General features: G+C 35.2%; 2 protein-coding genes across 5 annotated transcripts; both read right to left on the bottom strand.

Moving 5' to 3' along the window:
• Positions 1 to 3,029: 3,029 nt before the first annotated feature.
• Positions 3,030 to 4,630, bottom strand: LOC131075260 (flowering locus K homology domain-like). The gene is given in 4 exon segments (XM_059210860.1): positions 3,030 to 3,112; positions 3,115 to 3,585; positions 4,398 to 4,490; positions 4,603 to 4,630. Coding segments are annotated over 4 exon segments (675 nt in total).
• Positions 4,631 to 18,068: 13,438 nt separating this feature from the next.
• LOC131075254 (uncharacterized) lies at positions 18,069 to 59,685 on the bottom strand. 4 transcript variants are annotated; one of them, XR_009113176.2, is made up of 5 exons: positions 59,094 to 59,685; positions 57,655 to 57,749; positions 44,875 to 45,057; positions 44,034 to 44,127; positions 18,069 to 18,502 (listed from the first exon to the last, which is right to left on the bottom strand). XR_009113176.2 is itself a non-coding variant. In XM_058012085.2 (4 exons), exons 2-4 carry the CDS (start codon positions 57,741 to 57,743, stop codon positions 18,466 to 18,468), a joined length of 309 nt encoding a protein of 102 aa, XP_057868068.2. In that variant the 5' UTR covers positions 57,744 to 57,749; positions 59,094 to 59,685; the 3' UTR covers positions 18,069 to 18,465. The 4 variants fall into 4 exon arrangements, 2 of the variants coding, with proteins under 2 accessions (XP_057868068.2, XP_057868069.1); XR_009113178.2 differs by having other exon boundaries at positions 44,034 to 44,098; XM_058012085.2 differs by lacking the exon at positions 44,034 to 44,127.
• Positions 59,686 to 72,089: the final 12,404 nt, after the last annotated feature.

Below are 72,089 nucleotides of genomic sequence, written 5' to 3'. Positions count from 1 at the left end.
ATTTGCTCTTTTTTAAAGTATTTTATGGTCAAGTTTTGGAATGTTATGACTGACAATCAGCTATTAGGTTTGTCTGTTGGTTGTCGTAACACAGAGAAGCTGCAATCATTGAAGTTGACATGTTTGGTGAGGTTGACATGAATGATTACAAACAGGACCTGGTATGTACATGTGTCTAATGTTTTAGATTGTTTTCATGATTAATTTGTGTGACTACCATGTTTTGTTCTATGCATTTCTTGTGTATACCCACCCTTTTCCTATGATAAAATTTTGAGTGTAATTTTTTTGATTTGGGGTCTTTAATGTTGGTATACATATCAGTATATCTTTCTTTGAATATGAATGCCATGCTTTGTTCTATGTGTATACCCACCCTTTTTCAATGGTATGCATTTCATTGAAGGTTGTCCTTTTGTAGGCTAATTATGGAAAAATCATAAACAAATAAGCAGAGGAATTTTTGTAGTGTTGGACATTGGACTTGTGGCTGGGTTTTTCAAATTACTTTACTTTCTTGTGCACATGTTTTCCAGTTGGTTGCCTCATTTTTAAATGGTTTTCTATGTGATGTATAGATGACTTTTTGCAGCAGTTTGTTTGTTAGAGTCTATTATGTGAATCATTAAGTATTATTCCTTTATTGTGGTATTATCTTCTTCACCCCAATTTTACCTTAATAATATAATACATTTGGAGGTGACTTATGGATGACTTATTTCATGATGACAACTACAAATACTACTAGTTGCCTCGGTTAATTTACATTCTCAATCCTGGATAACCTAATAAGCAAAATAAAACTAGGAATTACAAAAAAAAACATCATTCCTACTCATTTTTCCTCCCACCCTCCTCTTCAAAACCATAAGCTGAGTGGGTAATACCTTTCCTTGCACTATTTACCCCTCACACAATAATATGAACATGATCGAAAATGAATGTAAATAATATCTATATATCTGTAGTAAAACTTCATTCAGGCTGTGAGGATGTTACCTTTATTTTTGGTTTATTTGATACTCCCCTACTAGATCAAAATGTTAACTTGAATCTCCACTTAAACACCTGGATGTGTTTTTTTATGTTCTATACGACTGCACCCATCATAGAGAGAAAGAATGAGCCAATGCTGAAACTAATTCAGTTTTATACCTGGTATAGGGACCTCAAAAGCATAATAGAATTAAAATATACATTATATTATACTCAACAAAGCATGTTATAATATAATCAAAGATTTTTTTCGAGTTCAGATTTTTCCCAAGGGGAATTTTGTTAAGAAGCAGGGTAGAATCATAATGTAAGTTGTGTTATTATTCAGTGTTGTGTATTTTGTCACAGGGATCTTGATTGGAAGATAGACTACATTCAAAATTCATTACTACATTTAAAAAATTGTCAAATGGGCCATGATTCAGCAACAAAGGTCAAATTGAAATATTAAAAGGAGGAAGAGTGATTTTTGAGCAATAATTTAGGTATAGTCACTGCTTCAACCTGAAGTGCAACCTAATTGGGCCTAATGGTGAAGGTTGTGTACTCCATACAAGGAAACGCAGGTTCAATTTGGAGGTGTGTGAAGGATGTATGCCTCATTGGAATAGTATATAAGATGTGTAATGTTGCAGGAAACTCATACCAAATTGAATATCTTTGTTAGTAGGGACTTAACAAACTATATTAACCTTTACTTTTATATCACAACTTGATTGCAATGAAACAGGCAGCTATTTAGCTATTTAAATATGTTAGAAAACTGAAAGAATCCTAGTATTATGTTCTAAAATAGGGTATGTAGTTGTCATAGTGTTATCAAGTTCATCTCTAAGATTGTTGAACGTGAAATGGCTGTTACCATGTACCAGATTAGGGCCCTTTCAACGATCAATTTATTGGGTGCCACCATGTTGGTGTATTTTTGAAGGGTCATGTCCAAAATCTCCTTGTGGAATAAGCCACTATAGAGTTGGTCCTCATCCGCTAGTGGTGAGACTTGTTCCATGAGCAAAGTGTCTTCTGGTGTGTTCAGCTCCTCATCGACATCTTGTGAAGAGACATCCCTCTATGCTTTTTCTTTACTTCTCTTTTCTTCTCACTCATCTAGAGTAGTGCTTCAAATGGTCACTCCTTCGATTTCTCTTTTCTTGGAGGTGTATTCATTAATCTACTCTTCCTTGATTTGTTGGTCTTTGTTTATGTGGATTCTAGTGGAAGGGGTTCATTGTTGATGTCTTCTGGATCTCCGTAGAGTTGGTGTTCTTTAATCTTTAGGTTTTGCCTTAGGTAGGCCCCATAGAATCGAACATGTTTGTTTTCACTAGTCCTCCACATATATCCACATACACCACTTGCTGGCAATAGAGAAAGAGGAAGTAAAAAACCAACCGAATTCTTCTATCTATAATGTTGAAAAGAGTGTGGGAGAAGCTAGGTGAAAATATAATGTCTCAAATTCTTTTATTCTATAATGTAGGTCTACTGTCAAAGCGTTCAGTGTTTCGATATTATGATTCAAGAGTTTGTACTACAGTGGAACATTAAGCCTTCCTAATCGACCTTATTGGTTGTGCTAAGCACGTGAATTAAGTGAATAGATGCCTCTACAACCTACTTGTTTGGGATGCATTTCTTAGCGCATTTAGAGTTTTTTTACATTAGCACTTAAACACTTGGGTATTATGTGTTGCTCTCAAATATTTATACAGAAGCTAACAGTTGGGATGATGCCTCAGTAATATGAAAGTTGAAGAATGAGAAGGGACTAAACAAACATTAACCTTTACTTTTATATCACAACTTTATTGTAGTGAAACAAGCAACTATTTAAATGTGTTAGAAAACTGAAAAAATCCTAGTATTATGGTCTAAAATAGGTTATGTAGCTACATTTTGGTCTATTGTGAGGTGATTGCCATAGTGTCATTAAGTTCATCGGCAAGATTGTTGAACATGAAATGCAAAACATTTTCCTCCCACTCTCCTCTTCAAAACCATATGCAATTTCAAAAAATTATATTGAAAAGATTTTAAACTTGTATCAATTGTTGGGCAGTTTGGACTTGTGTAGCAGTTCCATTTATTTCAACTGTCATTTCACTAGGAACTCCCTACTTTATTGGATAACTATTGTTGCTCCACTAGTCCTGCGCATGTAGCTAATATTGGAACCAGCGATGCCAATGATTGCATCTGCATATGAAAGTGGAATTTGCACGTGCCGAGTCACCCGCAAAACAATCCCACAAACTTCCAATAGTTGTACACTTAACTTTTCATATAGTTTTACCTTACTAAAGAAAAAGTGGTTGTAATTTTCTTGATGAAATACTTCAGTAACTTGAAACTGTTCTACAAACACAGCCACCTGTGTGATAACAACTGTTAGTGGCGGGTTTCCACCAACGCTTCCCCCGAGGGATGGATCTCTACCATACACAGATAATCCATGATGAGAATGTGAATCCAAAGGAGGAAGATCAGAGGGAGGATAATAAATTTCATGATGGAGAGGAGCCAAATATTGAGAAGACTTTCTAAATCCAGTGCCATCGCTATTGGGCAAAGAGCTACTCTGATCAAGTCCTCATGACTGATGTGGTACGTAATCTTCAATCTGAGGCTGATTTACCATCATCCTCTGATAATAAGCATCATTTACAATTAAAATCATCAAAACTCAGTGTAACATGAGCTAAAATAATTTAAACGGCCTTCCATAGCTTCACTGTAATTAAAAAACAAGTTGACTGCAAAGAAAAGTTAGTTCAAGTCATAATAAATGTTTAGCATTCCGTCATAATGACAAGCTACCCTATAGAATTTTAAATCATCTCATCAATACAACCTCTAGAAAAGAAAACATAAACTAAACTGTGTGATATCAAAGTTCATTTTGGACATAAGGAGATTAAATTTTATTTCTCTATAACACATCTTCACTAAAACCCCATGAACTCACAATTTCTTTTAATCAAGAGACTAGATTTCCACAATTTATTATGGTTCTTATTTTTTGTGTTTGGATTCAACTATGTAGGTTTTTTTGCTACAACGTTTCGGATCACACTCTGTAATCCATCATTAGGATGAGAGAGATGTAGGAGAAATTCCCATCATCAAGATGAGAGACATGTAGGTAGGATTTCTCCTACAGCTCTCTCATCTTGATGATGGAAGATGGAGTGTGATCTGAAATGTCAATGCAAAGAAATTGTACATAATTGAATCCAAAAACAAAAAATAAGTTCTTTTAACTCCATAAAATAGAGTAATATATTAAATTTTTGTAGATTTATTGTTTCTCTAAATTTTTAGGTAATTGAAAGATACAGACCAGCTTAAAGGGTTTAAACTCATCAGCAATACCTTGGGTGTTATGAGATTGCAAGCCAAACCATCAATTGCCATGACAACAAGAACAGTCTGCCATATTGAATCTATGCATAAAATCCTATAAATGCTGGAGACTATGATTATCATGTTCAAACCTGAAATAATGCAGAAATGTAAATTTATAACATTACCTACATGTAAGCTTCAATAAGGTCATCAAGCCCTATGCCTATCTGCTTAAAGTCTCTGTCGGCCATTAGCAATGACCTCTCTGTCTCTGTTCCCCAAGTTCCATGATTCCATCAAGATTTTGTGGAGTTTAATAAGTGAATGCACCTCTGTGGATTGAAATCATGTTTTAAAGTTATTGCATCATTATCATAATCCAAAACATTATTAGTAAACTAAATAGCTTTTAGAAAGGATATTGCTTGGATCTTTCATCGCATTGTACTTGATTCCAAAAAACAAAACAAAGAGAAATAAGAAAATATGTTACAGAGATTTTTTGAATTGTTCATTGTTCTTAATCGAATCATATAAAAAGAGTAGATGGATATATATTTTAAACATAAGAGCTCACATTAACAGATAAATTAGTTCCTAACATATCCCACGAAGGGGTTTCTCCTCCATCTAGTTTCGCAGCTAAGGGGAGGTGAGCTCTACGTGCACATATAGCCACAGTGAAGAAGCCTTGGCATGGAGATCCTATCGTCAACCTCAGATATGCAGCATATATATTGCCCTTGAGGCTGGGTATTGTTCCCACATGATACAATCTCCCATGCTGGGATACAAAGCTCCATCCATTATTTCCAATCAGAGCCTTCAAAATCAAAGAATTTGTTCACAAAATTTAAACTGTCAACAATATTGAGCTGAACCTTAATGTGATTCTATTAGATCAAATTTTAATTCTATCTCTGTAGAAGAAAGCTATAAATTGTAATTCAAAAACTTTTGCATCACCCCAAATTACATTTGTATAAGAACACCTACTCTACCATGCATGTGCTTGCTATTAAATGAGAACAATGGAACGCAGACTGTATCAACATGTCTTTGGTATTAAGCAAAGAGAAGTCAATATTTAAGACAATCCTTTATTAGGCTCTGTGTGAACAGATAACATGGAAACAATCAATAGATTACTATAATCAGATTCACAACACATGTTTTAATTGTGTGATCCAAAACGTAGATGGTTAAAAATTGCTCACACAATCAACTCTAGAAAACTAAAATTTTGAATGATCGGATTTGATCAATGGATCGTCAGACTAAATGAACAATACAAAGAAAGTGTTAAGGTCCTCAAATTTTGTTGAAAGTGGGATGAGATGAAAGAAATTTCCTTGTGAGCAGGGGACATTTGCATAAGGGGTCAAGTGATCAAGAATATGTAATAAAATCTAAGGTGGGTATACTTTGAAGGAAAAAAAGTGGCAAGAGAAGTGGATGGTAATGCCTTAATGCATATTTTCTTTGCATTACGGGCCCCTTTCAACTTTGTGACATAATTGGTAAAGCAAAGGCATTTCGCTTTGTGATCCCAACTGAGCAAATTAATTCTCTTGGCAAGGAGAACTTACACTTCAGAGCACAATGAGGGATAGTGAGATTGTCAGATCGAGCATTATATGGAAATTTCTTTCAACATGATTCATGAGGACAGCTTGGGTTAACTTGATTTTCAGAAAAAGAAAAATGTTGTCATGTTGGGGGAAAATTTTGGAATCATAGTACTAGGCAAATTTTAATTCAGGCATAAAAGTTGGATAATCAAGAGCTTTGCAAAGTGAATTCCGAAAGTTGTCTTTTCAAACCTCATCTTCAAGGATTAGGCACACTTATTGGAGAGGTTGGAAGAAGAGCAATGGAAGCTACTTTTATGACCATGTGACAAAAGACTTATATGGTCAAGAGAGACATACATCTGCTATTGATCCATGGGGTTTAAATGATCTCCAAGGCACCGAATGAATATTTGGATTTTCAAGGTTCATTTATAGACTAAGACTTGAGGTAGCTAACGCTTCACTAAGGCCTAGTAGTCAAGTCAAGACCACACAGGATTGATAGAGTAGATTTTTATGCAGTTTATGTGGCAGGCAGAGTAAATTAGTCATGTCTTCTAAAGATGTAATTCTGCTAGGGACATTTTGAAAAGGATTACAAGCTTAATATTATTGATATAATTGGATGTCCCCCTTTTTGTTAAGGTCCTCTTTTTGGGGGCACCCAAATGATTAGGCATAGTGTCAAAAATCTTTGGCATACAACTTGGTTGTTTGCCATGTGTCTCCTATGGAAGACAATATGTAAGGCTACATTTCATGAGATTTACCCCCTCATCTGAACAACGTTATTTCAAAGCAGGATTTGACTGCTTAGCTAAGATGTTGAGTTTCTAGCAATTGGGACTAAGGGACAAAGGTTACAACTTGTTTTTTTTATTGAACAAAGCTGATTTCAAAGTAAAGAAATGTAAGAAAAGAAGTAACTGAGAAATTATAAGGTATCCTTGACTGAGAAATTTCAAATTACAATATGGGTTTAGTTTTGCTAATTCTATTTGGTTGAACAACTAGTTCAACAACATGGGCGGCCTCTTGTGGTCATCTTTCTGAAACAATCTCATTATCTATTCAAGAAAGGTGCACAACAGTTTAATGACATGGGATTTTAAGTTGATTGGGTTAATTTGCAAATCTCATTTAGTTTAAATAACTGGTCTAAAGGGTTTGTCACATTTATGAACCATTGATTTCTTTGGATCTTCTTATCAAATTGGCTTTGGTTTGGAAAAATCCCCTTTTTGTTTTTTTTAAAGAAGATCTATTCAAAACTCCTTCAAAATATAAAATTAAATCCAAGGTTAACTTTTGGGTTTACTTCCTTTACGGTGTGATTTTCTATGTAATTCTCTTGTTAACCTTACAAAATTATCATGTAATTTAATGTCATATAACATACATTTCTCTGTGATGTCATGCTTAGGAAAGTTGAATTTTAAGGGCAATTCAGCTATGCTCATGAAAGCTTAGCTTGATTGTATCTAACAATATTTGAATCTTTGTAACTTAAGGTAAAGAAAAAAATGTTAGATTTTGTTTTGCCTTATAGGATTGGGCTTTCAGAGTAGTCTTATTTTCATATGAATGAAATCATCATGTTCTTTGATCTAATATAAGATGCATTTCTTTTAGAGAAAATATTTGGATGACAATTCTAGCTGTAGTTCAGAAATTGAACATCTCACCATAAGATAACGTTGGTGTTTACAGTGATTGATTTCTTCATTAAGCATATCATAAAAAGGCAGCTATCCAGACTAACATAAGCAGTTAACAGGGGGGAAAACATCAAAACTGGAAAGAAGAAATTCGGGCTAGAAAAGAGAAAAATCGTTGTGGATATCAAATATCCACCATTTCCTGATCCAAAAAGAAGGAATACAACATATAGATTAATGAATATGGTGCAACAAGGCTAGATCTTGGTTAGAGCCAAAACCTAGTTATTAAAGGATAACTTTTTGAAATCATCAAAATCTAGTTGGCCTCCACTGCATCCCACAAATTACAATAATCTTATAGGATGCCAATTATCTTTGTTCAATGGACAAACACCATTATTCCTCATAACTGACAAGTAGGCCTGCTTTGCCCCATGCATACAAACCACCCTCCAAATGTAAGATAGGATTGTAGCCATCAAGTGCCAACAAATAGGCAGCGATGAGAGACCTGCATAAACTTTGATATTGCTAAGTTCTCAACTTTTGTTCTGATTTTTTTGAATTAAACTTAAAATCCACCATTGGCATTATATTAAGCAGGATTGAATAGACCAAGAATTACAATGGCAATGAAAATCCAACACAATCTATAATCAAAATCTTATTATGTTCAACGCTGAAGAAGTTAGCAACAAGATTTAATCTTGCTTTTATTTACATTTTGAAGCACAATTACAACAAAAACAATATTCTACATTGATTTGAGAAAACAGAACCAACAATAACATTTATTTTTCAGAATATGCATAGTTCTAAGTTATATGGCCTCAGATTGTACACAATGCTTTTCTTTACTCATTACAAAGAATTTACTTGAACTATGAAATGACTAGTCTAGGATTGGCATAAGGAACTTTTACCACTGCAAGACCTACCATTCTCCTCACCCAAAGTGGGATCTCAGGTTTGGCCACATCCCAAATTATTTCAGGAGTATAAATAGATAGACCAAATGAGCATCTTATTTCTTCCCCCATCTACACAGGCCAAAACATGATAGAAAACCAAGGTCCTAGTAATAGGAGGAATTATAGTCAATGGCCTTTGAGTTACATATCTAACTGCAGCTCTCACAGGCTCAAAAACCTCCTGAGGCTCAAATTCATTAGAGGCAATCCCTATGTTGTTGATGATGTTGTTCATGTTGTCTTTATTGCTATTCTTCTTGTTGCAGTTATTAGTGCTATTGTCTTCATAGTTGTAATTGTTATTGTTGCTGTCGTTTTCATGACCATTTTTGCTTCCCAATTCATTGTTTTTGTTCTGCATAACAGCCTGGGTGGTGCAAATTTCTATGATGCCATCTTCTCTAACTCACATCTTTGGATTGAGAGGGATCTTGATTGGAAGATAGAGACTGCGTTCAAATTATTCATTACTTTTAATAACATTTGAAAATTTGTCAAAGGGGTCATCATTCAGCAACAAAGGTCAAATTAAAATATTAAAAGGGGGAAGAATGAGTTTTAAGAAATTTATATCACAACTTGATTGCAGTGAAACAAGCAACTATTTAAACGTGTTAAAAAACTGAAAGAATCCTAGTATTATGGTCTAAAATTGGGTATGTAGCTACTGTTGTCACCAAGATTGCACCCGTGATGCTTAAGTTGAAAGCTCAACAATCTTGTGAAACATGGAAACAACTTTGAGCCTGCAGGTTGCTCAAATTGAAGGTGAATCTTCAAAGTGAGCTGGTTCTCCTTGATGAAACTTCTAAAGTAGCTTGATGGGAAAAGAGATAGGAAGAATTACTTGAATTTAAACCTATCCTAAGAGGTGATGCACCAAATATTTGAGAAACCTAATTAACTACATTTCCAATAAATAATCTTGTTCATCACAACTCAACTAAGCATGCAATACATCAATATTTCATAAGAAAAGGACTAATTTCAGAGTTTGCTTGAAAGAGAACAAGGTATTCTCACAACTTCAAACTTGAAACAATCTATGACATGTATTAACTATGCATCTTCTTGCATTAATACTGCTTGAAAGAGACAACATCAAAGGATTCTAAGAATGAATCATAGAAAAATCATCAAATCTTTCAGTCACCACAACACACAAAGTTTTGAGAAGAAAGACTATTGTTTTTATTAAAATATAAAGGAATTTCATACAACTAAGAATGCTTCTAATGAGCTACAATGCTTCATGCCCTGCTGAAAGCAAAGGGCAGAGAGAAAAGAACTAGAAAAGAATAGAAAAGGATGAAGACTTATTGGCTTCAACTGATGGAAGTAACTGAGTTTGAACCTCAACTCCAATCTACATGATGATCTTGAATTGTGCTTGAACTGCTAGTCCTCTTCTTGGTTTTATCCCAAATTGCACAAAGAGATTGCTTGGGTCGAAGTTGAGAAAGAGACATACAAAAAAGGTGGTGGAAGTGTCCCAAACTGAAGTTGAACTGCATTAAAGGTTGACTCAACTGGTAACCAACCCATGTGGGGTCTTTAACTGCTCTAGAACTGATGCTTGCACCTCCAAAACTCTTATTTTGAGTCTTCAAACTGCTGGATGAACTTCCAAACACCACCTCTTCTCTCTTAAACTGCCTTTTGAACCGGTGCATGATGCTAAGAACTTGTATTCTAGTGTACAAAGAGATCAAACTGTTGCATTTGTCTGGAATTGTTTTTATAATTTGGTAATGATCTCAACTTAATATTTTAACTATTTCAAAGAATCATGACTGTCATGAACTTCAAAATCTGTTTGTGTTTCTCTGTGTTGGCTCTTATTGTGACCTTCATAGTGATATGAACAGAAATTTGTGACTTCTCTAAAGGTTATCCTTGAGTATCTTCCCTTCATGATAGAGACCTTTGTTCACTGATTAATCTTTTCATTCACTCTCTGTACCTTATCAACATCTTTTTCAATGTTTTGTAACTGTATTTTGGCTCTTTAGTACTATAGAGAAGTCTTATCTTTGTAATGGTTGCTATTTGTGTGGTGTACTGACTGCAACAAGGTACTGGTACATTGAGAACTGCAACAATGGTGACTGTAATTATACTCTGTCAAAGCCTTTTTGAACACAAAACTCACTGCTATAACTATCACAACTTTTTCATCTAAGGGCAAGGGATTGCTCATATTGTTGCAATCATGTGTTTTGAACTACACCTTGCATTGATTTTGATACCCTCAATGATCATTAGGTCTGTCCTTGGCACTCAGCACCTGTCAAAAGACTACCTTATTGTGAACTGTGAATTCCATTGTATTTCTGACTGTTATGACTGCTCATTGTAATAGATTTTCCTCTTTGCTAACCTTTGCATGAACTGTACCTTTAGGCTTTCATTATTCACCATCGCATTGATGCCTTTGTCTTTAAGCTCTATTTTCCTTAGCTTCCTTTTTGATAGGCTTTGTAAGCTACAACAATGCCCCTCTTTACTGTCTTTTGTTTTTTACAGTGACGGTATGTTAGATCATTAAGTCTGAGGACTGTTATGAATGTTGCCCTTGTGCCTTGTATATACTACTCTAGACTGATCTTTTATTGTTATTGCAGATCTTTCTAACTGTATTTGTTGGTAGTCATGTTTAGGGCAGTCGTTGTCTCTGTCCAAGGGCTGCTTTAAAGGCCTCTTTGAACTCCAAGTCTTGTCTCAGTGTATTTGCCTTGTGTGATCTCCTTATGACTGCAACTTTGTTCTCTTTTAGAAGCTTTATTTACTATTTTTTTGAGTTCTCAGACTCTATTCAATTTGACAGTGATTTTGTTCATGGATGTGTGACTGTTTACCATTATTCTCATTGTTCACATACATCTCTTGGGGTCTCTTTCATGACTGCTCCAATTTGTTCTTTGCACTACATGACTTTTATGTGACTATCACACTCCATTGTAGCTCCTCTAAAGTCTTTGACAACATTCTCTCACTGTATTCTTGTTACACTGATCTATTCCTTATTCTTGACCTGTGAAATTTGGCTTTTCATGGATATTTTGTTGCCTTCTTTCATGTCTATGACTATGACTGATCTTAAGAATCTTTAATGCGTCTTCTACTCATACATTCAAGAATGCTCTGTGTTGTGGCTGATCACTATAACCCTTGACTAGGACTGATCCTTAATGGCTCTTGGTATGCTGCTCTAAGTCTACAAATGGTGTCTATTCTCTTCTCTTTTATGAAGAAGTTCCTTACTCTTTTATAGTTGTCCCTAGCTTCATGATCCAGAGATCATAATGCGTTGCAGCCACTGCTACTCTGTCTTATATTGCTAAGGTTTCTTTGAATGTTGCAATCTGTGCATGACCTCTATTGGCCTTTGACTGCTAATATGCCATAATATCTCTGCTCCGTGACATGGATGATGACTTCAACAATTTTGTTTCATTCTCTTTTACTGTCATGCATATTGACTGCCATGGTGCTCTCTATTTGACTTTATTTTTCATTGTAACTGCTTCCTTGGGGCACTAGATGGCTTCCAAATGTGTCTTTCATGGCTATTGTTTAGCCCTTCAGTGCTATCTCTTTTCATATTTGAAAGCCTTCTCGTTCACTATCTTGCATCAGTCTTTAACATGCAACCTTTGTTCTTTTGTTTGATGTTGCCTTATGATCTACATTTATGACGGTTTACTGTCTCTAACTCTTGCCTCAATCACTACTATTGGGGAGTGCATTGAAGACTTGATTGCCTTGGAGATCAATTATATGTGTCCTTTATTTACTGTTCTTATGACTGTACCTGGCTTTGGATTGAGAACCTTGTTCCTTGTTTAGCTATTGGTCACTGTCACATGTTCATCAAATGGACTGCTCAATTGTCTTATCTCTTGCACATTATGGGTAATGTGTTTGTCCTCTAGGATAGGGACTGTATACTTTACACTGTTCACTGCTTGAAACCTTACTCACTGCTATCTTGTTAATATCTCTGCTTCTTAAGCTTGTGCACTGTTCACTCTTAATCTTCTCTGCTGCTCTCCATGTTGTCACAGGCTTTACACTGTAACCTTATTAGGGTCTGCTGCTATCTTGACAGTGATAGGACTGTCTTTCCTGCCAAAGCTGCACCTACATAGCTACCATATTGACAATATTCTCTTTGTCTCTAATCAGTATTTTCATTGCTTTTGAACAGCTTAAACACTCATGGGTTTTTCTTGAAGAGCTAAGATGAACATCAGTGATGCATGCAATATGGGTGGTGAAAAAGATCATTAACAAATTAATGAATCTAACACTAAGAATGAATGTTTCCAAGTATATATCTGTGCATGCTTTTGGGAACTAACCTTGACTCTTCCAATAATCTTTGAAGCCCCAAAACTTTATAGCTGCCATAATTCATTCCTTTCATTGATTCATATAAATCAAAGATATTATCTATTTCTTTGCAAAGTGAGAAAACAAAACACTACCTCCTTCCGAGTCTCTAACCGGAATTCCTTGTATCTGATCTTTGTATGCTTGTTGTCTCTACATGGGCTACTTGTAGTAATGCTCATGATTATCCTCAGCCTTCCTCATGCTCTCAACCGTCATCTTATGTCCTTGTACTTTAATGGCTTTTTTGATGCTCTTAAAATGCTAAAACTACTTCTATTACATTAGGAACTCATACATGACTTAAACTTCTATCCCCTGAAGAGCTTCTACCGCTGAGACAGGTGCGTAGGCATGTGTACATGGAAAAAAAGCTTATTTGAGGCTTTAATGAGTAGATAAGACACTTTTTATTCATCCCCTTGGAAATACACACTAAGAACCCTTGAAAGCCTTGCAAATTCTCCTTAAAACTATAGGCTGGCTTCAACAAATTAGAGCCATTTTTGGCTTGAAGTAAAAATAGGCAACAGCTACATTTTGGTCTGTTGTGAGGTGACTCCCATAGTGTCATCAAGTTCATCTCCATGAAATGGGTGGTAGGGATGGAAAACATTTTCATAATTCAAGAATGGATATTGTGAAGAATGCTGGTCATAGCATCCTGACTAAGGTTGTCCCTTGTTCCTCTAAAAATATTGAAGAAACAAAACATGACAAAGAAAGTGTAAATGTTCCACACATTTGGAAATGCACTTGTGAATTTTTTATTTTTTTTATAACCATCTTCAAACTCAAACAATTTTCTACCTTTGTGATTTCTATTTTTGTTTATTTGTGGTAGTTGTAAAATGCCTGAATCTTTTTGGATTGGAGATTATTTCCATTATCATTTTCACTTGGTGCATTGCATTGACTAATTTATAGCTGAATTGGTATGACAGGGTGGCAGCATGTTGCAGTGAGAAAACTACAACTTGATAAGAAGGATCCTAAAGTGAGCTGAGCAGCTATATGAATTCATCTTTTTCATCATCATGTATAAAAACAGCAAGAGATGGAATTATGTTTCAATCATTTATGTAGTTAAATTTTGGTCAAGCATATTGACTTGATAGCATTGTAATATGTACAAATATAGTGCTTAATAAAAAATATTGGAAGGGATTAAAAACCCCTTCTAAAGACTGAAGGGAATAGCCATTGGCCATGGTTATTCCTTGAGGTCGTGTTTTTTGGCACCTTAAAGAATGGTCGATAGGCCAAGACCATTCTTTTAAGGTTTGTGTCTTTTTTTTTTTTGCATTCTTTTTATTAGTTTAATTTTTATTTAAGAATTTATTAATTTTGATTTCAAAACTAAGTTAATCACAATTTTGAAAACAAATTTATTGTTTACTCGCAAAAATTTTTCCTCTTTAAATGTTTTTATGAATAATTTATGTGCACAATGGATAGTCATAAATAACCTTTACAAAAGCAAAATTTATCCATTTTATGAATGCAATTCACATCACAAAAAATTCTCCTCTTTAAATGTTTTTATGAATAATTTATAAAATAGTGCACAAAGGATAGTAATAAATAACCCTTACAAAAGTAAAATTTACCCATTTTATGAATGCAATTCACATTACAAAAATTTAAAAACTATTGTCATATTTAACATTTTTGTAAATGACTTGAAACCAATCATAAATTGCCCTTACAAATATATCATTCGAATAGCATCATTAATTCACATCACTAATGCAATTTACATAACATAAGAATTTCACCATAATTATAATAAAATATGTATTTTGACTCATACTATTTTAACATATCATATTCCATAACTAACAACAAATAAAATTGACAAATCATCACATTCAAGTTGCATATTTAAAATTATGTAAATAATTTTTGGCATAAATAAAATTAAATATATGATGTGTTGTGTTTTGTTGTGTGTTTGTGTGGTGTTGTTTTGTGGTTGTCTTAGGTCAATTAGGGGTCTTAGGTCCATTAGGGGAGGCCAAATAAGCTTCCACCTTCATGTGGTTGGCCTTGTTAATCGAGAATATTTGAATAAATATTCTTGAAGCTAAGAGAAGCTTATGTGGAAATATTTTCATTTAAAATAAATAATATTTTATAAATTTAATTTAGTTCATATTATGTATATGTTGAAAAGGAAAATTGTGAGTGCAAAGGTAAAAAATAAAAGTACATTTTAATTATTCATTAAGTTTATCTCAAACACTAAAAAGAAACAATGTTACAATAATTGAGTTTTTTAAAATTAAATATAAATCAATAAAATGAACTTCACAACTTGGAATAACACTAAAAAAATCAATGTTAGAATGATATCCTTCTTAAGGGATACAATTAGGGTTGGGGTTAGGGTTTTAGGGTTTTAAAGTTTATGGTTAGGGTTTAAAGGAAAAACCCTAAACCTTATAAAGAAGTTAGAAAACTTAGGGTTAGGTGGAACCTAATTAGGGTTAATGTTGGGGTTTTAGGGTTTATGGTTAGGTTTTAAAGAAAATATGAGTTTAGGGTTTAGGGTTAGAGAAATAACCTTGAACTCTAAAATTTAGGGTTTAGGGTTAGGATTTTATGGGTTTAGGGTTTAAAGAAGTTACAAAACTCTAAACCCTAAAATTTAGGATTAGGGTTAATGTTAGGGTTAGCATTTAAAGAAAAAAATTGAACCTTTAGGGTTAAGATTTTAAGAAGTTACAAAGGGCTTAGGTTTTATGTTCAAACAATAAACCATAAACCATAAAATTTAGGGTTTTAGGGTTTATGGTTTGAAGAAAAAACCCTAAAATATAGGGTTAGGATGTTAGGGCTTAGGGTTTAAAGAACCTAAACCTAAATTTAGAGTTAGGGTTAGGTTTATTGGTAGCATTTAAAGAAAAAAGGTAGGATGTTAAGGTTTAGGGTTTAGAGTGTTAGGGTTAAAAGAAAAAACCCAAGGTTAGGATGTTAGAATTTTAGGGTTTAGGTTTTAAAGAAGTTAAGATTAGGGTTTAGGGTCGGGATTTAAAGAAAAAACCCTACCTAAAATTTAGGGTTTAGGGTTAGGATGTTAGTGTTTACGGCTTAAAACCCTAAACCCTAAAATTTAGGGTTAGAGTTAGGGTTAATAGGGTTTAGGGTTAGGGTTTTAAGGAAAAACTAGGGTTTAAAATAACCTTAAACCCTAAAATTTAGGGTTTTATGACTTAAGGTTTAAAAAAGTTACAAAACCCTAAACCGTAAAACTTAAGGTTAGGGTTATGGTTAATGAGGTTTAGGGTTAGGGTTTTAAACCCTAGTTTTTTCTTAAAACTCTAACCCTTCTTTCATCCTAACCCCTCTAGGGTTATGGTTAATGAGGATTTAGGGTTAGGGTTTTTTTAAACCCTATTTTTTTTCTTAAAACCCTAACCCTTCTTTCATCCTAACCCCTCTAACCCTAAATTTTAGGGTTTAGGGTTTTAAACTGTAAACCCTAACATCCTAACCCTAAACCTTAAATTTTAGGTAGGGTTTTTCCTTTAAACCTTGACCCTAAAACCCACCTAAAATATAGAGTTTAGGGTAAAGATGTTACAAAACCCTAAACCCTAAAATTTAGGGTTTAAAGAAAAAACCTTAAACCCTAAAATTTAGGGTTTATGGCTTAAAGAAGTTACAAAACCCTAAAATTTTAAACCCTAACCCTAAATCCTCATTATTTTACAGTTTAAAGAAAAAACCTTAAACCCTAAAATTTAGGGTTTAAGGCTTAAAGAAGTTACAAAACTCTAAACCCTAAAATTTAGGGTTAGGGTTAATGATTATGGTTTTTTCTTTAAACCATAACCCTAACCTTAAGTTTTACGGTTTAGGGTTTTGCAACTTCTTTAAACCTTAAATCATAAAACCTTAAGGTTAAGGGTTTTTTTCTTTTCTTTAAACCCTAAGATCCTAACCCTAAATGGGTTTTGTAACTTCTTTAAACCCTAACTCTAAATTTTAGGGTTTTTTAACTTCTTTAAACCCTAAACAGGGTTAGGTTCCCCCTAACTTCTTTAAACTCTAAGGTTTTTTATTTAAGCCCTAACCATAAACCTTAAAACCCTAACATTAATCTCCCTCAATAAGTATATCATTCTAACATTGATTCTTTTTAGTTCATTTTATTTGATTTATATTTATTTTTAAATAATTCAATTATTGTAACATTGATTCTTTTTAGTTCATTTTATTTGATTTATATTTATTTTTAAATAATTCAATTATTGTAACATTGATTCTTTTTAGTGGTTGAGATTCATTAATTCCATAATTCAATTGTGATAAAAGATATTGTTATGATGAAAACTATAATGAATAATTAAAATGTACTTTTATTTCACCTTTGCACTCACAATTTTCCTTTTCAACATGTGTATAATATAAACTACCTTAAATTTATAAAATATTATTTATTTTATATGAAAATATTTAACATAAGCTTCCCTTAGCTTCAAGAATATTTATTCAAATATTCTCTACTAACAAGGCGAACCACGTGAAGGTGGAAGCTTTTTTGGCCTCCCCTAATGGACCTAACACCCCTAATTGACCTAAGACAACCACAAAACGACACTACAAAACACAATCACAAAACGACACAACACAAACACTACAAAACACAGCACAACACAACATATATTTAGTTTTATTTATGTCAAAAATTATTTACATAATTTTAAATATGCAATTTGAATGTGATGATTATGTTAAGTTGTCAATTTTATTTGTTAGTTATGGAATACAAGTTGTTAAAATAGTACGAGTCGAAATACTTGTTTTATTATAATTATAGTTAAATTCTTATCAATGTGATTATTATGTTAAGTTGTCAATTTTATGATTTGTTGTTAGTTATGGAATATGATATGTTAAAATAGTACAAGCCAAAATACATATTTTATTATAATTATGGTGAAATTCCTATATTATGTAAATTACATTAGTGATGTGAATTAATGATGTTCAAATAATATATTTGTAATGGCAATTTATGATTGGTTTCAAGTCGTTTACAATAATGTTAAATATGACAACAGTTTTTAATTTTTTCATAATGTGAATTGCATTCATAAAGTGGGTAAATTTTGCTTTTGTAAGGGTTATTTATGACTATCCTTTGTGCACTATTTTATAAATTATTCTTAAATAAAAATTAAACTGAAAAAAGAATACAAAAAGAAAAAAGACACAAACCTTAAAGAATGGTCTTGACCTATTGACCATTCTTTAAGGTGTCAGAAAACATGACCTCAAGAATAACCATGGCCAATGACTATTTCCTTCAGTCTTTAGAAGGGGTTTTTAACCCCTTCCAATATTTTTTATTAAGCACTATATTTGTACATATTACAATGCTATCAAGTCAATATGCTTAACCAAAATTTAACTACATAAGTGATTGAAGCCTAATTCCATCTCTTGTTGTTTTTATACATCATGATGAAAAAGATGAATCATATAGCTCCTCGACTCACTTTAGGATCCTTCTTATCAAACTGCAGTTTTTTCGCTGCAACATGCTGCCACCCTGTCATACCAATTAAGCTATAAATTAGTCAATGTAATGCAGCAAATGAAAACGATAATGGAAATAATCTCCAATCCAAAAAGATTCAGGCATTTTACAACTACCACAAATAAACAAAAATAGAAATCACAAAGGTAGAAAATTGTTTTTGTTTGTAGACAGTCATTAAAAAAGCACCAAAAATTCACAAGTGCATTTTCAAATACGTGGAACATTTATACACTTTCTTTGTCATGTTTTGTTTCTTCAATATTTTTAGAGAAATAAGGGACAACCTCAGTTAGGATGCTATGACCAGCATTCTTCACAATATCCATTCTTGAATTATGAAAATGTGTTGTATCCCTAACAACCATTTTCATTTTCAGCAATCTTGGAAATGAACTTGATGACACTATGGCAGTCACCTCACAACAGACCAAAATGTAGCTAGATACCCTATTTTAGACCATAATACTAGGATTCTTTCAATTTACTAACACGTTTAAATAGTTGCTTGTTTCACTGTAATCAAGTTGTGATATAAATTTCTTAAAACTCACTCTTCCCCCTTTTAATATTTTTCTTTGACCTCTGTTGCTGAATCATGGCCCCTTTTGACAAATTTTCAAATTTTATTAAAAGTAATGAATATTTTGAATGCAGTCTCTATCTTCCAGTCAAGACCCTGTTAGACTATTTGCCATTGATGTCAGAATATATCAAAAGATCCAGTACGGTACAAATATCCTACTATAGTGCGGATGACAAGATATTGGAATGAAGAATGATTAATGGTTTGTGTAGATATGGTCAAACAAACTTCATGTATTACATGTCTTCATTGTTCTCTTTGGCTGCATATGTTTTGACTATACACAGTCGTTCTTATGATTCTAGATCTGTATATTCTTCTGGTTGTACATAAATAAGATTGGAGAATATTATTCCCACGAACATGATACAACAATTAAGAAAATGATAATAATGGATGATTGAAAGAACTAATATACTCAGACTTTCATTGCCACCTTAATGTTTAGTCATGTTCAGATTTGGAAATGCTTGAAGAGGAGATACGTATTGGTTTCCAGCATGAAATTTTTCATTGATATAGTTTGCCTTATTTATAATCTTTCTCATTGGTTGATTGGTTATAATGTTTTGTTTATTTTTGTTAAGATGATTAGGTAACTTGGTTGAAGTAGTTAGACTTGGGTTGTAACTACTTGAATAAGTTAGAACCATTACAAAGCTTTGTTTTAAAATGCTTGGAGAGAAAAGAATATTATTCTAAAGCATTCACTGAATTCTAAGGAATGTAACTGTGGTGGTAGTTCCAATAGAATACACAGTCATCAAGGACATGGACTTCCAATGTTTTGTGTTTATACAAATACATAGCGACTACTATATCATGCATATTCAAGTTACTATATCGTTGATCAATTTTATCTAAAGAATGAAATACAGATTTGTATCCAAAAATTTGTGTTTTTACTTCTGGAAGTGCAGATATTGTTCTCTTATTCTAATATGAAAATGCAGTTTGTCTAATGTCTGTTCTAAGTTGAATCATGGGCAGAGTGAAATCTGAAGTACAGTATTGTGGCAAACAGATCTGTATAAATTTATTGATCGTTGAACGCTATTCATACTTGAAGCTTTCTAAATGTTCAAAAATCAAAAGTTAGAAATTTGATAAAATGTTCATATAATATCAATATTTTGAAAGCTTCAAAAGATGTTATTTGTAATCTGCAATTGTTATGAAGTTGAAATTCAATAATGTACTGAGTGATTGGTATCACAAAAATTTGAGTTGGTGCTCATAAATTTGGGTTTGAAAAATTTGAGTTGGTGCAAAACAATCTCTGAAATGCTTTAACTATGGGAAAACCAAACACTTTGCTGCCAAGTGTCCTTACACCAAAGATGATCAAAGATGAGCAAGACAAGAGGAAAGGTAAAGATCGATCATACAATAACAAATGGATCTTTTCATATAAGAAAGAGAGTTTATGTACCCAAGAGGAAACTTCACACTGAGAAAGTAGTGAAGAATCTAGTTCTGGGATTTTATTTGGCAATTGGACCTACCAACTCAAATTTCAATGATGAAGAGTTTTTGCAAGATACTGAAGAAGGAGAAGTAAATCTTGAGGCAGAACTTCTATGTGCTTTAGAAGAAATTAAGAAATCGAGGAAGGAGGTTACACAGCAAAAGACTTCAGCATTGGAAGAACATGAGACTTTGAAACGGGAACTTGATGAAAGCAACCAAAAGATCATCAATCTAAAAAGTGAAATTGAAGAAGGTAAGAAAAAGGAAGAGGCAATAAATTTGATAACTACTTAGGGTTGGTGCCCTTAAAGCATTGTAATTGGAGTAAAGATTGTGAGGCCAGATGAAAGATCCTTGACTAATAAATCTGATCCAACTACTGATTGTTTTCAAATTGATATTCTTTGACCAGTGAAAAGTACTCTTTTTTTTTGTGGAAGTTTGTTGTTTTTTCAATTTTTTTGTAGTTTTTTTAAATTTTTGATAATACATGGAAAATAATTAATGCAATACAATAAATAAAGAACTGATAATATTTTTCAGACTTCTGATTATTAATTACAGCAAGTACAAATAAATAATAAAGAGGATTGTTGATAGAATTAAGTCGTTCAAGGCCTAGAGTCCAATGTTGGGGTTTGAGGGTGGAATTTGAGCCTGGAATGAAGCAGTGACTAAACCAAGCACCTCCAGCTGCTACTAATGGTTGCAAATGACTTTATTTAACTCTAGGATAATTACCAAAAACTAATATTAAAGAATTATTCAAACCCAGTTGGAATTCCAAATTCTTGCTAGGCAAGATCCCCAAATTATGTCTCTTTTCCTCAATGATTTGTTGTCGCTGCCCAAATCTGATATTTCCTTCACACCAAACCCACTATGATCACTTATTTATACCCCAACAATGAATTCACGCACAAATGGAGGAGTAAAAACCCCTCAGTTTATTTAATGGAAGCTAGAGGCTTCCTTAGGTGGTACGACCAACTACCTGGAGAGGTACGGCTGCCATAAATGCAATTATTCTGCTATAATAACCCTTAAAGTGGATCAGATCTACGATTAATGCCAGTATACCTCTATCACAAGCAATAAACCCCTGAATTATGACCTGAATTGCCAAGTATGAGGCTCCAATTGATGTCGCCCAGCTAGAGATGTATGGGTTTCCGTCCAAACCCCTGCAAATTGGAGAATGTCGCCCCCAATCTGATCTCAAACCTCTGCAAATCGTGCAGACCTGCTGAAAGATGGACAAATTCACAAAATAGAATTAACATAATGAGTCTCCAAACATCTCCCAACACCTTTATTCATCCTCAAGCCTGATTCGACCTCTTTTGGCATCTTTCAAAGATGCCTTTAGAATCTCCATTCCTCTAATAAGTTCGATCAGCCATGAGGGTTGTTAAGTCATTAAAGTGGGGCCACTTTTGGTTAATAAACAACTTTGGAAAATGTGCCTTGGTGAAAACATAAAGTTGTTTAATAACTTATTTACTTTTTCTAATTTTAGAAAAAAGTAACTTTTATAGCTTTAAATTATAAAGTTATTTTATTAACTTACTGTTGATGTGTTTTTCATGCACATGCAAACACAGAATAAAATACCTAAAGGTACCTTATCCTCTCTTGAACAAAGTTATCGACTGTTGAAGATCTCATGGAAGGATCAGTCGGAGCAACTCCAAGGTTCTGTTATGTAGGTTCTCTACTCGTGGATAAGCTCTTTGCGGTATGATGTGATTTTGCTGGAATCACAAGGGGACTTACACTCGATGATTTGAATGTCTAATTTGATTTGAATATTACTGGAACATGGGATTTCATTAGCCTAGACTTTTGAAAAAAGGAAAAATGGATGAGGGCGAGGGAAGGATCTAATTCTGACACTAAGAATGTAGGAGCAATGAATGACCTTTGATGAAATTCTAACTGTCTTGTTTTGACATCCCAGGACCATCTCCACAAGGTTAGTGTGATCTTCAGAGGAAAGCTTTATGATGTTCGGATCATCGCTACAGGCATGGACACCATCAAGCTGATGCATATCAATGAAGAAGCGACAATTGAAGTTAAGCTTAAGCTAAATGATTCCCATTGACTACACAAGGCAAGTCTGCAATCAACAAACTGCTAGTAGTATGGATATACAAATTTCACCATCAATCAAACACATTTCTTCCACTCATCTAATAACATGAAATCAAATCTAAGAAGTATAGAGACCATGTAAATTGTTGAATCGACCCATAGTTTTCACCATTTCTTCAATGAAGTTTACAAGTCTTTTACAACAACATCTTGGCAACAATCTTTGCCTTCTCTTTCTATTCTACTCTAGCTGCTATTCTATTTGCTATTAATTATTAGCTATTCTAACCTCTAAGAACTAACTATTAAACTTCTAGCTATTGACTCACTATTAGCCTTTACAAATGAGGAGCCAAGGCTTATATAGTGCCCTCAATACAATTCGATGGCTCAGATCAATTTGAGATGAATGGCCGAGATTTTACAATAAAAACCCTAATTAGGGTTTGTTACAACAAACTCAATTCTGACCAATGAAATAATTGCATTATTTGGACACGTCTTCTCTGGAATATTCAACCAATGGATAGTCGGGGTAGGTACATCAAAGTTTGTGCCATTTTGATGAGCCAGGTACATTGAATCTGGACACGCTGAGGTAGACCAATCCGACATGGAGGAGTGATGATTGGGACGCCACCTTGCCTGACACTTGTAACTTGGTTGATGTTCAATTTGATGATGTTGAGAAGCTAGCTTTAATCAACTCTTCTGAAACTATTGGCTTCTTCAACGAACCCTTGCTTTAACCTCCTTTGTCTTTGATGTGCAGGATGGATGGTGTACCTTTCCTTCAAATGCTGGTCTGGAAGAGGTTGTCCCTGATGATGCTGGAGAAGGTCGTCCTTGATCTGGCCTGGTCTTCTTTCATCTGCAAGACAAACCATAAGATGATTAAGGACACATAATATATTTATTCTAACATAGCATTTTATACCTTAAATCATCAACAAGACATCAAAATGAAGTTTGCTCAAGATTCTTTCTAGGGACAGGCTTCATAAGAATTTCGCCCTGGACCCTCTAGAAGGGTCAGGAGCAAAATTTGCATTCCTCGCCAACTTGGACCTCTTTTCAATGTTACCTCACAACCAGCTCCTCGCCTGGCCCAAACAAGGTGAAAAATTGTAGTTTCAAAAGATTTCGCCCTGGACCCTCTAGAAGGGTCAGGAGCGAATTTTCTTGGTTAGGCCTCAATTACTCCATTTTTTGACTTCAAAATCCTTCGGAAGGTGAGCATATGCTTGTTTTAGTCCAACAAAGTCTAGGGATCCATCCTTTTAGTTTCTCACATGGGCAAATTAGGTGATAATGGGAATTTCGCTCTGGACCCTTTAAAAGGGTCAAGAGCGAAATTCCTTCTTTAGGCTTTATTTTGCACTTCCTTTACCTCAATTCACCCTACAAGGCACGAATATCTCACTCCAGCCTTAATCATGCCATAGGAAACAAAATCTTGTCCTGACATAATGGGGAAATAGTGATTTTGATGAATTTCGCTCTAGACCCTTTGGAAGGGTCAAGAGCAAAATTCACTTTTTGCTTGCCTATTCACACTAAATTTCACTTTCTTCACTTCACTTCATCTGGACTCCCTCATATTGAATCCACTTCTCAACTTGGCAACATTGGTTTGATCTTCACAAGGTCTAAAAAGGAGAATTTGCTCAAAAAACTATCCAGGGACAGGACCTATCCAGAATTTCGCTCTCGACCCTTTGGAAGGGTCAAGAGCGAAATTCCAATTTTAGCTCAAAATTTGCATCTTTGGTGATCAAACATCTTTCCAAGGCATTCCAAATAGCTTCTCTCATCCTAGTCCAGGCCTGACTTAGCACAAAATTTAGAGAAAAGGATGGTTTTAGTGTTTTTCGCTCTGGACCCTCTAGAAGGGTCAGGAGTGAATTTCTTGTTTTGAGCTCATTTCTTCATATTTGATGACTCTTGGCAATTCAAGGACATGCCTAAGGACACCTCCAATCTTGATCCACACTAAACTTGGCATAAATTTGAGGGAAAATATAGGTTTTGCACAATTTTGCCCTGGACCCTTTGGAAGGGTCAGGAGCGAATTTCACCCTTTGCTTGTTTATCCTCACTCAATTCCATTCTTTTCACTTTGTTTACTTGGACTCTCATCCTTGGATCCCTCTCCCATGCTTCCAACATTTTGTTTGACCTCAAAATGAATAGAAAAGAGAATTTCACTAGAAATCATGGCCAGGGACAAGACCTATAATGAATTTCATCCTGGACCCTTTGGAAGGGTCAGGAGCGAAATTCTTCCTCTAGCCCAAAATCATCATTTTTGGAGACAAAAATCCATTCAAGGGAAATCTCAAGGGCTTCTATCATCTTTGTCTAGGTCTGGCTTGGCACAAATGTGAGAGGAATGGGTGGATTTTAGAATTTCGCTCTGGACCCTCTGGAAGGGTCAGGAGCGAATTTCTTAATTTAGGCTTATTCTTCCATCATTTCAAGTTGAATTCACCTCAAAAGGCTAGAAAACACTTCTCCTCTCACATCCAACCCAAGTTTGACTTGATCTTGCAAGGGAAAATAGGTGGTTGAAGAATTTTCACCCTGGACCCTTTGGAAGGGTCAGGAGATATTTTCATCATTTGGGCTCAATTCCTTCAATCTTGATAATCATTGGCAATTTGGAGTCATTCCTAAGGCCTTCTTTAATCATGATCCACACTAGATTTGGCATGAAACTAAGGGAAAAGATAGGTTTTGCACAATTTCGCCCTGGACCCTCTAGAAGGGTCAGGAGCGAATTTCCCTTTTTAGACCAAAATCGTCATTCTTTCAAACCCAATCTTTATTGCAAGGTAAAATCTTATCTCTCTTTGCCCTAGGAACAAGGTTTTATGCTCAAGCAAGGTTAAAAATATAGGCTTGTAAGGAATTTCGCTCTGGACCCTTTGGAAGGGTCAGGAGCGAAATTTCCTTCCTTGGCTAAAACACTCATTCCTTAACTCTTTCAAACATCCTTAAAGATTTCAATATGCCCATTCTCTCTTTCAACATGCCTTGGACATAAAAATTGGGTCAAACAAGGAAGGAAATGCATCTTAGGTAGATTTTCGCTCTGGACCCTTTGGAAGGGTCAGGAGCAAAAATCTCATTCTAGGCTTGATATTTCATCTTTTATTATTTCCATCATTTCTCAAGGCAAGAATATGTATATCCCTCCTCCATCATGCCTTGGACACTACGAACTTGGCCTAACAAGGAAGACAATGAGGTCCATGAAGATTTTCGCTCTGGACCCTTTGGAAGGGTCAGGAGCGAAATTCACATTCTTGGCTAAAATCTTCACCTCATCCACCTTTACTCACCTCCTAAGGTTAGTACATGTCAAGACACCCCCAAACATGCCTAAGGAACTATGAAATTGGTTTTGACAATTGATAAATTGAGGTGCATAGAATTTTCGCTCTGGACCCTTTGGAAGGGTTAGGAGCAAAAATCATGTTTTTGGCCAGCTTCTCACTTAGGTTCACTTCATTCTCCACCAAACTTGATCAAATCAACTTCCTTCTTTCACTATCAAGATATTCCATCACCCAACTGGGTCTAGGCAAGGTCAGACTAGGTTTTAAGGCCAAAGGAAGGCAAAAGGGAAGATTTCGCTCTGGACCCTTTGGAAGGGTCAGAAGCGAAATCCTCATTTGAGGCTAGCTTTCATCATCTTGAGGTCCAAAAATTCCTCTTCAAAGCAAATATGTATCAAAATCTACCAAACCATGCCTTAGAAACTCCTAACTTGGTCAAGCTAAGAAGCAAAATAGAGGAAATATGAATTTCGCTCTGAACCCTTTGGAAGGGTCAGGAGCGAAATTTACATTCTTGGTTTAATTCACCCTCAAACTAGCTTGACTTTGTCCTAGGCTAGATCCTTGATCCATTCCTTCCCTGTCTTAGCCAAATTTTCTCAACCACTCACTAACTTCCTCGAACTCAAATGGGACACCACCAACAAAACCAAGCCTAAAGAAGACCTTGAAAGAAACCCTAACTTGGAGCATCCACTGACTCACCCTAGCCCAAGCAGAGCCTGCTATCCAGTGATCCCCTTGGTGACACTCGAAAAGCAAAGGCTAACAAACAAAACTCTAAAACCTAGAAAGCACAACCCCACATAGCGAAAAAAGTAGGGGTCCCCATTTGCAATGGGGCGATGTGTGAATACGTCACAACACTTACCAAAGTCATTAAATGACTAAGTATAGAAATTCCTTTGGTAAGCAACTCATCTCCAGCCACTAAATTCACCTGTGGAGATGAATGACAGGTGAATCTCCATCCTGGTAGATCACTCAAGAAGTGGGGACATTACACTGGATTAGGACAGTAGATCCCAGTAGCATTTCTCACTATGGTTTTCCCACATTGGGTTTCCATGTAAAATCTTGTGTGTCGTGCTCTTTTTGTTGCATCTTTTCAGTTTCAATTGTTGTATCTTTTATATCTTTCAATTTCAGATTAAAAGCTTGATAAAAAGGTTTAAGTTGTTAAAAGGATTAAAGTTTATGTACTATTGATTCAACCCCCCCTCTCAGTAGTACTTTAGTGTTCTACAGATCCCTCTCAATCCAAAGATGTGAGTTAGAGAAGATGGCATCATAGAAATCTGCACTACCCGGGCTGTTATGCAAAACAAAAACAATGAATTGGAAAGAAAAAATGGTAATGAAAACAATAGCAGCAATAACAATTACAACTATGAAGACAATAGCACTAATAACTGCAACAAGAAGAATAGCAATAAAGATGACATGAACAACATCAGCAACAACATAGGGAATGCCTCTAATGAATTGAGCCTCACAAGGTTTGGGAGCCTGTGAGAGCTGCAGTTATATATGTAACTCAAAGGCCATTGACTAGAATTCCTCCTCTATTACCAGGACCCTGGTTTTCAATCCTGTTTTGGCCTATCTAGATGGGGGACGAAATAAGATGCTTGCAGCTTGCAGCAAAAGCTTATGATATTTATAATGCAGAAATTTGGTCATCTGGTCTATGTATTTATACTCCTAAAATAATTTGGGATGTGGCCAAACCTAAGATCACACTTTGGGTAAGGAGAATGGTAAGTCTTGCAATGGTAAAAGTTCCTTATGTCAATCCTGGATAGGTAGTCTGGACTATCACCAGTGAAACTGAATTGAAAGAGTTCATGGACTTGAAGCATCATTGTGGCCATTTCATAGTTCAGGTAAATTCTTTGTAATGAGTAAAGATTAGCATTGTGTACAATCTGAGGCCATATAACTTAGAACTATGCTTATTCTGAAAAATAAATCATATTGTTGGTTTTGTTTTCTCAAATCACTGTAGAGTATTATTTCTGTTGTAAATGTGCTTCAAAATGTAAATAAAAACAAGGTAAATCTTGTTGCTAACTTCTTCAGCCTTGATCATAATAAGATTTTGATTATAGATTGTGCTGGATTTTCATTGCCATTGTAATTCTTGGTCTATTCAATCCTACTTAAAAGAATGCCTAATAATGGTGGATTTTAAGTTTAATTCAAAAAAATAAGAACAAAAGTTGAGCATTTAGCAATATCTGGTTTTATTTTGGTCTCGCATCGCTGCCTAATAATGATTTGGACCTAAGCATTGATTGACAATGGCAAAGTACATTCAAAGTTTCGGGAGAACTTGTTGAGATCTTTAGAATATACTTTCTCCCCCGAGATTTTGGAAATTTGTTGGTATTGAGTTGTAGATTGATTGAGTTGATCATGAATCCAGTGTGTGGAATGGACCATTTTTGGAAGAGATTGAGATGGAACAGAGGTTCTGAATGTATGGGAGGATAGTCAATTGGTAGGGTACCAAAAGGGAATTCAATGAAATTTTGGTTAACCATATAGGGTTTCCACGATGAAAGACTATTACTACCAATTATGCCATCATAACCGGGAACTTCAACATTCACAAAGACGAGTTCATAGGTATTACCATTGATTGAGATGGGGACTTTGCAAGCCATTTTGCTAAAGCATTTGTAACTGTAAAGCGGAAAATCGGTCGAACCCTAGTTGCTCTCCCCTCTTCCAACTCCAAGGAGAGAGAAGGGAGGTTGCTAGGGTTGATGGTTTTCACTTGGGAGACTTTACATTCAAAAGAGGGGTTGAAACCCACAAGATCCAATCCCACACAATGCAAGATTGGATGCTAAATGCGTTTCAAGGGTTAAGACAGCAAGGCTACCCTCTTTTGTAAAGAATGTGCATAGGATAATTAAGCTAGGAATGCATAGAAAGTGAGAAAGATTCGCTTATAAACTGAGATAGGGATATAGGATGAAGCTGCGGACCTAGAATTAGCAATAAAATGTCGATACGGCGCTGTCCTGCAAATTTGAGCGAAAGTTGACGGGACGATGGCGCCCGGCGTGCACACGGTCCTCCGAAAAATCTGCGAAACGAAGGGGGATCTGTTCGTCTCTGCACAAGGATTCCAGATCTTCAATTTCAGCCGTGTACCTGCAACCTACACACAGAAAAACGAAGACGATTGGGGGGTTAGGGATTAGGGGTTTGCCTTTAGGTCAAACCCCGGTTTTGGAATTAACCAAGAAATGAGAAATGTTGTAAATGTAAATGTCTGTAATGTAAAACAAGTACTAATACCTTGTTGTAAGGATGTTTGTATCCTTATGTGCGAAGGTATAGATGTTGTTGTATGTTGTATGTTGTAGTAGTATGTAGTAAGTGATCTCCTCTTCAATGGTTGAATCCCTGTCTTGAATGCAACACTTAGCCTTGAATGGAGACTTAGAAAGAATGCTTGAATGCTTGAATGCTTGAATGTTTGAGTATCGTTTCCACGTCTTGTACACATATGTCCTTCCTCTTTTCATCTACCCAAATGGGAGAGGAAAATGTAGTTTATATACTTGCCAATTAGGGTTAATAGACTGATTTTCCCGACCTTAGGCTGACCAAGAAATATTATTTCCAATTTGCAAACAAAAAGACCCGAAGTCCCATAGGAGACCGGGCCCAAAATAGGGCCAGGGACCAAGGCGCTGGGCGCCATGGTCCTAGGGGACCAGGGCACTGGGCGCCCTGGTCCTGAAGGACCAGGGCGCTGGGCGCTCTGGTCCCACCTCCCGGGACGGCAGGGTGCAAAGGAGGTTCAGGCCAGGGTGCTTGAAAATGCAGTTTTTGGTGTCATAAATAGTTTTCGGGGTCTCCATTCAGGTTCCGTGTTGTGTCGCCATCGTGAAGACCGAAATGCAGTCGAAATTGCAAGTGTCGCAATTTTAGGACGCTACATTTAGCCCCCACTTTAGCGGGAGTATGTATGCTCATACTTCCGGTAAAGTACAAGGAAATAACATTGAAAGACTTTCACCACGTCAAGGAGGCAAGATACACCAAGCCCCCAGTGGACTAAGGATCTTACGACTTCGATTGACAAAGTAAAAGGGAAGATCACGAGGGAGAGCCATGACTGTCAGTAGTAGGGTTCCCTCACTATGAGTCATGCAAGAGAAATACCAAAAATTTTCAAGGCAAAGCTAAGTTCGCCAAGAAATTTTCAAGTATCCTGAAGGGATAGACAGGGTGTATGCCCCCCTACGTTAAAGCGATCACACATGCCTCAACGGGGGTGATTGTTTTAACGTAGTGATACACATAAGAAATGAGAAAGGAAAGGAGCACGTTATCGCAAAGATTTAGCCCCCAAGTGTGAGATAAACCCAAGGATAATAGACACAAACACAAAGCACGAGGTGACTTCGCTTTCCTCGGGGTCAGTATGCTGTATGATAATTCATGTATATATATCATATGTATGTATGCATAATTGTTCTTCATTCCCCAATCAAGGAAGGTCACCTAGAAGAAGGGAACACATGTGTCGTTTGAGTCAACATGAGAGAGACCCAAAAGAGATCTCAATGCTTTGCATCGTCCTCAAGTAGACAACACTAAGGACAACAAATAGAAGAATGAGAATAACATATAGAAGAAGTAACACAAGAGAGGAGGAGAGAATCTGCTATGCTAATGTAACTAGTCTAGCACGTCATCTACCCCCCGATCTTGCTGATCAATGTTTCGGGAAGGTAGGGAACACGCTAGAGGAGGAACATCCAACACAGCAGATGGAGCTATCACAAGATCCAAACAAGGGCTATGTTCATGTTCCAAGCCACGTTGTTCTTGTCTAGGAGCTAGGATAAGTGCTTTAGAAAATTCATTAGATAAATGGTTATCAATATCAACAAGTTCATATTCACTATCAGAAGCAAGAGGAGTAACATGTTCATCATGAATAACATGTTCGTCTATAGCATCATCAAGATTTATAAAAATAGGATCTTTAACTCGCACAGGATCAAGACCATCATGCATCTTATGTTTAGGAGATTTTGGAGAAAATGGAATAATGCTTGTTGAAGGTGTTTTTGGAGATTGTGAAGTTTGAGAAGCAGCTGCTTGAGCTCTAAGATGACGCTTTCGTCGACGTTCGCGTGCAGAATGATTTCGTCTAGTCTTAGTAGGAAGTGGAGAAGATTGAGGAGGAGGAATGTTCTCATCCTTATCACTTGGGTGTTTAGGTTGTGGTCTCTTAGGCTGGATAATAGGAGAAGAAGAAGGTCTCTTCTCTCTAAAAAAAGAAGGAGGAGGAACTGCTCCATATAAAGGAGGAATATTTGGTTTAGGAAGGAGACCAAGTCCATCATGACGAGGAGGTATAGGTCTACTTTTAGAAGGTTTATTAGGCATAGACATAGTCACATCCATAGGGATGGGTTGGGAATCTTCTTGAGGAAAGACATTAGTTTTATCTTTCAAAGGAAGAACTTCCTTCTCAAGAACAATAGGAATGTCAAGTTTAGGTGTTCTAGGTTCACTTAAAGATAGGATCATATCTGTTTTCCATTTTTGATAAGATTTAAAAAGATGATCACTTCGCGGAGGAAGGGATTGGAATTGTTTAGGCCAAAAATAATCAATAGGAACGCTAGAAGTTCTTTCAGCTGGTTTAAAGAGACTATGATTGACAGTAACAACTTCACCATTATGGGGAAATTTCAAACACTTATGAATAGGAGAAGCAATAGCTTTCATGGAAGATAGCCAAGGATAGCCAAGCTTCACACGAAATTGTTCGGACGAAGGAATAATAGCAAAGTTCACATCAAGGGATTTGTTATGGACCTCAATAGGTAATGTAATAGAACCAATCGCAGGAGAAGAAAATGCATCAAATAATTTCACAACCACATCTGTTTTGTCATAAATCACTTGATTCAATTGCAAAGTAAAAAGGAATTCTTCAGTAATAACATTAACCATGCACGAAGGATCAATAAGCACTCCACGACAAGGTGTATTCTTGACTTTTGCAACTATGTATAAAGGACCATCAGGTGCCCTAATGGTTTCACTAGAATCAAATGTGATGGAAGGTTCTTTAGGGTTTTCTTGCTGCTCTACAAAGTTAATCACATTCGAAGTCATAGACACAAGACCATCAGATGAGAGAGAGGAATCATTAGTCTCAATCGCATTAGAGGTATGAGAAGGTAATGGATCAGTAAAAATCTGAAGATTTTGGTTAGGAGGAGCTACAGATGTATTGCCTTTATCATTCACTCCCGAAACAGAGATAGTATTATTATCAATCAAATCTTGAATTTTACCCTTTAAAGAAAAACATTTTTCAGTATCATGCCCCGATTGACGATGAAATTGACAAAAAGATTTGTTATCAAAATAAGGTGAAGTAATCTTTGCAGGATCAATTTGCCTTATAGGAGGAAGAGTAAGCACATTTTGTTCCAATAACTTATTCATAATACTATGCAATGATTCATTCAAAGGAGTATACTTTCTTTCTTTCTTGAAAAATTTAGAAATAGGAGGCACACCTGATGCTGCATTCACATTGTTGTTGATGATGTTTTCATTGAATTTGATGGAATCTCTGTTCGGTTTAAACTTCCCAAATGGTTGTTGACTGCTATCACCCTTATCACTCGGAGCCATAGGATGTGATTGTTCCATTTGACTCACAGTCAGTTGATAATTGTGAAGAGTTGCACACAACTGTTGGAAAGAAGTAAACTCAGAAAACAGAAGTTTGTCTCGAATATCTTTTTGTAAATTAGAAATAAAGATTCTTTGAATATCATTGTCAGGCACTGGAAAAGAAATTTGAGCATACAAATGCTTATATCTACCAGTGAAATCAGTCACTTTTTCTTTAACACCTTGTTTACAATGCATTAAATCAATCAAAGTAACTTTAGGACTTATATTGTTTTGAAATTGTTAAATGAAAGCATTTGCAAGTTGTTCGAAAGAAGTAATAGAATAAGAAGGCAACGAGCAATACCATTGTAGGGCTTTATCTCTTAATGTTCTAGTAAACAGTTTTGCAAGCAACCTTTGGTCATAAGCAAAATCGGTACAAATTGTTTGAAAAGTCTTAACATGTGTTAGAGGATCACCTTTACCATTATAAAGCTCCAAATTTGGAATTTCAACATGCTTAGGGGGAATAGCCCGAACAATGTCAAGAGAAAGTGGGCTCGCAACATCAAATGTTGGCACACTAAACTTAGATTGATTCATAGAGGCAATTTGTTGCTGTAAAGAAGAGACAGTTTGTGCAAGATTGTTAATGGTCGCTTCAGTCGAAGAATTCATATTAGATGTGTTAGATTGAGATGGAGGTGTTATGTTATTGAAAGAAGGTAAAGAGTAAGGTGGTGAGACTCTATGATAATTAGTCATAAGAGATGATTGGATAGGAGGAACACTACAAGGAGGAATGGAATGGTTAAATGAATTGCCCCCTTGCGTCATGTTCATTTGTGGAGATATAATAGGGACACTCATTGAAGGAGTGAATGAAGAAATCGGATTGAATGAAGGAAGAGGGTTAATTGAAGAGGAAGGATTGCCCCCATGACTGGTGATCACAGGAGGAATGTCTTGTATAGAAGTAGTCATTATGTTTGATGTAAAGGTAGGTATGCTAGCAATAGGAGTCGTCAAAGGAATAGAATGATTGACTTGAGTAGGAGGTTGTATATAACCCAAAGTTTCGGCACAACCCTTCATAGGCATCACATTCGAATCCACAATGTGTGCAATACCACGCAAAATATCAATTCCATTCTTGTCACTTTGAAGCATATGTTTTAAACCCTCAATTAAAGGAAGAGCTTGACTATCGGGGTATTCTTGAGACATCCATTGTCGAAAATCGTCAAATTGGTTATCCAATTTTGCAAGTTGTTCTACAGGAAACCTCATGGAGAGCTTCTTCATCATTAGGAGGATTAGAGGAATTACCCATGTCCTCGTTAAAAAGGCTATTCAAATTAGGTTCCATCTCCTCGATAATCAAACCTCGGAAAGACTTAATTCTACGGCTTCATCTAACGGGAATAGTGTAAGTAGGGCTTATTGTTGTAAAACTCATGCACTAGAGAGAGAGAAAATTTTGAATTTTAAAGGTAGCAAATTTCAGTAAAATCAGCCAATCTTCTGGATTTAAGCTGTTAAATACAATCAGGACAATCTCCCGAAATTTCAGAAAAAATGTCAGGGACCGTGGCGCTCGGAGTGCACACGGTCCCGGCAACTTTTTTCGAAATTTGCAGGGATGAAAGTTATGATGATTTTAGAGCTAATCTGAAAAAATTGAGTGATTTTACGATCTGTAGATAGGCCAAATTAAAGTTGCAATCTCGAAATTGAACCCTACCAAGATTGTCGAAGAATGCAAAATTTGAATTTTGAAAAAGAGAGGGAAACTGAAATTTTGAATTTTATGATTTTAGAGGGAATACCAAAAGCAATGCAAGTTTTGAAATTTAAAAGTTGACTCAATTTCACGCAAAATTCAATTTTGAAAGCGGAAATTAAAGTTGTTGTAATTAAGCACTTAATTTCAAAAGTCACAAATTGCAAGAATTTGAATAAAGCACTGAAATTTCGAATGAATGCAAACACACTTTTCAGATTTAGGACAGTAAGAACACAATTTTGACACAAAATTTCAATTTCAATGATTTTTGAATGTTTAGAAGCCTTAAACCAAGCAATCACAAGACCAACTTTGACTGTAATTTTGAAAGTGTTAGATTTGGTAGAATCAGCCAAAATTCTGGATTTTAGCAGGAAAATACAGTAAAATCTAGCTCCCGAAATTTCGGAAAAAATGTCGGGGACGATGGCGCTCGGAGTGCACACGGTCCTCACAACTTTTTTCCAAATTTTCAGGGATGAAAGATATTGTGATTTTATTGCGGAATCCAAAGTTACAGCTGATTTGGAGATGTTTTGATCAATGAAATTGTCGGACAAAGGTTGAATCAAGAGGGTTTCAAAAATTAGGGTTTTGACATTTAACCACTTAATTTTCAAAATTAAAGCACAAATATGAATTGATAATTTGTAATAGAAGGGCAGATCTGAAACAAGCATTAACATTTAGACATTTCGCAAGTTAATTACTAAAAAGAAAATTTAGGGTTTTTATGCAATTAACCTCTAAAAATTTGCAAAAGATCAAACATGGAAATGTAATTAAGGAAGCAAATTTTCAGATCTAACCATGAATAATCAGAAAGGATGTTCACGTCGGGTTCACCAAAATGTAAAGCGGAAAATTGGTCGAACCCTAGTTGCTCTCCCCTCTTCCAACTCCAAGGAGAGAGAAGGGAGGTTGCTAGGGTTGATGGTTTTCACTTGGGAGACTTTACATTCAAAAGAGGGGTTGAAACCCACAAGATCCAATCCCACACAATGCAAGATTGGATGCTAAATGCGTTTCAAGGGTTAAGACAGCAAGGCTACCCTCTTTTGTAAAGAATGTGCATAAGAGAATTAAGCTAGGAATGCATAGAAAGTGAGAAAGATTCGCTTATAAACTGAGATAGGGATATAGGATGAAGCTGCGGACCTGGAATTAGCAGTAAAATGTCAATATGGCGCTGTCCTGCAAATTTGAGCGAAAGTTGACGGGACGATGGCGCCCGGCGTGCACACGGTCCTCCGAAAAATCTGCGAAACGAAGGGGGATCTGTTCGTCTCTGCACAAGGATTCCAGATCTTCAATTTCAGCCGCATACCTGCAACCTACACACAGAAAAGCGAAGACGATTGGGGGGTTAGGGATTAGGGGTTTGCCTTTAGGTCAAACCCCGGTTTTGGAATTAACCAAGAAATGAGAAATGCTGTAAATGTAAATGTCTGTAATGTAAAACAAGTACTAATACCTTGTTGTAAGGATGTTTGTATCCTTATGTGCGAAGGTATAGATGTTGTTGTATGTTGTATGTTGTAGTAGTATGTAGTAAGTGATCTCCTCTTCAATGGTTGAATCCCTGTCTTGAATGCAACACTTAGCCTTGAATGGAGACTTAGAAAGAATGCTTGAATGCTTGAATGCTTGAATGTTTGAGTATCGTTTCCACGTCTTGTACACATATGTCCTTCCTCTTTTCATCTACCCAAATGGGAGAGGAAAATGTAGTTTATATACTTGCCAATTAGGGTTAATAGACTGATTTTCCCGACCTTAGGCCGACCAGGAAATATTATTTCCAATTTGCAAACAAAAAGACCCGAAGTCCCATAGGAGACCGGGCCCAAAATAGGGCCAGGGACCAGGGCGCTAGGCGCCATGGTCCTAGGGGACCAGGGCGTTGGGCGCTCTGGTCCCACCTCCCGGGACAGCAGGGTGCAAAGGAGGTTCAGGCCAGGGTGCTTGAAAATGCAGTTTTTGGTGTCATAAACAGGTTTTGGGGTCTCCATTCAGGTTCCGTGTTGCGTCGCCATCGTGAAGACCGAAATGCAGTCGAAATTGCAAGTGTCGCAATTTTAGGACGCTACAGTAACCAGCACCAAATTCAATACTAGTTTGGCAAGGAAAGGTTATTTATTAGGTGGAAAACAATTCCAACGTGCTACATTTATATCTGCACCAGTGTTGGCACTTGATGGCTACAATCCTATCTTACATTTGGAGGGTGGTTTGTATGCATGGGGCAAAGCAAGTCTACCTGTCAGTTATGAGGAATAATGGTGTTGGTCCATGGAACAAAGATAATTGGCATCCTATAGATTATTGTAATTTGTGAGATGCAGTGAAGGTCAAATATAACTAAGTTTTGGTTGTAACCAAGATCTAGCCTTGTTGCACCATAGTCATTAATCTATATGTTGTATTCCTTTCTTTTTGGATCAGAAAGGGTGGATATTTGATATCCACAATAATTTTTCTTATTTCTATCCTGAATTTCTTCTTTCCAGTTATGATGTTTTCCCCCTTGTAACTGCTTATGTTAGTCTAGATAGTAGCCTTCTTTCGATATGCTTAATGAAGAAATCAATCACTGTAAACACCAATGTTATCTTATGGTGAGATGTTCAATTTCTGAACTACAGCTAGAATTGTCCTCTAAATATTTTCTCTAAAAGAAATTCATCTTATATTAGATCAAAGAACGTGATAATTTTATTCATATGAAAATATGACTACTCTAAAAGCCTAGTCCTATAAGGCAAAACAAAAGATAATGTTTTTTTACTTTACTGTAAGTTACAAAGTTTCAAATATTTTTAGATACAATCAAGTTGAGCTTTCATAAGCACTGCCAAATTGCCCTTAAAACTCAACTTTCCTAAGCTTGACATCAAAGAGAAATGCATGTTATATGACATTAAATTACATGATAATTTTGTAAGGTTAACAAGAGAATTACATAGAAAATCACATCAACCGCAAAAGCTAACCTTGGATTTAATCTTATATTTTAAAGGAGTTTTGAATAGATCTTCTTTAAAGAAAAACAAAAAGGGGATTTTACCAAACCAAAACCAATTTTATAAGAAGATCCAAAGGAACCAATGGTTCACAAATGTGACAAATTAGACCAATTATTTAAACTAAATGAGATTTGCCAATTAACCCAATCAAGTTAAAAATCCCAAATATCATTAAACTGCTACACACCTTTCTTGAATAGATAATGAGCTTGTTTGAGAAAGATGACCGCAAGAGGCTGCCCATGATGTTGAACTGGTTGTTCCACCAAATAGCAGAACTAAACCAATATTGTAATTTGAAATTTCTCATTCAAGGATACCTTATAATTTCTCAGTTACTTCTTCTTTTTTAACATTTATTTACTTTGTAATCAGCTTTGTTCAATAAAAAAACAAGTTGTAACCTTTGTCCCTTAGTCCCAATTGCTAGAAACTCAACATCTTAGCTAAGCAGTCAAATCCTGCTTTGAAATAACGTCGTTAGGATGACGAGCTAAATCTCATGAAATGTAGCCTTATATCTTGTCTTCCATAGGAGAAAAATGGCAAACAACCAAGTTGTATGCCAAAGATTCTTTACACTATGCCTAATCATTTAGGTGCCCCAAAAAATAAGACCTTAACAAAAAAGGGGACATCTAATTACATCAATAAAATTCAGCTTGTAATCCTTTTCAAAATGTCCCTAGCAGAATTACATCTTTAGAAGACATGACTAATTTACTCTGCCTACCACATAAAACCCTGAAAATCCAAATATTCTTTCGGTGCCTTGGAGATCATTCAAACCCCATGGAGCAATAGCAGATGTATGTCTCGCTTGACCATATAAGTCTTTTGTCACATGGTCATAATAGTAGCTTCCATTGCTCTTCTTCCAACCTCTCCAATAATTGCCTAATCCTTGAAGATGTAGTTTAAAAAGACAACTTTCAGAATTCAATTTGTAAAGCTCTTGATTATCCAACTTTTATGCATGAATTAAAATTTTCCTAGTACTATGATTCCAAAATCTTCCCCCATATGACAACATTTTTCTTTTTCCAAAAATCAAGTTAACAGCCCAAGTTGTCCTCATGAATCACATTGAAAGAAATTTCCATATAATGCTCAATCTGACAATTTCACTATCCCTCATTGTGCTTTGAAGTGTAAGTTCTCCTTGCCAAGTGAATTAATTTGCTCAATTGGGATCACAAAGTGAATTGCCTTTGCCTTACCAGTTATGTCACAATGCTCAAAGGGCCCCGTGACGCAAAAAAATATGCCTTGAGGCATTACCATCCACTTCTCTTGCCATTTTTTTCCTGCAAAGTATACCCACCTTAGATTTTAGTAGGTATTCTTGATCACTTGACCCCTTATAAGCATGCAAATGTCCCCTGCCCACAAGGGAATTTATTTCATCTCATCCCACTTTCAACAAAATTTGAGGACCTAAACACTTTCTTTGTATTGTTCATTTAGTCTGACGATCCATTGATCTAATCTGATCATTCAAATGAGTTTTCTAGATTTGATAGTGTGAGCAATTTTTAACCATCAACATTTTGGATCACATAGTTAAACATGTGTTGTGAATCTTTCACAAGCTAGTTGTGAATCTGATTATGGTAATCTATTGATTGTTTCCATCTTATTTGTTCACACGGGGCCTAAGAAGGGATTTTCTTAAATATTGACTTCTCTTTGCTTAATACCAAGGACATGTTGATACAGTCTATGTTCCACTATTGTCATTTAATAGCAAGCACATGCATAATAGAGTAGGTGTTCTTATACAAATATAATTTGGGGTGATGCAAAGTTTTTGAATTACAATTTATAGATTTCTTCTACAGAGATAGTATTAAAATTCGATCTAATAGAATCACATTAAGGTTCAATTCAATATTGTTGATAGTTTGAATTTTGTGAACAAATTCTTTGATTTTGAAGGCTCTGATTGGAAATAATGGATGGAGCTCTATATCCTAGCATGGGAGATTGTATCATGTGGGAACAATACCCAACCTCAAGGGAAATATATATGCTGCATATCTAAGGTTGATGATAGGATCTTCATGCCAAGGCTTCTTCCTTCTAGCTATATATGCATGCAGAGCTCACCTTCCCTTAGCTGTGAAACTAGATGGAGGAGAAACCCCTTCTTGGGATATGCTTGGAACTAAGTACAATGTGATGAAAGATCGAAGCAATATCATTTCTAAACAGCTATTTAGTTTACTAATCATGTTCTGGATTATGATAATGATGAAATGTCTTAAAAATATGATTTTGATCTACAGAGGTGCATTCAGTTGTTATTATTTTCCACAGAATCTTGATGGAATCATGGAACTTGGGGAACAGAGATAGAGAAGTTGTTGCTAATGGATAGCAGAGACTTTAAGTGAATAGGCATAGGGCTTGATGACCTTATTGAAGCTTACATGCAAGTAATGTTATAAATTTACATTTCTGCATTATTTCAGGTTTGAACATGATAATCATAGTCTCCAACATTTATAGGCTTGATTATTTATGCATAGAATCACTATGGCAGACTGTTCTTGTTGTCATAGCAATTGATGGTTTGGCTTGCAAGCTCATCACACCCAAGGTATTGCTTATGATTTGAAACCCTTTAAGCTGGTCTATATCTTTCAATTACCTAAAAATTTAGAGAAATAATAATCTGCAAAAATTGAAAATATTACTCTATTTTATGGAATTAAAAGAAATTTTTTTTTTTTATGGAATCAATGATGTAGATTTTCTTTGCATCGACATTTCAGATCACACTCCCAACTTCCATCATCAAGATCACACTCCAACTTGGTGGCATTGGACTTGGAAAGGCTTCTCAATATTTGCCTCCTCTCCATCATGAAAGTTATAATCCTCCCTCTGATCTCCCTCCTTTGGATTCTCATCCTCATCATGGATTATCTGTGTATGGTAGAGATCCATCCCTTGGGGGAAGCGTTGTTGGAAACCCGCCACTAACAACTGTTATCACATAGGTGGTTGTGTTTGTAGAACAGTTTTAGGTTACTTACAACTACTTTTTCTTTAGTAAGGTAAAACTATATGGAATGTTAAGTGTATAACTATTGGAAGTTTGTGGGATTGTTTTGCAGGTGACTCAGCAAATGCAAATTCCACTTGCATATGCAGATGCAATCATTGGCACAGCTGGTTCCAATAATATCTACATGCGCAGGACTAGTGGAGCAACAATAACTATCCAATAAAGTAGGGGATTTCCTGGTAAAATGATAGTTGAAATACATGGAACTGCTACACAAGTCCAAACTGCCCAATAATTGATACAAGTTTAAAATCTTTTCACTAGAATTTTTTGAAATTGCTTATAGTTTTGAAGAGTTGAGTGAGAGGAAAATGTTTTGCAGATGTCCCTAACACCCATTTCATGTTCAGCAATCTTGGAGATGAACTTAATGACACTATGCTAGTCACCTCACAACAGACCAAAATGTAGCTACATACCCTATGTTAGACCATAATACTAGGATTCTTTCAGTTTTCTAACATGTTTAAATAGTTACTTGTTTCATTGCAATGAAGTTGTGATATAAAAGTAAAGGTTAATGTTTTTTAAGTCCCTTCTCATTCTTCAACTTTCATATTACTGAGGCATCATCCCAACTGTTAGCTTCTGTATAAATATTTGAAAGCAACACATAATACCCGGGTGTTTCAGTGCTAATGTAAAAAAAGTCTACATGCGCTAAGAAATGCATCCCAAACAAGTAGGTTGTAGAGCCATCTATTCACTTAATTCATGTGCTTAGCACAACCAAGAGGGCCTACTAGGTAGGCTTAATGTTCCATTGTAGTACAAACTCTTGAATCATAATATCAAAACACTGCACGAGACCTACATTATAGAACAGAAGAATTTGACACATCATATTTTTGCCTAGCTTCTCCCACACTCAAATCAACATTATAGATAGAAGAACTTGGTTTTTTACTTCCTCTTTCTCTATTTCCAGCAAGTGGTGCATGTGGATATATATGGAGGACTAGTGAAAACAAACATGTTTGATTCTATGGGGCCTACCGAGGGCAGAACCTGAAGATTAAAGAGCATCAAATCTACAGAGGTCCAGAAGACATCAACAATGAACCCCTTCCACTAGAATCCACATAAACAAAGACCAACAAATCAAGGAAGAGTAGATTACTGACTACACCTTAAAGAAAAGAGAAATCGGAAGAGGAATCATTTGAAGCTCAACTCTAGATGAGCGTGAAGCAAAACCAAAAGATAAGTAAAGAAAAAGCATGGAGGGATGTCTCTTCACAAGGTGTCGATGAGGACCTGAACACACCAAAAGAAACTTTTCTCCTGGAACAAGTCTCACCACCAGTGGATGAGGACCAACTCTATAGTGGCTTATTCCATAAGGAGATTTTGGACATGACCCTTCAAAAATACACCAACATGGTGGCACCTAATAAATTGATCATTGAAAGGGCCCTAATCTTGGAGATGAACTTGAGATCATCTGGTACATGGTAACAATCATTTCATGTTCAACATAACACTATGGTAGCTACATACCCTGTTTTAGATCATAATACCAGGGTTCTTTCAGTTTTCTAACACATTTAAATAGTTGCATGTTTCATTGCAATCAAGTTGTGATATAAAAGTAAAGGTTAATGTAGTTTGTTAAGTCCCTACTAACAAAGATATTCAAATTGGTATGAGTTTCCTGAGATATTACACATCTTATATACTATTCAATGAGGCATACATCCTTCACACCCCTCCAAATTTGAACTTGTGTTCTTTTTATGGAGTACACAACCTTCACCATTAGGCCAAATCAGGTTATACTTTAGGTTGAAGAAGTGACTATACCTAAATTATTGCTCAAAAATCACTCTTCCCCCTTTTAATATTTCAATTTGACCTTTGTTGCTAAATCATGGCCCATTTGACAATTTTTCAAATGTAGTAACGAATTTTGAATGCAGTCTATCTTCCAGTTAAGATCCTTGTGGCAAAATACACAACACTGAATAATAACACAACTTACATTATGATTCTACCCTGCTTCTTAATAAAATTCCCCTTGGGAAAAATCTGAAGTTGAGAAAAATCTTTGATTATATTACAATATGCTCTGCTGAGTATAATATAATGTATATTTTAATTCTATTATGCTTTTGAAGTCCCTATACCAGGTATAAAACTGAAGTAGTTTCAGCATTGGCTAATTCTCTCTCTATGATGGGTGCAGTAGTACAGAACATAAAAAATACTTCCGGTTGTCTAAGTGAAGATCCAAGTTAACGTTTTGATCTAGTAGGGGAGTATCAAATAAACCAAAAAATAAAGGCAAAACGCAAGAGTAAATATGCTTGCAAATTCCTATAAGTGTAGTGTTGGTGCAAGAGCACCTGGAATCAGCGCCAACAAAAACAGATTTTTCTATTTGTTGTCCTGGTTTGTTTGGTTTTATTTCACCATCTCTCTTTCCACCATATCTCTATGATTGTGGCACCTAAAATGATTTTGAGTGGCTGATGTAAAGCTAATACATCCTCACAACCTAGAGGAAGTTTGACTATAGATATATAGATACTATTTACATTCATTTTCGATCATGTTCATATTATTGTGTGAGGGGAAAATAGTGCAAGGAAAGGTATTACCACTCAGCGTATGGTTTTGAAGAGAAGATTGGGAGGAAAATGAATAGGAATGGTGTGTTTTTTTGTAATTCCTAGTTTTATTTTGCTTAGTAGATTATCCAGGATACTATTTACATTCATTTTCGATCATGTTCATATTATTGTGTGAGGGGAAAATAGTGCAAGGAAAGGTATTAACACTCAACTTATGGTTTTGAAGAGTAGAGTGCGAGGAAAATGAATAGGAATGATGTGTTTTTTTGTAATTCCTAGTTTTATTTTGCTTAGTAGATTATCCAGGATTGAGAATTTAAATTAACCAAGGCAGCTAGTAGTATGTGTAGTTGTCATCATGAAATAAGTCATCCAGAAGTCACCTCCAAATGTATTATATTATCAAGGTAAAATTGGGGTGGAGAAGATAATACCACATTAAAGGAATAATACTTAATGATTGACATGATATAATCTAACAAGCTAACTGCTGCAAAAACTCATCTATACATCACATACAAAACAATTTAAAAATGAGGCAACCAACTGGAAAACATGTGCACAAGAATGTAAAGTAATTTGAAAAACCTAGCCACAAGTCCAATGTCAAACACTACAAAAATTCCTCTACTTATTTGTTTCTGATTTTTCCACAATTAGCCTACAAAAGGACAACCGTCAATGAAATGCAAAGCATGGAAAAAGAGCGGGTATACACATAGAACAAAGCATGACATTCATATTCAAAGAAAAATATAATGATGTGTATACCAACATTAAACACCCCAAAGCAATAAAATTACACTCAATTTTATCATAGAAAAAGGGTGGGTATACACAAGAAATACATAGAACAAAACATGGTAGTCACACAAATTAATCATGAAAACAATCTAAAACATTAGACACATGTACATACCAAGTCCTGTTTGTAATCATTCATGTCAACCTCACCAAACATGTCAACTTCAATGATTGCAGCTTCTTTGTTTTACGACAACCAGCAAACAAACCTAATAGTTGATTGTCAGTCCTAACATTCCAAAACTTGACCAAAAAATACTTTAAAAATAGAGCAAATCTGAACACAATGACCTAAAACATTTGTGATTTTCAAAGAAGTAAGACGTCCCACTCCACAAGCTTTTTCCTTGAACAAAACACTAACATCCACCTAATCAATTTTCATAACATAAATATGAAAAAAATGAGAAGTTAAAAAAGAAAAAGAAAGCCACAAGCCTAAATATATCATCCTACATTTTACACACTTGATTTAGGTTTGTATACTTTATTTGGCCTCGCTATTCCATTGTCAACTGTGTAGTTCAAAATTTAATCGATATTAATTAGTGGAGCTTATACATTTGCACATTTTAAATTGATATTTGTTTTCTATTATTTTGGGATGTAGACCTTATCTAGAGTCAACAAAAGTTTATAATCGTACAACGAGCAGGGTATAGAGGAGTCTAGTTATGGAAGACAAGGTTTCATTGTATGAGGTTACCTTCTAAACTCAAGATAGTAGCAAATATCACAATAAGGATCGAAAGGGTAGTAAGATACTATGTGGCCTTATTGTTCATGACAATCATAGTCATGAGACAGTGGGGTAAATGAACCTAATGGAGGGTTTAAAGGTGGTTGAAATCCCAAGAGGTATAATAATTGTATTTTTGACAATTCAACACCTTTACTAAGAAGATTCAAATTCACATAAGAATCTACAATATATTTCCTTAGGAAAAGGTATATACCTGCTACAAAAGTACAGATTGTTGTTGCTGAGACGAAAATTGCTTCTGGTTGGCCACTGATAAATGAGACAATAAAGCTCCCAAGAGACCTGGATTGTGTCCTTGTTGTTGAACCTGCTAAAGGCGCTGGAGATAATTCTCCCTTCGATCTGGTGCAACCTCAGCCCTTTCATGAAACTGACCCTGAAAACATTCAAACCACTTTGTCAAACTCAAAAGTGGTTTCGGCATCCACATATGACAATAAAACCTGAATGCTTATTACAAAAAGAAATCTATTCTTTTCATTAATATGTCACAATATGTGCAGTCTACATTCATAATCTTGTTGGGTTTTAATTACTAAGTAGACCTTCACAAAAAATGGTTTTAAAGCAACTGTAAAATAAACAAAATAAAAATCATCAAAACAGTATAAAGATCCTGCAATTAAACGTTTAGTGTCACATTTTGACAATCAATGAGCCATCAAAGGATCATATTTTTGTAATGTGTAGTAAAATGTTTTGTCTGGTTTTTAAATTGGTGACGAATTCATCTAAAACATTGATCAAATAACCACACATTGGGCTCTGGAAAACAGAGAACCCATCATGAAGGAGAAAAATAGCATCAATCCTCAAAAATAAATTATCTATAGTAGAAACAAGAAAAGATTATCGACCCAGAAATGAAATACAAATGAAAAGATTGACAAGATGAACTGGACAAGACAACAACAAAATATTCAATGAAATGCAAACCATTCATCAAAATGTGATACAATGTACATATTTATCAATATTAATGATTGTTCAGTTCATCTCCTAGATGCCTACTCAACTTTTAGTGTATCAAGGATATATAAAAGGTAAAATATTATCCTACTACACCTAGGGATTATGTACAGTACATCCCCCCTTTTAATCCCTAGGGGCAGTGGTAAAACCATTGTTTCTATGCACTGAGCAACTTGTTTATGGCACCTCATTTGCTTCATGCTAAGCTCTAGTCTTTCGCAAAAAGTTTTGCTTGAGTGATAGCTTGTTCATTTCTACAGTTATAGATTTTTTTTCAACCGAGATATTGACTTGGTAAAGACTTCAGTTCATTTTCACGAGTTGAGTCAACTTTCCATAACACTATATCACATTTTGATAAAATATCACACTCTTCAGTTTTGAAGGTTTTTTAACACCGTTTTCTCTGCTAATTGAAACTTAGCATTAATTATGAGCGATGAAATTTGTGAGTTCCAAGCCATTTTTATGCTTAGATAAAAGTTAAAACTCAACATTACTTGCTAGTTATGAGCTTTGCAAAAGAAGGTTGTTCAACTTTTGTCTCCATCTACTATCTCTAGGCCAATTGCACCATTTTTTTTGTGCTAATTGAAACTCAACATTACTTGTGAGTGATTAGATTCATGAGTTCCCCACCATTTTTTGTGCTAAGTGAAAACTCGGCATTACTTGTGAAATTTGCAGAAGAAGATCGCTCTACTTATGTCTCTATCACTTATGTCTCTAGCTTGAACCTAGAATGCACGTACTTGGGCAAATCCAGGCAGCAAATGCGGAACCTAGAATGCACTTACAAAAAACCCATGGGGTTTTCCATAGTAAAGATTTTAACTGTATTTCCCATTTCAGGTTGTCTTTTTCTATTCATGTTATTCCAGAAGATAAATATGTCAGCTGGCATAGCACTGATGACTAGCAATGGGCATTTGGCGCTATTTTTTGTGTGGATCTTGTTAGAACTCTTCTTGGTCTCTATCTGAGCAAGTTGCAGTCTTAGTAGCTGCATCTCATTTTCTTGAGTGTATAAATTACAGGGATTGTAGGCATGAAAATACATTTAACAGTATTTGCTTTCAAACTTCATTTATCTCTTTCTGTGAATTAGAATGGATCTTCAATCTTTCAAATTATGCAACTCGTTGAAGTTTATTACAAACCCTATACCTTATATACTAGGCAACAATCTTCATAACCTGCAACTATTTGTTTCTTCTTAATTTTACTACCACTTTCTAATGCTTCTCTGAAGTCTAGATCTTGGTCATCAGTTTCCAATGTATATAAACTTTTGCATTCTTAGATTCTGAGCTTTCTCTCTATCCTTGATGATGGTTGAAATAAATTTTCATGGTTGTTCTGTTTATTATATTTAGTTTAAGGCTCAAAGTAAAATATGTATATATTTATGATTTTTGTAGTTTTCTTTGCCATTGTTGCTCTATATTCCTATAATGAAGAAGTTTTTTCCCACTATTTCATAGTGGTGTTGTCGATAGGAAGAATGAAGTTTGTATGATTGTAGCCAAAAGTGTCCAACCCCTGAATTTTTTTGCCTCACCTATGTACCTGTTGTGACCTTTTCACACATCGCCCCATTGCTAACGGGGACCCCCTCTTTGCCAGCTTCTTGCATTGTTAGGTTAGGGTTTTGGCTGCTTAGTGGGCAATTTTGCATTTCCCGTGCCCGAGTCTCGGAGTTTTGATCATGCCTAGTGTCGTCTAGGGTTTTTGAAGTGTTAGGATCAAGTTGTAAAAGATGATATTTTTAATGATCCTAAGTTTTGCTAAGTGTTAGACCTATTGAACACTAACGTGTTTTTAAACATGCGCGTCAAGTGATTTTAAAGTGCCAAGATATTTACAGACCTTTTAGAGTTGTTTTCTCTCTCCTAAGGTAATATTTAAGTTAGTTTCGCACTTTATTCCAATATTTTCCTCGCATTTCGCTCATATTTTTGGAAAATTAGTATAAGTCCAGTCAAATTTAAAGTCGTTAAGTGATTTTGAGTGGTTAAAATGAAAAAATCCTAAAGGAAATTCTTATTCCAAGGGTTAAAGGGTCAAAATCCATACCAGAGGTGATTTTCCCCTCACATTTCAAACTACCCAACCCATTCCCCCACTCAAAATCCATACTACACATGGGTTTCCCCTGGAATCCATACTGGCCACTAATTTCCCCCACTGTTTATCCACACCGGGAGCGATTTTCCCTTGGAAATGCTAAAATTTGGCTAAGTGTCAGGATTTATCCAGACTGCCATCGAATTTCCCCTGGGAGTGCGGACTGAAGTGTGGACTAGAGTGCAAGGATAATTCCATGCCTGGGTCGATTTTCCACCAGGATTTTTGTGACAACTAAGTGAGGATTTTTGTTCGGATTTTTTATCCAGACAGGGATCGATTTTCCCCTGAGCATTTTTGTAAGGATTTTTGTCCCGATTTTTTGTCCAGATAGGGATCGATTTTCCACTGGGAACATTATGAAGAGTTTTGAGTCTGGATTTTTATCCATACAGGGATCGAATCTCCACCAGGGAGGTATTTTTTCCAAGCTAAGTAAGTTTTGAGTGTGGATTTTTGTCCAGACACCCATCGAATTTCCCCTGGGGGGTGATTTTTGCAAAATGAGTGCATTTTTGTCTGAATTTTTATCCAAACTCATATCGATTTTCCCCTGGGAGGGTTTTTTATGTGCATTTTGATGAAATTGAGCATGGATTTTTGTCCAAGCATGGGTCGAATTTCCCCTATGGGGCAAATTTTGACACTTAAGTGATTTTTGAAGGGGGTTTTCAATCCCAACTGATATCGATTTTCCCCTGGAGGCTTTATTTTGGATTTAAATTGCAATATTTTAATAAATAACCCCCATTTTGATTGCTTTTAAATAATTATTAAATGATTATTTAAAATTTAAAAGCAAATTTAATAACTTGCAATAATTATTAAATGTTTGAACCTTCTAGAAGCAAGTTAGGGTTTCACCAAGCAAGTATTTATACACGTGTTTTTTATCCCACATTGCTTGTGTGGTGAAAGTGAGGGATGAAAGCAAGTATATGAGAGGAACTTCAGCATTATTTTATTATTATTTATGCAAGGTGTCTCCATGAAAGCGATTTTTCTCCAAATTGGGCGAATTTTTTAGCAAGGCATTTTTGTGAAGTGTGGGATTGAGGATTTATTTTCCTCCATTTTTTTTCAGCTTGCTGATCTATTCTTCCTTAGCTGCCATTAAAGACCATTTTTAGATTTTTGATTTTTGCTAAGTTTGGCGATTTTTTCCAAATTTAGCAATTTTTGGTAAAAGTTGGCAAATTCATGATTGGAGACTAGGGCGGTTTTTCCTCCACCATTTGTGCTTGTTGTTTAGACCTTCATTGCGTAGATTGTTGTTCCTAGAGCCGGCGTGACAGCGAACACTGCTACTCCCATGGATTTCCAAATCACTTTAGTCACCCTTGGTCGTCCATCCGCAGGGCAAGAATTCCAGGAGATTGGTGACAACCTCCAAGCAATCAATGCAAAGTTAGACACAACGATTGCGGAGAATGAAAGGTACAGAGAAGAAAATATTAGACTCAGAGAGTATATTGCAGGGACAAGGCGTGGAGATCCCACCCTTATTTCCCCTATTGCAATTGACCATGGAATACATTCACACTGCGAGGTAGCGAGAGGTACACACTCAGAGGTGGAAAAATGGATTGAAAGCACAAGGAAGCAGGCAAATGATTTCCTTACTCAGTTTGTCCAAGCATATGATAAGACAACAGCGCTTGTATTCAGGATCCAGTATTTGGAGGGAGTTTGGGAAGAATTCTGGCCTATCCAAGAGAAGACTATTCCACGCCTCCTGGCATTGAAGAAGGTTCCTAATTCCACCTTGGTCAGCGAGAACATTGTGCACAGTGGAGACATATATAATTTCCATGGCTGGTATTGTGCATTAGCCTTGAAGAAATCAGCTTATGAGAACGCCAAATCGAGTTGTATGGAGATGGAAGGATTAATTCAAGACATTTAGATGAAAATCCTTGCCTCGATTAAGGAATTATTGGGTGTTGATGATAGTGATGCTAGTGGTTTACACTTAGCCGAATTAAGAGACAAGATGAAATTTATGTATTTTTGCCAGTTGGACTCTTTAAAGAAGAGTCAGATTGATGACTTGGTCTCTTTGTTGATTCATGTTCATAATTCGTAGAAGCTCATGCCTGAATGGGAGAACACTTTGAATGCTTGCTTGGATTTATTGGATGTGATTGATTTACAACAGGATACCTTGCCTAGCATTTCCATGGAGGAGTTAGATTCAGTATTGGCTAGATTCTTGGAGTATGCTAGGAGAGAGAGAGATGTAGGAAGGAATCTTCTAGAAGATTCCCTATATGATGACTAGGTATCTTTTCATTGGGCCATATGTTGGTGGCGCCATTTTTTATGTAACCCTAATTAGGGCAATTCTAGGGTTTTGTTGGCATGATCTCGACCGTTGATCTTAGATCAATCTGGCCCATCCATTTTTGTAAGAGACTCTATATATGTCCCTTTGTCTCTCATTTGTAAGAGAGAGTTTTTGTAGAATTGTTGTTATATGCTACAGCTATTTGAATCCTAATCATTGTTCAATTGTTGGTGATTTTGCTCTTCAAATGTTGTATTTGCATTCATGGTTCTCAATTCCTCCAAGTTAGATTAGAATTTAGATTAGAATTTATTTTCATGTATGTTAGATTGAGTGAAAGATTTGTTGAATTCATTTGTGTGGAATCCTTAATCCATACCACTAGCCTCTTGCCGCTGGTAAGTGTGCCTTGTGTGGTCAACTGGAGTTTGAGTAAGCATAACTTCAACTATTATGCGTCTGTTGACAAGCATCAACTTGGATGGTGTCTTCGTTTGATGGTGATAGTCTGAAAATCATTAAGTATACCTTAGATGATTGCACTAAGCTTGTGTCAATACCTAATTGTGAGACCTTTCCTGGTTTGATTCCACTAAATCCATTCACCATTTCCTACATTCCTAGTCTTAGAATAGATTTCCTGAACCCTATCCTTTTTCCCCCTTTTTTAGTAAGAAGTAAATCCAGAGCCTTATTGATAAATCTTAAGTTGACAGCACACCTATTCCGCATCATTCATGATAATCCAAACATTTGCGTAAGTACCCAAGTGAAACACAACAATTCACATCAACCACTGAACTTACCCACTCGTCAAGATCTGACATGTAGAAACCTTGGAATCATTTTACTTGATCTCATTCTTAGCATCTGAGGTGATTTTGTTCAAGAGAGGGTAAATTACCTTTGGTACTTTATTCTGAAATGTTTTGTGCATAAAAAACACATCAACATTCTTTTGGCGCTAGAAGGAGGGCTGAGCATTATCATGTTGTAAGCCATTAGACTGCAGATCTTGTCAATTCAATCCGCAAGGAGTTATCTAGGACTTTTGTCCCCACTCCCGCACTCAACATTACTTGCAGTCATTCGAAGATTATGTTCCAGAATGGTGTTGCCTGAAGAAGAACTTATCCAAGGTGAAAAAAGAGATATCATTTCACAATTCAACACTCTTGCTTGGAGAAACCAAAGTAGTCACGTTGAATTCAGACAAGTAAGAAAAGTGATAGACAAAGAAGAGCAGTTGGGAAGCTTGCCTCCGATTATCATTGTTCCTGGAGCAGTTGATCGTGAGAACCAGTCTACCAATCAGCCTAGAAGAAATTGAACCTGTTGAAGATTTCAAGTTAGTATGAAATACCATGGTGCTACCTGATCCTAATAGAACGAACGAGCTTGAATTGGATGAACTTGAGTTCAAGCAACCGAACCTGAGAGACAAAAGAAAGATTATATCCAGTTTGAACAACTTTGCCTGGGAAGTGAAAACAAGTGCACCACAATACATTGGAGTTTCTCTTATCTTGGAAGAAGAAGAAGAGATAGCTGAACGAATTAACGAACAAATTGAGGAGCAGATTGAAAGAGATTTACTTGCTCAAAGATTACAACGTCCGGATTGATCCTAGATAGATCACCCTGGATCGTATCAATTCCTTTTCACCCGAGAGACTTCAGAAAATTCTAAGATCTACTCCTGGAGATCGAAGACATTGTGAGTTGAGGACTCCTTGCAGATCCAGACTTGGAAGGCGGGAGGCTTCACCGAATTCAGATATAGCAGATAGAGATAGAGTATTCAATCCAAGGGACGTGCTGAGAGAAGACAATACTTTTCCAGATCCTCCAGATCCAAATCAAGAAGAAGCTTAGCAATTTAAACAAGAAGACCAAGAGATGGCCAAGAATCAAGGACCACCTCCAAACGGTGCTACCTAGTTGGTTACTAACCTATCACCGCTCGCTTTCAATGACATTCATGAGATGTCAAAGAATCCGGAGAATTTTTGTTCAAAGTACAATGCTAGCGACTCAAGCCGGATGGCGGAAGATCACATCAAGATGTTTGAAGACCATTTGAGAAATAGACCAATTGAGTATGGAGATGTTGCTTGCAGACTCTTTTCCTATTCCTTAGGAGAAGAAGTGTATCATTGGTTCATCCATTTGCCTGCAGGTTCCATCACTTCATGGGAGGAATTAAAAGAGACATTCATTGGAAAGTTTGGAATCCAAATTTCCCCATCGGAGTTGCATAGACAGTTTGTTGAGTGCAAAAGACAAGAGAATGAACCTATCAATTCATTCAACAACCGATTCTAGAAAGCTTACACAAGGTTGCAGACTCCTTATCTCATTCCAGATGCTCGAGAGATATATTATCATGCTTTAGATCCAATTACAGCTATGTTTGTGTGTACTCATCCCTCTCCAACAAATTTGAACGAAGCATATGTGAAGGCAATAGAAGTTAGTAAAATATTACGTCAGAATCTTAGTGGACTTTTGCTCAATTTGGGGTCGCTTGCGGCCGCCAATCAAATTCAGAATTTAAGCCAAGCTTTGGTGCATCATACGCCAATAATGAATCAAGTTCCACAACCGATGTATCCAATTGCTCAACCATCATATCAGTTGGTACTCCATCCTGGAGCACCCATTTCTCAAGCTCCACAAATGCATCCAGTGTACCTGCAAAATGCTATAACATCCACAAGGACACAGGAGGAGAAAGAAGTAAATCCAGAGCCTTATTGATAAATCTTAAGTTGTCAGCACACATATTCCGCATCATTCATGATAATCCAAACATTTGCGTAAGTCCCCAAGTGAAAAACAGAGATTCACATCAACCACTAAACTTACCCACTCGTCAAGACCTGACATGTAGAAACCTTGGAATCATTTTAGTTGATCTCATTCTTAGCATCTAAGGTGATTTTGTTCAAGAAAGGGTAAATTACCTTGGTACTTTATCCTGAAATGTTTTGTGCATAAAAAACACATCAACAGTACCCAAACCTGAACTGGTAAACTTACCTTTGTGATCTGCACATAGAAGCACTTTAAAAAATAGAAGGATTAGATTAGTAGTCCCAAGCAATTAATTTGGAAAATGGCGAGTAGGTACACCTTAAAACTTTTATAATTTGTGCATAGATACACTTCCCAAACGAAAAAAGGGAAATATAAAGAAAATGTTGCAATCAAAAAGAACTCTAGAGGATCCGAGTTGAGGGAAACCCACTAACAGGTGAGATCTTGCAGTTGGGAACAGCTAAGTTTCTGTCCGGAAAAAATTCAATTCATATATACTTCTGGAAAATTTACAAGAAGCTGCCAACATAATATTTCTGATCATTTTATTTCTAATTCTCTTTTTTGAGTACTTTCTTGTCTTATCATCTACAGCCTTTACATGGACATAAGTAAAGATAAATCAGATTCAGAAACCTTTGTCAGAGACTGCTTTAAATTTTTAAATTGCCTCTCTATTGGGAATAATCTGAGATTCTGAAATATGAAAAAGTCCCTGCATGCCTTTTATTCTTTTCTAAAATTTTCCTGAAGATTGACCTGTACCCCCCCCCCGATCAGAAAATAGGAAGTTTTTAATGAACGCTACTTTTTATAAAAGGATGGGAATTATCGCCCATTGAAAACAGAATATTGCTACTTGGAAAGAAATCTCCTAATAACATGAGTTGTGTAGGTGTATTTTTCTGTAGAAAATAAGGAACCCAAAGAAAATAAGTGTGGCACTACGAAGTTTTTAAGGAACGCTACTTTTTATAAAAGGATGGGAATCATCCCCCATTGAAAATAGAATATTGCTACTTGGAAAGAGATTAACATGAGTTATGTAGGTGTATTTCTCTGTAGAAATTATCCTCTTGGATTTTTTTGTATGTAGTCCATGGTGTGATTATATGTTATTACTTTGATGTTGTTGATGCAACACAAAAGGACTTGAAGAAGAATTGCATGGAAGTATCACTAGAGTATCGACTTTAAACTATACTTATTCTTGAGATTATTATTATTCTTATTACCCTTTATGTAATTCAAGGATGCAGTAGCTGCTACATCATGGATAGGTCCTGATGGCAAAAAATATCACACCCATGATGGAGGGCATGTCGACTTACCACTAGAGATTTTAAGGAGCGAGCTTTTACTAGTGGCATTGGTGGTCCAGTTGGCACTGGGTTAGTAACTAGAGCTTAGTTTTCAGCATTCAATTTCATGAAATCTCTTTATTAGATATGCACTGCAATTTTGTAAAAGTATTAATATAAATCGCAAGAACAACTTATGGGCAGGGTATCGGTGTCTCTGATTGTCATGTCTGGTCGCTTAGCTGTAAAGCTTTGGTAAGAGTGTGACTGTTTGTAAGTGTTGAAGTTTGGATAGACTTGGAATCCTATATTGTCGATTTCATGCTCTTTAAAATCATTCCTGATTTTGAATCTACACAATTCATGTGTAAAATTGAAAAGCTCTCTCTCTCTCTCTTCTTATAATCAGGTGTATAAGCATTCTTTCCCTGGAGAGTAATTCAGTTAAGTCTTCTATTTAAATTGTTTTGGTTAGATTGTAACTATTTGCAAGTGTTGAAGTTTTGGATTTATACTCGGAATTATACATTGCCAATTTCTTTCTCTTCAGAATCATCCCTGATTTTCTCTCTCTCTCTCTCTTTGGTGCATAGGCATCATTTCCCTCTATCCCTCCATAGAATCTGGTGCATAACCATTCTTTCCCTGGAGAGTAATTCAGTAAGCCTGCACCTCCTCTCTGTGTGTCTTTCTTAATCTAGTGCACACGCATTCCTTGAAGAGTAACTCAGTTAAGCCTTCTATTCACAAAATCTTGAATGTTATCGCAGTTTAAATTATGCAAGATAGTAATATTCTTAATAAGTGGACATTGTTCAATTTTTAAGCCTGCAAGGCTGTTTAATTTTTCTCAGAGGCACTTGCTTTCTTCCATTTTTCCATGGGGTTCCTCTGTCATCTGTTTCTCATCAGGACCCCTTATTATTATAGGTTTTTCTTTTTCTTACTGCTTGTTGGGGTTTCAATTTGGTAGAATTTGCACATTCCAGCTTTTTAAGTGCCTTCAAATTTTCAGTATTGATGTTGGAAGCATATTTATCTTGTATGTTGTTTCAACATTTTTTAGAATTTCGTAATGTGTGTTTTTGAACACATTATTTCTTCATTCATGATACTCCTGAATTACATCAGTGTTCAAGATGTGTATGTAGAATGAACATGTATTGATATTTTTTGAAATAGAAATCTTAGACAAGAATATGATCAATATGAGCTATAGTGTATCTTGTATTAGAACCATAGTTATAAGAATCTAACTTATCTTGGATTCAGCAAGTTGAAGAATAGAAGCCAGAATTAGACTTGGCAAATTTTCAATGAAAGATTTGACAAATTAAAATATGCACAAGTTTCAGACAATAAAAGGTGGGGTTTTCATTTCATCTCAAATTAAGTAAATAGAGTTAAGTTCATTTTTAAAATAGCAATAAATAATCAAATGCATGATATAAATGTTCAAAATATAATGATTTTGATGTACCATCACAGTAAATATAATTTATAAATCACAAAGTCAAACAAGATTCAAGAGTGCTCATAATAAAAAATTCCTTTACCCCACATCCAAGAGTTCTGAATTCTATCCTATACTTTGTCCCTTATCAAATGGTATAGTATCTACTCGTGTTTATTGTTCTGGCACTGCCCTGCCTCTTAATTTTGCACTCTAATCCAGCAAGATTAGGTCTTCATCTAGGAGAATCAGTGGAAGTTTTATCTAGATTAATGGCATTGATATTGACGCATCCTTGTAACCATTTACAATTAAACTGAAGATCATGGTGCTCTGTATATATATCTTGTCAACAGCAACACAGAAACCTCAACTTGCTGCATTATCATCAATGGTACCGACTTTTCTGATCAGTGGAAGTTTCATCATGAAATAAGACATTATAATTGTCATATCAGTCTGTGATGGAAGTTAAAAGGTGCAGAGATAACACATAGTTCTTAGAGGACCCTATAAGGACCCTTTCAAGTTAAGTGCAAGGATTGTCATATGAAAGTAAAGCCTGTTTTAGATGACAATGATCCAATATGTATGACAATAGGATCAAGAAAAGGTATACATAATAAAGATATCCACCAAACACAAAAAAACAAGGATAGTAAAAAGATTCAATTTTGAAGGTCTGAACAAAGATCTATTAACCCAGTTCACTAAAACGGTTTTGCAAAGGTGACAACCTTTTAATCGTGCAAGGTAGTTAAATGCTTAGGAATATGGAGTGGTTGAAGTGATAAAATTGGCGAGACATGTTGACGATAAGGAAGACAGTCATATGGCATGTGTTGAAGACAACGGTAGGAAGATAAATGTTATCATATTTCAGTTACAGACAATCCTCACAAGTCAATCTAGAACACTCAAGGGACATCAAAGGATTCTCACGTGATAGGGATAAAAAGGGCAGATCTTCATGACGAGAACACTTAAGTGCCCATATTGTAGCAAGAACAAGTGCACGATAGAAGATACATGATAGCTCAGTGATAATACAAAAGGGCTTGTACACTATATAATGGGGTTTGTAAATGATAAAAAGGTTAGAAGTGAAGCACTATAAGGATGAAAAGATTTTGTTCCTTACTGCTATCATTCAAAACAGCCTATGGATGCATGTGAAAAAGTAGACAGAAGGCAAGCACAGTCATGAAGACAATAGTTTTGTTAGACCCTAATTGGTTATCTTCCAAATCCTCACCTAGTAGAGATCACTGAATATTGTCAAGCAACTAGGCAGAATTCTCTAATTTCTAGATACAGTGAGAAAAAGTAGTCAAATTCATTGATAGAGGTTTTGAGCCTTGATATGGAAGATGGATGTCAACAAAAGAAGTGATAGTGATATTATGAATTTAAATATCTCACAGGGCACTGTCAGTTGTTGGTAAGCAAGGTAGTTTGAGCTGTTACGTTGCAGACACAAGTATGACACTTTCTCAGACATGGATAGTCCAAGTAGAGGATAACGCCAAGTCACATTAACATACTGAGTAGACTAACACGGTGGATAGGTAATATTAAGGAAGGTGTCCAAACAATTGCACAGTGCCTATAATCCATAGCAGTCAATGAAGATCCATTTTCTACCGCTGTAAAATTAAAAGTATATTCATTTTTCGATATATGATAGGCAAAGGTCTGCATTAGCCTTTGCAAGGTTTTCACTATCCTCTTTGGAAGTTGTTAAACCCCCTATCAAAACTAGTCTCGATATGTAAACCCAAAGATGGTCAAGACAGACTATGACACTATTACTGTTAGAAAAACACAATGACCCTTATTAGAAGTCAGAGACAGACAAGAGATGAAAGCCTCACAGTCATAAAGACAAGTTGTAGGCGATAGTAGGCTATTGTAAAAGGATAAAAAATACATGCAAAAGACAAAACTCCACACCTAAGTTAATAGGAAAAGGAAAAGGAAAAAGAAAAAACCTAAGTTGATGGTACAACTCACCAGTGAGCAGGTTCAGAAGGAGTCATGAAGAGCTTAGCAAGGCCTCCTCTGAGAAATGGTCCCACAAGTGAATCCATTGTCAGTGCCATGACCGGCTGAAAACAAAAATAAACATGTTTCGATCTATTAGAAATTAAAATAGATCAAAACATTTATTTCCAAGATAAATAGTATACATTATGAAAACTTAAAGATTAAAAGAAAAGAATCCTTTAAAGTGGTCAGATCTAAAATATTTTATCTATAAATTTGTATTCTAAACATTAAATTATATGAAGATAATAAAAAAAATTATTAATGAATATTAGATAAAAATGTTATAATTACATCAAAATATTAAATTCTATCAAATATCTAAAATGTAATGCCCACCACAGTCACTGTAACACCATGGAGAGTAGGCAAGCCATACCAAATGAGTTAACCTACTAGATCAGTTACTAGAAAAATCACTATTCCTAATTAGGGTAGGATATAAGAAAATGCCCTAACTAAATGGATTCCCCATTTCTTCCAAACACATTCATGACCAACCTCACAGAACTGTGTGCAAAGATTTTCTAAATTCTACAAAAGAGAAGTTAAATTATGTTGGCAAGGGAAGGGTAGTGATGGATGGAGATGTCAGAGTGCAGTTTTGAGGATGGCAAAAAAATTCCTACATTTTAGAGAGTGGGAAGATAGCTATTAAAATAACTTGAACAAACTTGCAAACCTAGATAGCCAGTTTCATCACCTTGGTTGTAGTTACATCATATAGTGAGGTCTTACACTACAGGGACAACACATCCAACATTTACTTGGGCATTCAGGGCAGAGACAAACCAATTAGCAGCAGCCTGTCATCCTTAAATCCTCTTCACACAAGAAATAAGGAGATTGCAGACCTGTAGAATTTCAAGATCCATCCACGGAATCCTAGCCCTCAGATCTGACTAGGAAGGTACTGAATTAGTCATCTGCAGGCGGCTCACTGGTCATACTAGCAGACCATTAGGTCAAAGCAATTACTCAGATCAATCCAGCAAGTGAGTTATTACCATTATACTAGAGTCTCAGTCTATCTAAAATGTAATGCCCACCACAGTCACTGTAACACCATGGAGAGTAGGCAAGCCATACCAAATGCAATAAAGATAATAATTCTAAGGACAAATAAACTAGGGCTAACAGCTTCAAGGGTAGAGGGCTATTTCTTATTATTATTATCTTTCTTATTAAAATTTATTTGTCCATATATAAACAATATATTCATTCAGAAAGGGCAAACAATCTATCATCCATTAGTTTTCATAGAAAAATCTCTGATTCCTATTCATTTTGGCAGGGTAAACAAATCCTTCACTTCCTCTGCTACATATAAGAAGAACACTCCATAAGATAATCTATAAAAAATAAATATTAAAAAAAATACAAATATAATTTATAAGAAGAATTACCTAGAAGAAGAATTTTTCGCTCGATCAGCTGCCATTTCTTGACCCCTACCTCCTCTGATTTTCTTCTTCATCTTCTACCATACAAAATGTGAAAAAAAGAAAAGAAAAAACAATAGATAAAGATCATGACAGACAGACCAGTGTGCACACTGTAGACAGACTCTTACAAAAAAGGAAAAACAAGAAATAATGAAACGACGGAAGATAACACAATAAAAACTAACAGAAAGACAGAACAAAGCACTGACAAAAGAAAAAAAATAAAAGAGCATTAATTGGTCTGACAGAGGTTAGGGTTATGATCTTAAACATGCAAATTCCACACAGACACCGGCGGGTGCCTCCCTCTGTGCACAAATAATGACAGGACTAATAAATATCATCCCTCCCTTTAAAATGAATTTCGTACGAGAAATACTGTGGTTTACATGGTTTGAACACCATGGTTTACTCCAATTAGTTATCCACTCCATGAGATTTGAATTTTCAAGCATCTCTCAACGGCTACAAAGCAAGTGACGTCTGAATTTTCTATAAATTTCGGCTTCGTGTTATTTTCAGACATTTTCTCATCGGCGTGAATGACATCTGAATTTTGTTTTCTATGCAGTTTCAAACATTCTTTCAACAGTTTTTTTTATTAATTTGATGAACAAGTGATACATATTTAAATAAATTATTTTAGGTATTAACTTTTTAAATATTTTAATTAAATTTGTGTGTAATTTATTTTATATTATGATTTTTTATAATATTAATTAGCATTTTTCAAACTTAAATTTATAGTGGATTTGTTATAATCATTTATTTATTTTATATATATTTATATGATTTATTAATAAGTTTTTTATATATAAGAATTTAAGGGTGGAGAAAACATTAAATGTTGAAAGCAACATACAATGGTGGCATCGATGTTTAATGATCTGAGGGATTAACTATTAGTGAAGACATGTTACAAATGCACAAATCCAACGAATTTTCATTTAAATTTATCAATCAAAAACATCTACTATTAGAAAGATTATCAATATTGTCCCAACCAAAATAAATAAAAATCAACAAACAATGTTCTCAATAACATAATATAAGAAAACTAAGGCAAAGATTGCCAACAATTCATATAGAATACATTAAAATTTTAAAATACAAAGTTTTTTGTGGATTCAAATGTGAATAACAATGACTATGGTGACTTTCAAAAGATTTTAAAATCCATAAGCAATCTCTTACTTAAGTTACGGCTAACAAACTAATTGTCTGAAAGGCACCCACTTCCTCTACATGCAAGGAAGAGGTGTGGAGAGTGTAGAGGAAGGGCAACAACTATCCAACCATCAAGATGCATCATGACCTCGATGGTTGGATCCCCCCATAATTGTAGTTTGACTTGCCCCTGATGATAATTGTCATTCCACTCCCCTTCCAATCTAGGTCACTCCAGTTTGCAGACCGCTCCTTCCCATTTCATTGTTGTTTTGAACAAAAGAAAATGTTGCAACTTTGAGCTAGGAATTTACAAAAAGTATAAGCTATTGTAGTAAGGAGATTTATGCTTCTTCAATCAATTGTTTGATGAAGAGATTTGATCATATTTCCATAGTCCATATCAATTATTGTCTTATTTCTAGATTCATTGTATGAGATTTTGTTAGCATAAAAAAATCTCACACAGTGATAAGACAACAATTGTGTGATTTCAAAAGCATGACCCTTCTTTTAACTTGCATTTAAGACAATTATTACAATCTAATCGTGTCACTTTAATTCAAAGTTCTCCAATGTGAAAATGTTGCAATTATAGCTTGCCATTGGTCTAACATGAAAAATGCTTCTTGATATTAATTTAATATCATGACTGTGGTCTCTAAATAGAGACCTACAAAATTGAACTCCTAAACTAGATTTTGAGGGTGTTCAACGATTTCTTGAATTTTTAGGTGAGTTATCGCATCTCTTGCTTCTATAAAGTGTAATTCAACCGCTATATTATAAGAACCTTTCTTGATCAATTTATCAATCCTTCAGTATCTAATTATTACACTTGGTGGTGATTTTATACCAAAGGTTCATAATTTTAAAATCCATAACAATGACAATGACAACAATGAAAACAATGGCTTTCAAAAGATTTTAAAATCCATGTGCATTCTCTTACTTAAGTTATAGCTAACAAACTAATTGCGTGAAAGGCACCCACTTCCTCTACATGCAAGGAAGAGATGTGGAGAGTGAGGAGGAAGAATAGCAGTTATCCAATCATCAAGATGCATCATAGCATCAATGGTTTGATCCCCTCATAATTGCAATTCAACTTGCTCTCGATGACAACTATCATTCCATTTCTCTTCTACTTCAGTTTACTCCAGTTTTCAGATTGTTTATGTGTTTTTCTTTTCTTTTTTTAGCATCTCCTTCTCATGTTATTGTTGTTTTGAACTTTTGAAAATTATTACAGTCTAATAGCAGTTATAGATTACCACCAGTCTAATGTGAAAAAGGCTTCTTGATATTAATTTAATATCATGACTATAGTCTCTAAATGGAGACCTACAACATTGGATTCCTAAAATAGATGTTGAGGGTGTTCATCGATTTCTTGAATTTTTGGGTAAGTTATCATATCTCTTGCTTCTATAAAATATAACTCAACCCCCATATTATAAGAATATATTTTGATCAATTTCTCTATCATTTGGGATTTAATTATTACACTTGATGATGATTTTATATCAAAAGTTCATAATTTTTTCCATGTGTACTAAAATTCATTTATAAGTCCTGAAAATTGAAAGATAAATTGTTCTTAATTGTTTAATCCATTCCCACCCAAAACTAGATTCAGACACCTAATAAGGATAGCAAACATTCATGAATCTAATTGATAACTTCCCACTGAGAGTTTAATGCGATGAAATTTATCACCACAAGAGTGTAACAACCATGCCTCAGTTGCTACTATTTTTTTTTTTAATTCGCAAGAAACAACTTAATCGACCAAGCTTCTTGTTCTATCTTAGAAGTGTCAATTTAATTTCTTCACTTATTCTTATACTCAAGGTAGTAATCTCTTGAGATCAAAATCCCCATTAGATAGACCTAAGCTTCAAGGGTTCATTCTAGATGACCTTGCCTACATATCCCTTCAAGGAAGTCAGAGGCTTCATAGTTTTCCCTTGAAATTTAGAGGAAGTTAATTATCTCCTCTCATATGAGATCTTCTATCTCTCTCTAAACTAAGACTATTTAAAAAAATTAGCCCAACAATAACAAGTAATATCTAATTTCCTTCAAGTAGTGTACATACATACACAATTACAGGGGGTCATATCCTTATAAAAATTCCCAATTCCATAGAGAGTGATTCACTCACACTTCCCCTAAACACATGGTGACTAGCTCATACATACATTACATATACATAATGACTAGCTCTAGCATACGTCACATACTCAATGACTATCTCTAGAATACATCACATACTCAATGATTAGCCCTAGCATACATCACATACTCAATGTTTAATTCTAGCATACATCAAATACATAGTGATTAGCATATACATTGTGAGAGACAAAAATATCCATTACAGCTAACCATCACTCGCCCATAGTGCATCCCAAATAAAAGGAAAGTCGGTGCACTATGCACTACATTGTGGGTCGCATTCTTTTGCCCAATCTTCTACACCAACAAGCAAGCGAGAACAGGATTCGATGTATCCAGTATTACATTGAGTGTTCATCCCCATACCTACATGGTCAACAATACCATTTCCATGTCAGCATATAGGTAGTATTATACTGAGTTTGGTCCAATTTTTACCTACCTATTCTTCATTAGAAATTCTCTTCCATGCAATCCATCAGATAGCTAAGCAACAAGGACTTCCATCGTTGACATGCAACTGGCCCCCAAGCCTACATGCTCCTAGCAGAATCCATCTAATACCCTAGATCAATGTGGGGTATCTCTTGCCTGCATGCAACTAGCAGTAACCATCTGCTAACTAGGTGGTATGGTTGACAATCTACTAGCATAGTACACTCCTTAACTACTATCAATCTTGAGCAAATAAACTTATATCAAATCGAGTCGTAGAATTTATCCTTCTATGACCACCTCGGATAGAGAGGAATAGTCTACGTTCTAGAGGAATGCAATCCTCTACCTATGCCCTCATAGGGTCCTAACTCCATCTGTTGTCGTAAAAGTTGGCACTTGTACTTAGCTTAGCACTATAACTAGAAGAGAGGTTCCTAATTTAAAACAAGTAGATCACAAAAGACTGATATGGGAGTATATACATAATGTCATATAGGTCTAAGATTAAATTTACAAGCGGATAATATCACTTGGATCCAACATAAGATGACCTCTACTCAATAGATTAACATATTGATTGTAAGGTAGTCAACCGCTTCACTTCATTCAATTTGCTATTCAAATCACAATATGTATTAAATACCATTTGTCAAGTTTTTGTATCTATCTTTCATAACCATCTAATACCCACTTTGGCCTCATTTGAAGCCCAAGAAGAAAGAAGGTCAAAATAATTTGGAACAACCCCATAACTTGGGATTTATCCCCCCAGACCCTCCCCATATGGATTTGAGGTCACAGGGGCTTCCTTCACCCAAGGACCACCTACGTTCTCACTTCCAAATGGGCCAAATTCACACGTAGTTCTCCTTACAAATTTTATCTCAAAGGATGCCCATGCATGAGCTCCCCATAATTAATGTTTCATCAACATTTCCCTTCCATTAATAACACCTAACAATATTTATAAAATCATAAATAGGTCATAATTTAGTAATTGTTAAATCCACTTAGTTATGTTAAGATGACCGGCAGTAATCTGAAATGTGCTTTTACTATTGTTAGTAAAGTATTTTGTTGTTTTGGCTAAATGGTTTGAGAGTTTCATAGTTGTTACACTGTTATTTTGTTATGCCAGTAAACCGGTTAACTTGACAGTGCTATCGCAGTTTGTTGTTCAGTGTTGAACCAGTTAGTTCAGTGATTGATTTGTGAGATTGTCTTTTGAGTTTGGTGGAAGTTAAGTCAGTTTTTTATCTACTGATTCACCCCCCTCCCCCTCTCAGTAGTTGTCTGGATCATTATTGATTCATCATATCATCAATATGCATGCTATTTATGTTCATTTTTGTAAATATTGTAAGGATCTATCAAAAATTTACATAACCCTCCTCTCAAGGTTAGTGTAGGAAGTTGCTTCGCTACTTAACTTCCTTACAAGTGGTATTAGAGCTTGATCACCTTTGGTTTCGGTTATGGGTTGTTGGTTTATTTGAACTAATATAGATTTAAGAGGGAGCTTGTAAAGAAGATACTTTTTTATCTTGTTGAAGGAATTATCAGATGAAAAGATCATTAGGGAGAATACAGGTGGAGAATTTTTTTGGAAGTAGTTTTGAGATGTGGAAACTAAAGATGGAGGATTTTCTAATAGATCAAGATCTGTGGGATGTTTTTGATGTGAATGTCTCAAGACCTTCAAGTCTTACTACAGTTCCTCAATTTAATGTTACGAAGTATAAGGTAAGGGTCTAATCAGATTGTGTTTGGAAGACTGTTCTAATCAATGTCCATGAAGTGACCTATCTAAAGAAGCTATGGAATAAGCTTGATGAGATGTATCAAGCCAAATATTTATTGAATAATCAAATTTTATTGAGAAAGAAAATGTATTCCTTGTGAATAGAAGAGGGAGGAAAAATTATAGACCACCTAGAAGCATTTAATATGTTGGTGTCTAAATTGGCATATGTTGTTGTCAAAATGGATGAGGAGGAGAAATGCCAGATATTGCTTTGTTCTTTGCCTCATTTGTGGGATTCTCTTGAAATGGCTATCCATAGTGCTTCTAATATTATAAATTCTAAATATGTGGTGAGTGCCTTGCTTGGTAAAGAGATGTAGAGGAAGGTATCCATTAGTTCAAAGGAATTCCTCACTGTTTGTGGAAGACCTAAGGAAAAAGGCAAGAAGTATGAAGAGCACAATAAAACCAAGTCTAGAGGGTGATAAAAATCTCCTAGAAAGTCAAAAGTCATTTCTTGGAATTGCAGTAAATTAGGACACATTTTTAAGGACTATGAAGAAGAAAAGAAGAATAAAAAGAAGTTTGATTTTGATTCTAAGTTTGAGAAGGAACATGGTGATACATTCATTGAAGCTTTGGCTACTCATGTAGGTAATGATGCATGTTTAATTGTCTCAAGTGCATCTTTTCATACGACTTCCAATAAAGTTTGGTTTTATGAATATGAAGAATTTAGTGGAGGTAAGGTTTACTTGGGTGATGGTTCACATTTAGATATTGATGGTCATGGTAAAGTTAGAATTAGGTATCATGGTGGTAGAATAAAAAATATTAGCAGTGTGTTGGATATCCTCGGGCTAAAATGAAATTTATTATCTGTGAGAAAACTAATAGATGTGGGTGTGCAGGTAGTCTTTTCTAATGTAGGGTGTAAAATGGTTAAGGGTGTTATTATGATTGATAGAGGTGTTAGATTTGGCACTTTGTACAAGCTAGAAGCATACATTGTTGAGTGTAGTAGCACTTTTGTAAAAAGTAAATCTATGGATACTTTGTTGGAAGATTTGAGGGTTTCACCTCCAGTGGATGGACATGGATTTTGAGTACCTAAGGGTTTTCTTTCTTCTGAAGAAAATTTACTTGGAGAGAAAACTGTGTTATGGAACCAAAGGCTTGGCCACATTGGAGAAAAGGGTCTAAGGACCTTGAAAAATAAAAACCTTGTTGAAGGTTTGAATGATTGTGATATTAACTTTGATTTCCATGATCATTGTTTTTATGGAAAAACAAAACCACATTTAGTTTTACTTGAGTTCTCATAAATCTTGTGGTGTTTTGGGTCTTATTCATTTTGATGTGTTGGTTCTATAGATGTTCCTTCCATTAGAAAGCCCACATATTATGTTTCATTTATTGACTATTTTAGTAGAAGGACATGAGTATACTTTCTAAAGAGTAAATCTGAATTTGTAAATTGATTTAAAGAATTTAAAGTAATGGCTGAGTTGCAAACTAGAAAGAAAATAAAATGTTTGAGGATTGATAATGGTGGCATTTTTTTCTCTAATGATTTTGATAGATTTTATAAAGACTGTGGCATTAATAGACAAAAGACAACTCTACATTATCCAAAACAGAATGGAGTTGTAGAAAGAATGAATAGGACATTAATGGAGAAGGCTAGGAGTATTTGAGTGGTTATGGTCTAGAACAAAATTTTTGGGTTGAAGCTATTACCACTACTTGCGACCTAATTAATAGGCCTCCTTCATCAACTATTGTTGATAAAATGTCTTTGGAGGAATGGTCATGTCACAAGCCTTCATTGAGACTTCTTAGAGTTTTTGGTTGTGAGGTATATGCACATATGACAAAGGAGAAGCAAAAAAAGTTGGAGAACAAGGTTGTGAAATGGATCTTCATCAAATGCAGTTATGGTGTGAAAGGATACAAGCTTTGTGACCTTGTTGCACAAAAGGTAATACATAGTGGAAGTGTTATTTTTAGATAAATTAAGTCTCATTCTAGTACATTATAGCCAAAAATAGACTAAACAAGAAGATGTGATTCAATTCCCTTCTACACCTAAACGATTTGAATCGAGACCCCTAAATAGGCACAAAGTTGAGGACAACTCATCTAGTTTTGAATCTTTGGAAGAAGGGGAAGAACCTCCAACTCAACTTGTTCAAAGGTCTACAAGACACAAATAACCACCTGAATGGTATTCACAAGTGATGATTGGAGATGTATTTTTTCTTTGAATACTAATATGGATGAACCTATATCTATAGAAGAGGCATTAGGTATGAATGATGTAGAATCCTGGAAGATTTCTATGGAAGAACAAATGACAACTTTGAAAAAGAATGATACATGGGATCTTGTACCATTTCTTGAATGATAGAAACCTATTGGTTGTAAATGGGTGTTAAAGAAAAATATGGGTTCTAATGGAGGTATTGAGAAGTATAAAGCAAGGTTGGTTGCAAAAGGCTACTCTCAAGTTGAGGGTGTTGATTATGGTGAGATATTTTCTTTTGTTGAAAAAATGACATCCATTAGATTTTTGCTTTCTATTGCTACTGCTTATGATTCAGAGGTTGAGCAAATGGATGTGAAAACTACTTTCCTTCATGGTAATTTGGAGGAGTATATTTATATGACACAAGTAGAGCACTATGTGGTAAAGGGTAAAAGTAATTTTGGTTTGTAAATTGAAGAAATATTTGTATGGCCTTAAATAGATTCCTAGGACATTGTACCAAGAATTTGATATATATGTGTTGAGTTTAGAATTTGAGCATTCTAAATCAGATCACTGTGTTTATTATAAATCTAATGGTGATAATTTCCTATGCATTGCATTATATGTTGATGATATATTATTCATTGGTAAAGGGAAAGGTATTATTCTAGAACTAAAGTCTCAACTTGCAGCTAAATTTGAAATGAAAAATATTGGACCAACTAAACAAATTCATGGGATGGAGATTAGAAGAGATAGAGTGAACCAAAAGATATGGCTATGCTAGAGTAAGTATGTGAATTATGTTTTATGGAGGTTCAACATGCAAGAATGTAGACCATTATGTCTTTTTTTGTTGGAACAAAATTATTTTTTTCAAATTGTCCTACATCCCTATTAGAGATCGAAGAAATGAGTAGAGTGCCTTACCTGAGTGTGGTTAGAAGTTTGATGCATGCTATGGCCTGTATTAGACCAAACATTGGCCAAGTAGTAGTTCTTTACAAATGTATGTCTAATCCTGGTAGAGTTCATTGGGATGCAGTTAAAAGAGTTCGGATATTTGAAGGGTACCTTAAAGTATTCTTTTTGTTATCATGGTACTTTTGTGGGAGACATGATTTCCCTTAATATTCATGGTTATGTAGATTCATATTAGGCAAGTGATATTGATAGCTAAAATCCATTAGTTCTTATGTGTTTACTTTATTTGGTTGTGCAATTAGTTGGATGAGTAAGCAAGATGCTATGGTTTCTTTGTCCACTATAAAAGTATAGTATATGGAAAATACTCATGCTTGTAAAGAAGGTGTAGTGACAATTTATTGTGATAGTCAAAGTGTAATCTACCTAGCTAAGAACCTAACATTTCATTCTCAGACCAATAACATTGATGTTTAGTATCATTTTGCTAGAGGTATGGTCAAATATGGAAGAGTGAAAGGTAGAGACTTTGATGAATTTTGAATATTATTTAACTAGGGCTATGAGCACATAAAAGTTCAAATAGTGTTCAGATTCTATCGGCCTCATGGCCCCTAGAAATTAGATAATCTCTTTTCTCTTGAAAGGTGTTCAACAAGTGGAGAATATTGGGAAAATGGTGTCTCAACCTTGAATTTACATAAGGTTATTATTTATATTAAGTTTTCATTTGAGTACAAATTGGTTTAATTTTTTCCCCAAAACTTCAGATTGGCTAGATAAGCATGTCGATAATTTTTTTTTCAAAATCATAACTAGATTTGAAGATATTAATGTTTTTATTTTTTTTAAATTGCAATTTAAGATTCAAATTCAATTTTGAGGGCTTTATACGCTGTGAAATGGTCTAAAAATTGCTTATAACCTACTTAATAGGTTACAAGGTGATATTGCATGTCGTGATCTCTCTGGCACTTCAAATGATTCGCCAATTGGACACTCGGTTCAAAAGTTATGAGCTTCGGATGTTTGGTCTCCAGAAATAGGAAATATAAAAATGCATTGGACACATAAATGAGTTGTAAAATGGAGATACATGTGTTGATGTGTGTTTTGACAAATCATAAGGAATCTAGGATTGGAGATAAGAATGGTCCCACTTTATTGGGTGGTTTTAGCACATGGTTTTGTAATATCATTTGATGGTTTCATGTATTGTATCTCTTATATATGAGGTGTGTGATATAGAGGTTGTGTGTAAGAGTCTTATAGCTATTGAGTTACCTCTGAATCTCTGGTTGGTGATACTTTTGTTAAAAGCTTTCTCTGTAAGTATATTTTAATTTGCTATTGATTTCTAAATAATATATTGGGTTGCTTTTTCCTCTAAAAGGCTTTTCCCCATGTAAATTAATGTTTTGTGGTATGCATGCTATTTATATTTATTCATGTTAAATTTCTATAACTATTTTAAGGATATGTAAAAGTTTCTGCATTACCCTCCTCTCAAGGTTAGTATAGAAAGTTGTTCTATTACTTAACTTCCTTATGGATATAGGTATTTTCATCAATGAAAAGGAGGATATTGTTGGGAACTTGAGTGTGTTGTCATTGATGTCAAACTTGTTGATATGAGAGATTGTTGGAAACATGATTTTGTGTTGTCTATAACTTTGCATTTGTTCGGTTGTTTTCTTAGTGTAATTATCTATCTAATTGTTTCTAGATGTATATGGAACTCAAATGGGTGTTCAAAAGTTGATATGTTGTTTGGTGATGATACCGAGTAAGTACGAGGTGTTTCTGGAAGGAGAAAGTAGTGGAAGTTGAAATATGTAAGAAAGAGTATTTAAAGTCTTTATGGGAGAATGCTCTACATTCCTCTAGTTTTTGAAGATGATGGCTTGCAATTCTAGATTAAATGTTTATGTTTTGTAGATGTTGCACTATTATGTTTCTAAGTCCTTAGTTGTTCAGATGATGAAGTTGGTTGTTGTAGTTTGATAACAAAGAGGTTGTCTGTCAGGACTGGTATGGAAAATGCTCCACATTGATCCACTATGTTGCTTGAAGTCTTGTGGTTTGGAGGACATGTTCATATGATTTGTGTAGGGTTCTAGTTAAAATTTTATGTGTTGGTTTGTTGAAAAAGTGAAGTTATATTGTTTAGTTGTTCGATGATGAGAGTTGTGTTGGTCTTTGACTGAATCAGTTGATTTATCTTATTTGGATCATCCTATTTGGGTCTAGATATGCATTGGAGGTTGTGTGAAGACATTATTATGGGTCTCAACATGGTGTGTGAAGATTTGCATTGAGTAATTTGTAATGGGTGATGTCCTTGGACTAACCGGTTAACATGCTTTATTGTTTATCTACATATTACATTTGATGTCGAGTTTGGAGTATTTGTTAGTGTGTGTGGTTCATTGGAATCAAATTTGGAAGAAATGCTATGATATATTTGGGTCTCCTTTATCTCCTAGGGTGGAACACATTTAGTTGAGTTTCTCCTAATGGCTAACTTTATGCAATTTATGTATACCTTGTTTGTGGCCAACCTTGTTGAGGTTTTAATGAACAAGACAATATATAAGTTGTGCAAATGTGTGATTTAAGTTGTGGATTAATCAATGAGTGTATGAATTGATTATAAATGATGTGTGGAGAATAAAAAGTGCAAATGTTAATTTGTGATTAGCCTTGATGATCAAATCTTTCAATGTGATAGAATTTGAAGATAATGAATGTAGTGAGTTGTGTTTTCCATGATAATGTTTTGACATAGTGGTTTAAAGATAGTTTCATGATAAGGAGATCTTATTCATTTCAATTCATCATTTCCCTATACTTGCTAGAAGACAGTGTGTATTTTTGGTAGCCTATGCAGATTTGTATCTTGTACTGGAGTAGTGAGCTTCAATTAGCAAGTTTCTTTTGTATATTGCCTTGGGATTGTGTGCTTCAGTAATGCAAGTCAATTTCTTATCATGTCCTAAGGTTGTGTGTTTAGTCTTGCAAATGTAAAATAGGAGCAGTGAGCTACCCTGGCCTTGAGCCTAAAATATTGTATTCGGTTATTTATATTGTGAGTGTGATTCTCACTGTGGTTTTTTCCTACTTAGGGTTTTCCCAAAAGATTGGTGTTCTCTTGTGTATGGTGTTTTGTGGTTTCATATTTCAATTTTATTGAGATAAGATAATTACAGGTTTTGAAAATTAAATATTTAAGGTTAAATTGATTTAAGGTCTGGATTGATTCACCCCCCCTCTCAGTCCTATGGTGTGTTCAATAGGAAGATGAATGATTAAAAAGGATAAATTATGTTTAGTTGGAAAGAATTTGGTAAAAAATTGGCAAAGTTTTATGAACAACCATGCATTGGAAGCTATTTTCCCAAAATAAAAATTTAAAACAATTAATATCTTTATCTAAATATAATGTTTAGCATTTGAGATTGACACGTCAAGCTCTTAAAGGGACACCTTACTGAAGGCTATAATTATACATATATGGACTTAATGGCCAAATTCAACATGATGTTCATTTTTTGGAAGTGCTTGTGCAATTAGGAAAGCTATGAAAAAATCAACACATATTGAGAAACAAAACACTAAAAAAGATGAAACATTGAGAGTAGTTGACAAAAAAGTGACTAATCGTACTAGCAAAAACATGGACAAATTCTTTGACCTAAGAGAATGTAGTAAGTTCTCTCCTCAAAAAGAGAGAAAGAAAAGAGAAAATAGAACAAGTTCAAATTGTGATAGCAAAAGGTGAAAGAGTCATAACTATTCTAGTAGTGAGAAAATAAATAAGATTGAAGAAGAGGGAAAAGTGCGATATAAAACTCAAGAATGCTTATTGGATCACCAAACAATTTTATCTTGCAAGGATTTTTCAGATATGCTCAAAGATTTTGGCATCCACTCAATTTTACTACTCTTCTTATTGGGCTCATTCTAAAGCCTCTTATAGTAATCTTGAAAAACTTCTTAGAGACTTCTTATGGACCTCATCTATGGACCACCATGGCTTTCACAGAGTGGCATGAGAGTTCTATTGCCTCCCATGAGAGTCTAGTGGCCTTGGGATTCTTTCTACTCAAATACAAGGTCTTTCTTTATGTGTAAAATAGATTATATGATCCATTTATGACATTTAAGCCTAGAAAATTCTTCTCCACCACTGCATTTGTTCAGGATTTCCTACTAACAGACCTTCTTGGAAGAGGATTGGATTTCAAACCCT

Source organism: Cryptomeria japonica, chromosome 1, assembly GCF_030272615.1.
Source record: "Cryptomeria japonica chromosome 1, Sugi_1.0, whole genome shotgun sequence".
Classification (NCBI taxonomy): Eukaryota; Viridiplantae; Streptophyta; class Pinopsida; order Cupressales; family Cupressaceae; genus Cryptomeria; species Cryptomeria japonica.
This window is presented reverse-complemented; position numbering and strand designations above follow the sequence as displayed.

Excerpts from the sequence above, each read along its gene's own strand:
- LOC131075254 (XM_058012085.2), bottom strand. The coding sequence starts at position 57,743 with ATGGCACTGACAATGGATTCACTTGTGGGACCATTTCTCAGAGGAGGC. Across the intron at positions 45,058-57,654 it reads CCTTCTGAACCTGCTCACTG|GGTCAGTTTCATGAAAGGGC; the intron begins GTGAGTTGTACC and ends GAATGTTTTCAG. Across the intron at positions 18,503-44,874 it reads AATCTGTACTTTTGTAGCAG|GGTGGCAGCATGTTGCAGCG; the intron begins GTATATACCTTT and ends TTGGTATGACAG.